Source organism: Macrobrachium rosenbergii, chromosome 20 (genome assembly GCF_040412425.1).
Source record: "Macrobrachium rosenbergii isolate ZJJX-2024 chromosome 20, ASM4041242v1, whole genome shotgun sequence".
NCBI classification, from domain to species: Eukaryota; Metazoa; Arthropoda; class Malacostraca; order Decapoda; family Palaemonidae; genus Macrobrachium; species Macrobrachium rosenbergii.
Window position 1 is genome coordinate 15,152,085 of NC_089760.1, and position 72,089 is coordinate 15,224,173.

Here is a 72,089-nt window from a genome sequence, read left to right on the forward strand (position 1 = left end):
ATCCGTTCGATGGTCAAAGTCATAACTACTATTAGGAAACAGAAACCTACCACCATGAACCACCCTATCTAAGAGAGATAAATTTCTGGTAGAAGCCGGAGAGCAGTATTCTATTATAGTAAAGAGAGTACAAATGAAGTTGCATTAATTTTATCAGTTATAAATATATGAGGACTTACGAACAATACCTAACTTTCGTGCGGCATTTGCTGAAACTTTCATTAGATGTTTCTCATAAGTTAGATGTGAGTCAAAGTTTACACCTAGAATAGTTGAAGCTTTAGACTCGTTCAGCAAAGTTCCATCCACCTGAAGGGGAGGTTGGGGTGGGAAATCAGGACGAGATCTGCTAATCAATAGTGTTTTCGTTTTACTGGATTCAGCCCCATACCCCTCCGACTACACCATTCACTGATCCGGTCCATGTCCCGATCGAGGCTGAGGGCAGCTTCATTTCTCAAAAGTGGAGACTTTACTACACCCACAAGTGTTGCATCATCGGCATACTGAACAATTTTGTTTTCCAGGCCAACAACCATGTCACTTGTATACACTAAAAATAACAGTGGACCAAAAACACTGCCCTGTGGAACTCCAGATACAATAGGTCTTGGTTCAATAAAGATCCAGTCCACAGCAACTCGCTGCTGCCGGCCTGTAAGGAAATCGTGAAGTAATCCTACAGCATAACCACCCACTCCAAGATTCTGAAGTTTATAAATAAGTGCCTTGTTTTTTTACTAAATCGAAAGCTGAAATGGAAACTGACAGTAAAAAGGTTTAAAAGGTGCAACAGGAGGAGTACCTCACAGTTGCATTGTGAATCAATTGTTGGGAGAGGGCGGAAAGTAAGATGGAAGAAAGAGAATATGAACGGAGGTACAGTAAAAGTAATGAAAGCGATTGCAGCTAGGGGGCGGGGGGACGCTGCAAAGAACCTCAAGCCTCTGCGTACAGTGCAAAGGCACTACCCCACTATGGGATCCTCTCCTTTCTAGCTCACTCTGCTATCCATTGGAATGTACAATTTACGCCAAAGGTCAAGCGTCTTTCATCTGCTAAACATTTCTATAACCTCTTTCCCTGGTTGTGCACGTCTCAGGTCCGAAGGGCATCTCTTTCCGCAGTTCTTGTCGCTTCCTTCGTGACCATGATAAGCAGTAATGGGCTCAGGGCAGATTATTGATAAGACACCAAGACGTGTTTATTGAATGATGCATTATCTATTCTGAGAACTAGATGACTTACCTTCTATTGTTAAATACAGCCGCATAAAGACATGAGATTTTCCTAAGTCCACCTGTAATCCTGTTATTAATTACCCTTTTATTGCCGATCTGTGTGCAGTTCATGTGACGGGAATGTAACCATTCATAATTCTAGCGGTTCTGTTTTCGGAGGAAACTGCCTTTGCTGCAAAATGAAGTAAATTCACGTTTAGTAAACATCTTAATTTACATAAAAAAAGTATTCGAACTCATATTGTAGTAGACAATATCTTTCGGTAAGAATTATTGTAAGATCAATGGTTCACTTGAGTCTTATCAATCTTATCAACGATGATTTCAAATTACCGGCTTCATCTGATAGCATGAATGAAAAAAGAATCGAGTGGAGCTGAATATAATGAAGATAATAAGCGTAGTTTTCATTAGACGTGGTTTTCGTGCGTCCACTAACACTACTCCTTCATCAGCAGCATTCCTTCCAAGTCATGAGACTAATTCTCATTCTCCTGATTGGTAAGTGTACGAGAACCCCAAATATCATTTTGCCTTTTAAGTTAATGCTCGACCGAGTACGAACTCTGTCATTCCTAGGTGCAGAGAATGATGGGATTTGCAACTTAATGCCACCGTCGATTCAAAGTTATATGGGAATAAGTAGCGGAAAAATAGGACCTAGCCCTTAAGGAAGAGATAGAGCCGCACCTTGAAAGGCGGAAGATTACATGAATCAAGGAAAATTTAGGTATGGAAAGCTTAAAGGTTTGACAGCAGAAAATTAACTAGTCATCGAACCGAGCAACCCGAGGAGTTCTGAATTCCACACGTGGTTGCTCGAGACGAGGTGCAAATCTCTCCCTCTCCTTTAAGGGACTGAGGTGGCTTCTTTATCGGGAATGAAAGAAAGCGAATCTGGAGAAGAAGTAATGCCTGTCTACTCATTATACAAACTGCGTTTGATTCAGTATTATATAAATATAGAGGGATGGAAACAAGAGGCACTACAGTCATGTGGGTAGTATTCCAAACAGAAACAGAAGTTCGCCAACAGAATTTCAATAACTTTTTTTGAGAGAATGAATTTCTAACTTCAAAATTATTAATAAATCATTTTGAATGACTGTGCAGGAGCCTGTCACAGGATTATCGAATCAATAGTCTTGGTTAACTCCAGTATGTTCACCTTCTCGCTGACAATGCAAACTAGTTGGAATGGAATGGAATGGATTCACTAGCGGACCCAGAAAAATTTCATGGGAGGGCCACCAATTTTCGTATTATATATACACATACACACATGTGTATAAATATAAATATATAAATATATAAATATATATATATATATATATATATATATATATATATATATATATATATATATATATATATATATATATATATGTGTGTGTGTGTGTGTGTGTGTGTGTGTGTGTGTGTGTACTGTATATATATGTATATTATTTAATAGATTTTTTTATTTTTTTCCTATTTTTATATTTCTCATTTATGTTATTATTTAAATCTTCAATATTATTATTTTGTCATTATTTTTCACGGGGGGGCACGTGCCCAGGTGCCGCCCCCCTGGATCCGCTTGTGAATGGAATATAAAATCTAGGCCAAACGCTGGGACCTTTGAGGTAATTCAGCGCTGAAAGGGAAATTGAGTGTAAAATGTTTTTTAAGGTGTAACAGAGGGAAAACTTCGCAGTTGCACTATAAAACAATTGTTAGGAGAGGGTGGAAAGATGGAAGAAAGAGAATTTGAGCAGAGGTACAGTAAAAGGAATATAAGGGTTGCAGCTAGGGACCGGAGGGAGGCTGCAAAGAACCTTAAGTAATGCCTACAATGCATCGCATGAGGTGCATTGACGGCACCACCTTCCTACGGGGTGCAATCTAGCTGGCTCCAGACCTCTTGTGCGAGTGAAAACTACCTTATTTTTATTGATGAGACTGAATAAATTTAGCATGAGTTACACACAGCAAGAACTCATTTCCGAGACCATCGAACAGCGAGATTCCAAAACACTGCCTTCTGGAACTCTAGGTATGGTCAGCATGCTGCCATAAAACGCAATTAGCAACTTTCCGATATTTGTGGTTTTCTAGATGACAGGAAACACTAGAATCAATTCCGAGCTGATGCGATTGCCTTATACAAAGTTTTACAATGAGTGACATCCGAAACTAAACGGTTCCCTCTTCTGTACACTAGAAATCAAGAACCAAATATAAATCCAGTTATTCACAATGATACTTAAACGTTAACTTTCGGTAATTGCTGTAGTCCATGATCATGATACCTCATGCAACAGACTCTGCATTGCTTTATTTTAGCTCATCTGTAGAAATACTTTGTCGAAATGTAGATAGAAGGAAAATTACTTTCCGCCCGACGCAGAAGGTAATTTCAAAATTTCAGTTTCCTATAACTGATCTCGGAGTCAGATCGAAAGTCTATACAAGTTATCAGTCAGTGGCTCGCTTCTTAATCCAAGTCTTGCAGCGCTTCTTATCTGTTGAAAGATTATCTGTTATTTCTTAACAAGTTGCTCCCGATGACCCCTCAAGTATTCGCCGTTGCCTTCGTGCCTGACGACATGCAACGTGCATAAAATCTCTTTCCTTTGTTCTGGGACCTTTCAGCCCTTCTCTTCTTCTTCTTCGTTTTAACGTGCTTTTTCCCATTTTTTTTACATGGGGTAAGCACGATGCCTTCTTTTCGAAGAACTTTGATTTGGCGCTGGGGTAGGCCGTAGCCTCGATCGGCTGCGCTGCCTGACATCATGGGGAATAAATCTTGAATTTCTACCATACCCACTCTTTTAGGCCTACGCTTCGGCTGTTGTTGTCTCGTTTCAAGGGACAAGTTTGTTGAACACCCGTTTGTCTTGTTCCAGTCCTTCATACCCATCTCACCTTCATACAAGTTGATCTGTGAAATAAGAAATAAGGAAAATAAGGTCGAGTCAAGTCGATTTTGTAATTTATAAACAAAAATATATACAAATACTACGACTTTGCTTTGCCATAAATGGAACTGTTCGTTAGCGAAAATTCAATTAAAAATTGAATGGTCTTAAATCCACTTTAGAATATAATACTTTCTGGTAGATATATGATCAGTCACCCTCTTGATAAACGGTGAATATAAAAGACGAAACAACAGATTTGTTTAATAGGTTCTCCAAGCAATGTTACCCTGACGTATTTTTAGGTTCCTCAAGAACGGTATGGCATGAATATACTATAGATATATTTTAAAGCATCTTTGAAAGCTAAAAAAAAAATTTTTGATGTTAGGCTTTTTATTCCTTTTCCTAGACTGCATAGAGATGCATTTAAAACACAAAATTTAATTCAATAACAAAGAGCTTTAGCGACAAAACGTTTGATATTGAACATTCCTTATTTTTAAACAACTTTGCTGGTGATTTTTCCTATTTTAGCTAAGTTTCGGTTAATCTCGTCGCAGAATCCTATTTAGTGTCTTTAATGAAAATGGTTCTGCAGATTATTTTCAGGTGTTTGAAGTGTTCGATAACAACTTCTAATTTCCAATTTCTTCAGAAGACGTAACTGTGCCGGGGAATCCCATTAGATCTTTTTAATACGAATACATTTTCTTAGAGTAAATATCAAACTTCTGAATAACGGCATATTTGTACACAAGCATATTTTTTCAATAACAAGAAATTATTTTTTCTTCCAACTACAGGCTGCTGGGTAGCAACATCAAGCCATGCCTGGCTCGACTTTTTAGATTCCCCTGCCAGCGACTCGTCATCCCATGATGACCACCAGACATCACACAAACATCACGGAGGTGCATCTTCCACTGGACATCGTCACGGATCCCACTCGCATCAACATGAGAATGAGACGAATATCTCAACTCAGCCAGAAAAATTAGAGGAATCTGACAACTCTAAAGAATCGAAAGTGCACAATGGCTCTACGTCAGCTGTTGACCATCACGAAGCCGAGCACGAATCAGTAGAGGGTAAAGCCGAGAAGAAATGTTGCAAACATACCAGAGACAACAAACAAACACATCCCAACAGTGCTACAGTTCAGGAGCGGAGAAATTGCAATGAAAATACCTTCCATCATACAGACTGGCATACGTACCAGGGTCATTACCATCGAGCCAATGAGCACGATAATCATTTCCCATCGACTTCACACAGAGGAAACAGCCACCTTCATCAACCCCATCATTTACACGACGGTGGTGAGCTTGAACACCCAGATCCCAGCGATGAGGATGCGTCTGGAGTACATGACCCTCATCACTCCTATCACCGCCGCCACCACCATCACCACAAACGCCATGGCAGCTCTGAACACGGCGGTCATCCACAAGACTCCTTCCTTTACGGCCACGAGCACCACGGCTTTTGGCACAGCTCTGGGGAACTGCCAGTTCAGCCTTGTCCAATGCTCTACAAAAGAATCGGGCATCGTTGCATTGCCATTATCTCAATCGGCCAGGTCTGTAAAATCTGTCAGAACGATTTTATTTAGTATTCGCTAAGTCTCCTTTGAGTGTGTGAAGTTCTCAGAATGGAGGGTTAATCCTGAATGTCTAAGTAATGAAAATGATTTCCAAGAGATGTAATATACAGTACATATTAATTTGTGGTAAAAGATACTGATTAATACAACTCACTATATATATATATATATATATATATATATATATATATATATATATATATATATATATATATATATATATATATTATCCTTAAGATACAGCAGTTTCCCTTTGCCAGCACATGGCTCCAGAGGAAAATAACGCCGCAGTCAATGGCATTTTTACATTATTTAGTGAATCATGGAATAACCCCGAGCAGAACATTTCTTCGAAATTGGTCTCTTCATTCATCTACACAGTAGTCTCATCATCACTGTCTTGACCCCTCCTACACACTTTGCATTCATCACATATTACATGTTCTTGTGCTTCTTAGATATGAAAACCCCTCCTTTCCAGAGCCTTTTTCACTTCGTCTATCCAGCCATTTCCAGGACTTCCTCTCCTCCTCCTCCTCTCTCCAAATTCTTCCAGATAACATATGCTTTTCACCATCCAATCATCCACCAACCAAATCACCTCAAAAACTCTGATCATCCCTTCTCAAACGTCAACCATTTCATCACTTCCTTAGTGCACCTTCACAGTCCTCTCTTTTAATTCTCCTTGTGACACATATACTGGACAAAGAATTAATGCCAACAGCTTCAACATTTTTGCTTTCGTTAACATTCAATATCCACACGTCATTTCCATAAAGGAGAGTTGGTTCAATAACTGTTTAATGAATCTCAGTTTCGGAATCCATAGACATTTCCAAGTCTTCTATCTTATCAACTCCAATGCACTTACCCTGCTGCATTACTTGTTGCCATCATCATTCATAATAATATTCATTACTGGATCTTACTGCTTTGTTTATACCCACTTAATCTTATTTTTGCTCACAATGGCTCTAAACTCTTCTTTTGCAAACATTTTCAAACTCTTACTATAAAAATGAAATTGGAACCAATATATCAAGGCGGATGACAGGAGGTCTCATCTGAATGCTTCATATGTGAATCTAAAAGTTTAGGACATTTTCCCTTGTAGACATAGGCAAAAATTTCATCAGCTCATGGAAAAGCCGGATTGAGTTCTGTACTGGATGGTGCGAGACAAATCCCTCCACCCACATTTTAGTTCCTTTTTTCTTTTTCCATCCTATTTTATAAAGGCTTACATCTGACTTCAGATCCCAATATCCATATATATATATATATATATATATATATATATATATATATATATATATATATATATATATATATATATATATATATATATATAAATATATATATATATATATATATATATATATATATATATATATATATATATATATATATATACATATTAGCTGAAGCCACTGGAAAGATTTAAAACGAAACAACAGAGTGTCAAGTGCTTTTGTGTATTTTAACAAATCACGCGCTTACTTTTGTGATTTCTTAGTATATATACATGTACAGTATATGTATAACGACATGAGTTAAATCCTAATCATACAAGTTGGAATTTCAATCCTTTAAAGACGTGACCCCGATAACCGATAAGATCTTTCAGTAAGATCAACTTGACCGATAGGGAGTTTAGAGGCGGTCTATAATCTGGGATAAGTAGTACAATTAAAAGATTATAAAAAATGATCTCTTATCAAATCTCTACACCTTTGTACTTATAAAGGTTCAACAACACCGTTCCTTTGTTTTCTTGGATAGGCGCTATTAAAGTAATAATGTGTATGTATGTATGTATGTATGTATGTATGTATGTATATATATACATATATATATATATGTATGATATATACATATACAATATAAATACATATATATATTATGTATATATATACACACATACATGTATACACATTATTACTTTAACATCTAAAACATAGCGCCTATCAAAGAAACACAAAGGAAAGGTATTGTTGACCCTTTACAAGTACAAAGGTGTAGAGATTTGACAAGAGATAATCTTTTATAATCTTTTGCTTGTACTACTTATCCCACAATAGGCTGCCTCCAAACTCCCTATCGGTCAAGTTGATCTTACTGAAAGATCTTATCGGGTATCGGGGTCACGTCTTTAAAGGATTGAAATTCCAACTTGTATGATTATGATTTAACTCATGTCGTTATACATATACTCTAGACCTTGGGTAAAATTACCAAAATGTCCTTGAACGATATAGTCCGGAAGAAACCTCATGTCACCCGCCTTGACATTTTGGTTTGACTAGTTTCTTCCATTCCTCTTCACTATTCTAAACTAGTATTGTCTCACGAACATCATCGTCCATTTCATACTTGAACCACAACTCGTTTTCTTACCTACAGTTCGCACCCATCTAATATAATCTCTGTGACTTCTTGCACATGCCTGTCCGCGGAGATAATTATTAAACAGCCATTTTATATCATAAACATGCTTTTCTCTCATCATAAAACTTTCAGTGGCTTTCAATCACAACTTCTTTACCATCATTCTCAACGTCCTCCTAAGTGCCTCTGTCAGCTGCATCATTAGCTTCCTAAGTCCATGAATGCTGCATGGAGCTTTTTTCTTTAGAAAAAAAAATGAAATTTTGGATGAAGATGAGCTATTGCATGGCACTGATAAGAAATAATAAAAGTACATAAAGGCAATACACAGGAGGTCTCATCTGAATGAATCTAAAAGTTGAGGACATTTTCCCTTGTAGTCAAAGGCAAAAATTTCATCACCTTATAGTGAAGCCGGATTCAGTTCTGTACTGGATGATGCGAGACCAATCCCTCCACCCACATTTTAATTTCTTTCTTTTTTCTTTTTCCATCTTATTTTATAAATGGCGTACATCTGACTTCAGATCCCAATATCCAGATCCCAATATCCATATATATATTATATATATATATATATATATATATATATATATATATATATATATATATATATATATATATGTGTGTGTGTGTGTGTGTGTGTGTGTGTCTGGTAAAAGTGACCAGTAGATTCTACATATATATTTCAGCCTAAAAAAGCAATAAAAACGATTTCCCACTTAGCTACGATGGTGAGGATGGGTTTATTCCAACTCTAATAAATAAATATATCTGAAAACGACAGGTATATGTACTGTATGTACGAGAGGCAATAGACTTTTATCCTTCTCGTGGTCAGGTCGGCAACGTGACCGCCTTGTGATTATGGTGATGTGGGTTCGTTTCCCGCGACCGGCCATCACAGTCTCTTCAGTTTCTTCCGTTTGGATCTGACGGCTTTGTAGTTACAAGCATATCCAAAAAGCGCGAAGAATTCGAGAAGTTAAGAGGGCATTGTGGCTATTAGAATTACATATATATATATATATATATATATATATATATATATATATATATATATATATATATATGTGTGTGTGTGTGTGTGTGTGTGTGTGTGTGTGTGTGTTTAGCTGAAGCCACTGGAAAAATTTAAAACGAAACGACAGAGTGCCAAGTGCTTTCGTGTATTTTAACAAATCACGCGCTTACTTTTGTGATTTCTTAGTATATATACATATATATATGTATAACGACACGAGTTAAATCCTAATCATTTAAGTTGGAATTTCAATCCTTTAAAGACGTGACCCCGATACCCGATAACATCTTTTAGTTAGAACAACTTGACCGATAGGGAGTTTGGAGGCAGCCTATTCTGGGATAAGTAGTACAATTAAAAAATTATAAAAGATTACCTCTTATCAAATCTCTACATCTTTGTACTTGTAAAGGGTCAACAATACCTTTCCTTTGTGTTTCTTTGATAGGCGCTATGTTTTAGATGTTAAAGTAATAATGTGCATATATGTATGTATATGTGATATATATATATATATATATATATATATATGTATATACATATATAATATACATACATATATATATGTATATACATATATAATATACATACATATATATATGTATATATACACACATACATACATACATATATACACATTATTACTTTAACATCTAAAACATAGCGCCTATCAAAGAAACACAAAGGAAAGGTATTGTTGACCCTTTACAAGTACAAAGGTGTAGAGATTTGATAAGAGATAATCTTTTGTTTGCACTACTTATCCCAGATTATAGACCGCCTCCAAACTCCCTATCGGTCAAGCTGATCTTACGGAAAGATCTTATCGGGTTTCGGGGTCACATCTTTAAAGGATTGAAATTCCAACTTGAATGATTAGGATTTAACTCGTGTAGTTGTACATATATATGTACATATGCTAAGAAATCACAAAAGTAAGCGCGTGATTTGTTAACATACACGAAAGCACTTGGCACTCTGTCGTTTCGTTTTAAATCTTTCCCAGTGGCTTCAGCTAATAATTCCTTTTCGGCCTGCATGCGCACACACAAGCAAAGATTACTCGAGGTCGCATTTAGAAGAAATGAAAACAACGAAAATCCACGATAAACACGGAGCGAACACTATCTGAGCGCTTCATCCGCCTTAACCGTTGAGGTTTTAGATTTAAGTGCGGCGCGTTTTCCTTATGGCTAAAATGACCAAAATGTTCTTGAACGATATAGTCCGGAAGAAACCTTGACATTTTAGTTTGACTAGTTTCTTCCATTCCTCTTCACCATTCTAAATTAGTATTGTCTCACTTACGAACATCATCGTCCATTTCATACTTGAATCACAACTCGTTTTCTTACCTACAGTTCGCACTCATCTAATATAATCTCTGTGACTTCTTGCACATGCCTGTCCGCGGAGATAATTATTAAACAGCCATTTTATATCATAAACATGCTTTTCTCTCATCATAAAACTTTCAGTGGCTTTCAATCACAACTTCTTTACCATAATTCTCAACGTCCTCCTAAGTGCCTCTATCAGCTGCATCATTAGCTTCCAAAGTCCATGAATACTGTATGAAGCTTTTTTCTTTAGAAAAAAAAAAAGATGAAATTTTGGATGAAGATGACTATTACATGACACTGATAAGAAATAATAAAAGTACATAAAGGCAACACACAAGTGTTCGTATGTTTTCTTTGTGAAAAGGACATCAGTCGCTATACGTTATGAAAACTGTTGATTAGTCTTATGTTATTTCAGACATCATGGTCGGGCGCCAGTAATTTCTGTGAGAGCATCTATGGGGAACTCGTTGTTTTCAAGAACATTCAAGAATATTTAGAACTTTTACAATTCTTGCAAAATTCAGGTAAGGACTCCTCTTGTAATAGTAAAACTATAGCATGTTCAATCAGAACATTTGTAACTGGAAACAATACAGCTATGTTAATAAGTATAGAAAAAGATATGTAACTATGTTGTCACGGACGTTTTGTAGACACCTATACCTATACCTGTACTTACAATAACCAAAAGTACACAGTGTTTAAGCTGTAAATAATACCTAACCAACCCATAAAGGAAAGTACAGTAAATATCCAAGACAGATCATAAGGATTGCTAATGTAAGAATCAGGTCTTAGTAGAAAGTTGGAAAAAGAAACAATATTGTACTGTTTGCAATGCCTTGCGTAAGGTACACCAGATCCCCCAACTGGGAAGGAGCGGTAAGAGCATGGTATTGCAAGATTCCTCTTGTTCATCGAATTCTTTTCACTCCTCCAGATTTGACCTCGGATTTATGGGTTGGTGGGAGAACAGACGGGAAATCGTGGAGGTGGCTCGACGGATCTCAAATGCCGATGGGGTCACCGTATTGGGCGGTCAGGTAAAATATATTTTTTTCTACTTAGGTTCCATAATGTTCAGCGAATCACCTTCAATTGCATAATCGAGGGAGCTTTAGTGATGCTTTGCTTTGGCTCGCAATTTTCGTTGGTTATCATTAGTACTAGTGTGCCCATAACATCGAAATGATGGCAATTTCAGTTTGGGTCAAGACGACAAGTCCTTAAGGATGTTAGGTGCAGTCCTGAAACCTGGACCAAGGTACCTTCATTCTGCAAACTTACGTAGGAGCCAGTCGTGAGAAGGGTTGGCACCGAGCTGGACAACGGCAAGTTTGAATGTTGTTTTTCCCATGACATACAGCGTTGCTACTCTCAGCTTCTTACGCAACTGATAGACAAATACTGTATAGGCCACAAAACAGGAGGGAGAAATCAGAGTCCGTGCATCATTCCAAACAGTCTTTGATCTCCTGTTCAAATTCAAACAATGACCAATCACAGGGCGTAATTACAGTTACACTGTGAACAATGCCATGAAGTAAAATCAATTCTCTGTTGCTTAAACTCAAACATTATAATGGTACATAACAAAAGGATAATATTCAACATTCTCCTCACCACTGGAGTACAATACACTTACTCCAGTATCAATAGAACAGAAATACACAAGCACTGTTCACAAGAGTTGATAAACTTGAACAAATCAGTTGAATTTTTTTAAGAATTACAACAAAAAATAAACAAAATTAAATATTTACCAACAAATCAATATCATTAACATGAATAAAAATAATAATGGTAGTAGGCCGCAATGGTTAAATAATGATTTCAAGTTATCAAAATTTTATCAAATCACAGACTTCTTGGAAATTTCAAAAAATCAAGTATGTAGTAGAGTAATCAGTGTGAAATAATAATTGTATTCTCTAAACTTGCTCATTTTCCCACATAATATAGCTACAATAAAGGAGCAAGTTAAATTTTCCAGAGCTGAGGGTGAGTAGTAACTGCAATGACAACAATTCAAAGTTCCAAAGATTATGTGCAGGATATTTCTATATAAGGTAACAGTGAAAAACATCAAAGCAAGGTTATATACAGAATTCTGCACTAAGTTCATTAGCTTTATCACAAATCAATTTTAAGAGGTGGTTTTACAACTATACCAAGGGACCAGGACATAAGAGGAACATTGTCTTCTTAGAAACAAATCCCTAAACAGCAGAGGGAAAGATTTTTAAGGTAGTCATTGCTCCACATTTTTCAGAACTTGTCAATCTTTTACTCATGGACAATATTCCTAACACTCAATTCATTGGCAAGAGTACCATGAAGTTGAGAGTACCATGAAGTTGATTGACTATAATTTCTGGTTGAAAACTTGCAGTAAGCACCATAAGAAAGTGTGAGGGAGTCAGTGGATTAGATATGTCAGATTCATCTACAAAAATTAAAGGTCTAGAGTTAACACAGACTACACATTCAGAGAATCAGTAAGCTCAAAGAGCACAGATCCAACAAAAGCACAAGTAAATAACAAAATACTGTACAGTATAAAACCTGGCAGGAGTTACATCACCACAGAATATAAAGATTATAAAGGCTCAGCATAGCCAAGTCCAGTTACCATAAAAGGAAGGGCAGGCCTAACCCTAAACCAGGACGGGGGAATACAGGTTGACAATAAGCCTCTGAATCCTGTCTTCTACAAAATACACATTTTCTCCAGACAGTTTGAGCCAGTCGTCTGTGCCAGATGATCCAAAAGGTTTTCCTTTATGTTTGAAATAAGAATGGCAACACCAGCATGTTTAAGGAAAGTGCTGAAACTGAACTAAAGACTATGCTACACGACCAGACAGAAATGCAAACAGATGCTTACTATCATAATTCAACCTGGAAAATGCCAAACATCTCCTTATTCTAAGACGGCCATAATCATACAAAAAGAGATCCAACTTAACCAAAGACTATCCATTGGCACGGGACTTACCAAGCTTAAGAGCAATAATTTCACTAGAACAGGCTTCTTGCTGCAGACATTTACAACAGTTTTAGCTTGGCTGTGGCTAACTCATTAGCAGTCAGCCCATCTGACAACTTTACAAGATTAGGTCTACAATTATGACAAAATTTAAGCACCTAATCAATAATTCTGTAAATTTTAAAGCAACATAATTAAAAACATTCTTTTCCTTGAAGTAGTACTCCCCTTAGAAACCAATAATTTTACTATTGGGAAAATAAGCAGCAAACCAAGACAGCCAACTTGGACCATGCAACCAAATATCAGAAGATACCAGCTGTTCAGCAAACATACCTTTAGAAAACATATCTGCAAGATTGTCCTTCCCAGGGCAATGGTAATGGCTGGGTGAAGTCAAAGACTGAATTTCAAATACCTTGTTTATGCACAAACATTTTCCACCTACGGGGATTTCCTTTTATCCATGACAAGGCTGCCTTGGAGTCTGTCCAACAATACATGGCGTATCCTCTGTTAAGTAAAGGGCAGACTTCGAACACTTTGATAGCCTAGCACAGAGTAAGGCACTGGGCAACTCTAAACGGGTTAATGTAGCTCTCTTGATAGGGGCTATCTTGGCTCAGGCAATAATTAGGGATAATTGATGAAAGCTGTCTTGGAGAGGTATTCTCAGATAAACTCAAGCCCCATACCCCTTTTCAGAAGCATCTCCTATAAAGTTCCATACCTGACACGGAAGACCATGGAGGAAAAAAAAATTGGAATAACCTCCACGACGTAAAAACGCCAATATCTTTTCCCCAACTCTGAAACTGGAACAGTAACTCATTTGGTAATTCCTCTTCCCAGTCAATTCCAAGCATCCAAACCTCTTGAAAGAGAATCCTTGCAAACATGATAAGGGGATCGATCAGCCTGAGGAGGTCAAAAAGTCTAGAAATGAGGTTAAGGACTGCTCGCTTAGTACACAAGGTTTTATAATGAACACCCACATCAAGACCTTCAAATGAAAGGCAGTCTCGTGAAGAAACCCAATGAACCCCTAATACATTAGTTGCGGCATAATCTATTGTGTATCAAAATTCTGATTAAACTTGTTTATCAAATTCCTACTGTTGGAACTCCACTTAAGAGGCATACCTACCTGAGATACAGTGACACAAGCCTCTTGAAAGAGGGCATACGCTTCCTCATTACTATCAACCCCTGATAACCAATCATCAGCATACAAATTATCACTCAATTCCTTAACCACCGGTGAACTATAAAAAATATTTGAGATGACGATTGATAGTCGCATTTAACAATAAGGGGCTACTTTTATTCCCAAATAGGACACAAAACTAACCTCGCCATTTAAACATGACTCAAATCGAATGGTCATCCTGGTCCTGTTTTTGGACTCCAACATGTAATAAGGCCTTCATAATATCAAGCAGTCAGAACCACCTTCCAGCATCTGAAACACATAATAATTTCCACTAAATCTTGAATAAGGGAAGGACCAAATTCTACAAATGCATCGAACATAGGTCTAATCTTAGTAGACAAAATACTTTCTCAAACTACTGGGCAGTGTGGCATGTAATATTTAGGTTATGGGCTGATAGGTCCAAATGGAGGAACCTCCTCAATAATTCCCTCCTTTCCATAGTTCATTAAGACATTGTGATACTGTTGCTGCAAGTCAGGCTCTCTTTTACTAGCCTACAGTCAAGACTGTAATCTTTTCCTTGCAACACCCTCATTACTTTTGAGACTATCTTTAGCAGCATTTGATTTCCAGGGCAAAGCCACTTGATATCTATCCTCAACAGAAACAAACTTCAGTCTCTTCAAATTTCTTAAAAACATTACAGGGGCAATTAATATCCCCAACTAAAATTAAAAACGCATTTAAACTAACTTGAAAACGCTTATAAAAGAAAACAGACTTTCAGAAGTCCAATAATTCTGTATTTCAAAATCATAAATTCCTTATAGGCATAACATTTGAGAAATGTAAGATTGTAAAGTGTTAATGAACAAAAAAATTCTCCTAAAAATATTTATCCTAAGAACCAATCTGAGTAAAATTTCCTATCCAAACACAGACTCCTGAGCTACTATATCATCTATGCATAGTCAAATTTCAGGATAGTGCAAGAAATAAAAAGCATCAAGATAACCCCCAAAATTCATTTAAACTAAATCAACCTCATTTTATCAGCAAGAACGCAAAATTCTCAAAGAACCCAAGGTCATATTAAACACAGACTCCTGAGCACAAATTCTTGGTATTTCAACTGCTATTAATGTGTGATAACTACCCAAACAATTCAACAATTTCACATTATACGAATTACGACTATCACTCTTGGCAAATTTTCCATCACCAAAGGCGGTGCAAAATATGCACTGAGAGAAAACACACTTCCGTTTAATTTTCCTAACATGTTTACTAGAAATAGAGGACGTGTCAGATCCTGAATCGGAAAGCAATGTAGCTTCAGAGCACATACTGTACCTTTCTCCCAAGACACCTTAATTTTCGCAGTTTGTAAAACAGTACAGGTTTGACTTAATAGGGTTGGATTATTCTGGGTTACGCCCACGTGGTATTACGATCCTTCTCTGGACGGCTCCAATCAAATGTCGTGTGGCAATCGAGGAAAAAATTCACTAGAGTTAAAAATACTCTATTCTGATCACCAGCAACACCAAGGGTCTGCAGGCTACGAATGTGTCAGCGGTTCATACTGTAATTTCCTGAGCGGATACCGTTACAAAAAGCCCTGATTTTTTTAGTAAGCATACTTACATTTAAAAGAGCTTGAATTTGAGTAAAAATAATTCGGTCCGGTATCCCAAACCTGTCTTTTTACCAGTCAAAAGTAGTGGAACAATTACTTGCAGTCAAAGCCAACCCTTGAATCAGTCTTCGAATCACCTTCCTGCAGTTAACGGAATTTACTTATGACAGGTATATTGCTACCATCAACTAGGCTAAAGCAGAAAAACTGTCCCAAAAGGTCTGCCACTTCACTTTTACTTTGTTTGGTTTTATGTACAGCCCTCCACAGGGATAATTCCCTCTCTGGCGGGCCCATGTACGTTTTCAAAATAAGGTGCTTCTTATATTTTATAATTGCCTTTCAGTGTTTTCTCGTCAGTATCATAGCTCCTGCAGAATTGGAGAGTCTTGAGTTCCTTTTTAAATTTGCATTCTCTGTGCATGCTTTTCACTTCAGGCGGTATTTTGTTGTATGGTCTTGGTGCTCAGTGTACAAATGCTCTCTCGCCTGACTTACGATTTGTTCTAGGTTCAAATAGCCTATATGCTTCACTTGCATGTCTGATTACAATATTCATTTCGGGTCTAAAGAAGCTTAAGCAGTTTCTCAGACATGTTGGTTCATTATATTTTAGTGGTTTAAAGAGTGTAGGTAATATTTTACATTCTACTCTAGCTTTTACTGGGAGCCAATGTAGACTCCTAAGTTCCTAAGTCAACTCGCCACTGAATTTTGGCAACTCTTAGTCTCCGTAATCTTAAACCCTTGGAAGAATTTATAGACCCACCTGAATCACGTCCATGATACGTCTTGTTGACTCGACATATCCTTGGCCATTTCGTCCAAGCGCCTTCACTTCCCTTTGCCTGAGCACCTCGACGATACTGGTATGAGGCATCGATGTCCTCTAGTTCGTCGTGATCATCAATCTCTGTTTCATAGCAGCCCTGGACTACTATGAACAACCCCTATTTCGGTCATTGTTAGGAAGAGCTCAGCACGGAAACATTAATGATTTTTTTACTTAGCAAATATAGAAAAGGGTGTATGTGATGTAGCACAGATAACTTGAAATTTTTACCGAAATAATGTGATAAATTCACCGTCTTTTGGTTGTTTTCCGTCAATCCCATAGGGGGTTTTACTAAAGTGACCTACGGAATTTTTCTACGTAAAAACATAAATAGAAGACGGCACATTTCTCACATTATTTCGGTTAAATTTTCAGGTTATCTCACATGTACTGCATCATGTACACCTTTTTCTATATTGTCCTGTCGAAAAAAAAATCATTAATAAACAATATTTCCGTACGGGGCTCTTCTTTAGAATGGCCACCATCTTTATCAGATTCATCATACACATCTTTCAGTTCAACCCAGGACAAATAATTTTTTGGATTATTCAACAAAGCCCTTAAGACTTTCGAGGAACGGGTAGGCCTACCCTAAGTCTTTAGACCTTGGGGCTAACCCTCCCCTTGCAAACGTGGGTTTTTTTTTTTTTTTAACCTTCCAAGATCAGCCATATTTTGTCAGTTACACTTTTCCGGGGATTATACACAAGCACACATTAATCCTAGATCTACTCTGGGCACCATTAAATGTGCTACTCACAACTTCTTACTCAACTAATGGATAACTGTAAGCCACAAAAAGGGAAGCAGGAATCGGAGCCCGTGCGATCTCCCAATTCCCAAACTAAACGTTCATGTCCCAACAATGGCGTATCACAGAGCGCAATAATAGTTAGACTGAGTACTACGGTGTAAAGTAAACTGACTTCTATGCTGTTTAAACAGAAATATTGTAATGAAAAAGGATTGCTATTCATTTCAGCCATATTGCAATAAAGCATATCATTTTTTATGGTATGGGAGAAAAGTAATAAAAACCTTGAAAGAGTTACGGGTAAGGACACATTTAAGTACGCCATGCATGGCCTGTGAGGATATCAGAGCGTTCTTCCGGCAGGGCCTCCTTCAAACTAGGATCTACTCTGGTGTCCCATGGTATTGGGACATCAATGAGTGATACTTTCTTCTTGATTTTGTCAATCAACGCCACGTCTGGTCTATTCGCACGTATCACCCTATCTGTTCTGATACCATAGTCCCAGGTGATCTTTGCCTAATCGTTTTCTTTCACTCCCTCAGGTTGGTGTTCGTACCACTTATTACTTTAAGCTAGCTGGTGTTTCTTGCACAGGCCCCAGTGGAGGGCTTTTGCTACTGAATCATGCCTCTTTTTGTATTGGTTCTGTGCAAGCGTCGGAAATTCGCTTGCTGTGTGGTTTATGGTCTCGTCTTTCATACTGCACTTCCTGCATGTGTGAGATGTTATTTCCATCTATTGTTCTTTGGACATATCTGGTTCTTAGGCCTGATCTTGTGCCGCTGTTAGCGTTCCTCCTCCTCCTACTCCTACCCATACTCTTCCTCCTCCTCCTCCTCCTTATTATTATTTTTATTATTATTATTATTATTATTATTATTATTATTATTATTATTATTATTATCCCGAATACGCAAACTTCACACTAAAGATGCCAAAGAATACCAGAATAAATTTCCGTTATGAAATGATCTGGCCCTATGCCAGGATATTATTCGTTTTATTAATTTTCTTTTCATATGTTGAATAACATTACGACACGAAAACACAAACTGAACAGGAAAATAACATTAATGATAAAAATTTTTTTCTACCTCATGCCGAAGCATTGAACTCATATTAAGTGTAGCTTATTTTTGTTCCAATTTGGGGTTTTTCGTGAAATATGGACTCTAATTTTTATGTTTTTTTTTTCAGGATTAACAATTTTCCCAGTTGGAGAGCTAATGAAGAACATTACTATCAAGCGCCTTCGAAAATCATTACTCCTCATGCTGGACTGTACCAGTCAAAGTAAGTCATTTGTTTTAGCAACTAATCTGAGAAAATATCAGCGTTGTGAGGATGCAGCGTTACGTAAAATCTGTTAGTTTTAATGAACAGGAATTTTAGCTGCCACAGAATAGGAGACCAGAGAAAATAATTTGATAAAACAACCGAAAGAATGTCTCCGAAGTTACTTTCTGATTTTATGAGTAAATAGCACCACTCACAACGGGGAAGAGTCCTATCTTTTGCATTTACTCCGCAGAAACTGGATTTGAATCATACCAATGGTTTCTAAATGAAACTTATGCAAAATGAAAATCTTGGTGATGACGCATGTGTAACATTTAAAATTTAAATGTCCATTAGTGACTTAATTGGATTTTGTTGTCCATATTTGACTTTTTTACTATACAGACTGTCAAGGTCCAAGAAAAACCAGAGTACAGTAAGATCCAGCTGCAAAAAAAGGTTATAATTATTAATGAAATTAATTAAAGGAGTCTGATAAACATAAAGTGAAATTTACCCTTCAGAATGTTTACGAAATGACTAAGTCTTATGGAAATGATGTGGATGTAAGGGGAAATATAAAGTGAGTGTATTTGTAGCTGTTTTCCAACATCTTTGAATTAGCAAGAGCTGTGTTTTCTCTATTTGACAACATGAAATTTTAGCAGCCATTCAGTGCGACGCGGCTCTTTACCTGAGTATTCTTTGTATCTTGGCCGAGACAGTTTGGTTGGGCTCATTCAGGAATACTTTGTGGCCAATTATGACGTGATGACATCATCATCAAATGCATAGCCTATTAATGGGGAATAGCAAGACTTTGATTCATAAAAAAATTTGAGCGATTAAAGCTGGAGTAAACACGAGGGACTTGCAATGACTCAACTTCTGTAAGACCCGACATCTATAAAGCATATATTTTCTGGTGCTTATCTGACAATTCCGTAATTTCATAAAAGAAATTGCATTCAGTTTGACAGACCACTCGCCAGTGAGATTGGTGACACTATTCCAGATTTAAAAATGCAAGATCAGTTAGTCAACTCATACGTCAAAACAAAGCTTTTCATAAAACTCTTTGAAATGTACATTCATATAGTGACACTATTAATAATTTGTAGATGTTATGTTTCATGTGTATATTCATATGTAATCAGAGAATTTCTTGTCATTTTAACAAGCGTTTTGTTCATTTACATTACATGTCCATGCGACGGTTCTCTGGGGAAAAAAATCCTATTTCAATAAATAATGCAAAGCTCGCCAACTCTAGAAAACATTACAATGAACTAAGAAGAATGCTCCCCCGAAGCTGGGTATCATTTACAGTTCCCCTTGAGCAGGAGCAGCTCTCTGTAAACAGTGAGGAATGCCCTTTGCAGCGTCGTTTTTGTCCTTTCCTGCAGTATTTTTACCTTTTTTTCTTCGTCCGGTCACGTTGGCCGCTTCCCACTTTGCCGTCCAGTACCTCAGATTCGTTTTAATCAAATTCTCACCTAGCGTTCAATAACATACCCCGTCGGTAAGCACTCCTAGAGTGCGAGATCCAGTAGTTTAGTCTTTTTTTCATAACCCTTTCTGATAAAACAATGAATTTAACATCTTGCAAGACATTAAACTCCCTCATTAGTTGCTGCATTTGTAAATTGTCGTGGTTTACACAAAGTTAAACTTCCCATAATGTAGTCTCATAAAAGTTAAGTGCAGATGTAAAATCTTAACCTGTCGTAAGTAGCTATGACTGTTAGACAATCGCTGCCTGTTTGAAGAAATTTGATCGTCTTCATCAATACTACATTAAATAATTAGTGAAATACAATCATCCTTTTACGGAAAAGTTCATTATTTTCGTAATTAGTGAGATATAATGGCGTTTTCATGGAAAAGGCGGCGGATTGCTCGAACCAGTTGAATTAATTGTTTGTTTCTTTGCAACGACCCTCCCCCATCTTTTCAATTTCACGATGTCATGATGATTGTGGACACATCACTGAAATCTCGGAAAAAGAAAACGAATCAGCATTGCGAATATATAGCTCTGGCAAGCTTTAGAATAAATCCTTCACCTAATGAATTTAAGATCTGAAGTAAATTCCATCTTTCCATTTTGCCAAGGTGTGCCTCTATGTCTTCCAAGCACTATTACTACATGAGTGACGAAGACTGCGACGACCGCAGAAGTCCAGTGTGTATTCTTAAGAATGACGCTGAAATTGTGGTGCTGAAGCAGTGGGCAGAGAACGGCAACATCCCGATTGAGAGCCTCAGTACTGTGACAAGTTCTCCCAGTTCAGACGATTTCCCAACGTCTACTGAACCCACTAAAGAAAATGAAGATGAACCTACTGAAGGAGATGAAGATGAACCTACTGAAGAAGATGAACCCACTGAAGAAGGTGAAGATGAACCCACTGAAGAAGACGAAGATGAACCCACTGAAGAAAGCGAAGATGAGGCCTCTGGTGACGATGACGAAGAGGACAGCAAGGGTTCTGAAGAGGGTCAAAGCAAAGAATCTGGTGAAGGATCAGGCGAAGTGAAGTGGAATGATGGGTTCGCCTTTGATTCTGAGGAAAAGGACAATTGATTTCAGAATGTTTCTTTGGCTCCTTTTCTTATGTGGGCCTATTATATCTTCTTTCTTAGCTTCTGAAAATAATAAGTACATTTAACACCTCGCGCAGTGTTTTCTCACTTTTCCCCTGGTTTTCAATTGAATGGGTTGACCTCATGAATAAATTGCAACCAATATTACCTTTTCATTGAGCGGATATGCATCATATTCTAAATGTCTTCGAACTGATCTTGCTAATGGATAATTTCCTTTCTACCTCTCTCAAATGAAGCACACAGGTACGTACGTGTATTGATAGCAAATGTAAAATCAGACAAGTTCTCGTTGACCTAACGAAGCCAACTCAAGATTTAAGAGTAATTTCATTAGATGAAAGCAGTTGTTTTGAAAAATGGCCCCTAACCCTAGTGTTATACATCACTTCCCTTTTTTTGGCCATTCTTATCACATGGACAGTTACCTTTGTTCTTTCCATTCGTCTCAAAATATTAGCCATCTATGAAAGTTAAAACGACCTTGGTACTATTTTCGAAAAAAAAAATTATACCTATTCTTATTTATTGTTACTTTGGTCAGTTTTATATTTTTTTGCTTTTTTACCACAATGTTACAGTTTGTGTTTCTCGTGCTGTTTATTATTTCAGCCGTATGGCAGAGAATAGCTTAAAACCCTAATCTTTGCTTCTCTGCTCATCTGAAGGCTGACGAGGAATTAATCTTGAATGTGATTTACACAGTATATATATATATATATATATATATATATATAGAGAGAGAGAGAGAGAGAGAGAGAGAGAGAGAGAGAGAGAGAGAGAGAGAGAGAGAGAGAGAGAGAGAGAGAGAGAGAGTTAATTAGGAGGTTTGGTTTATAGTACATCAGACCCTGCCCCATGTCCCATGGTTGAAAATCCGTTACAGAATACCTTAACCTATCCTAAATTACATTATTCCAGACATCATTTGACTTTCCTTCTTATGACTTGTCCTCTATTCTTTTTACAATTGTAGTATCCCTTTTTCGCGTTTCATTTACCAAGTAGGCCTATCGGGTACACAGTTATTTCTTAAGATGCGGTATTTTATCCCTCCATTTGCACACTCCACATCGATAGACTCATAGAATCGTCCTTTATGCTGAAGCACGAGTCTGTATTCACGTAAAATTTTCTCGTTCTGTTCTCCTCCTTAAAACAGTAACCCGACGATTATTTGTTTAATAAAAAATGAGTATAGGAACCAAAATCGAATTGTCTGTGCACTCAAAACAGCTCATAGTTATTATCCGGCAAGTTCAAACTCACAGGTCTTCGTGACAACAAGGGGAAACAGATTAACAATGCTGGTTTAGTCAAGACCACCGAGCTCTGTGACCTTTGTGTAATGCCTAGTCACCGCTTTCAACAGGGACATGCAAATATGAAGCCATTCCAAAAAATTGTAATTTATGACAAAAGAGTAAAGAAAAACATCAATTGCAAATCACAGGTACATAGTTATCGGTCTCTTTCCTTTGGCCGATGAAACTTTCACTTCTCTCTAGTAGGCGTTTCCTTATTCTAATTTTACCAATGCCATTACTTTAATAGCTTAGTTATGTACCAAGTGCGTCTTAGTTACACCTATGGAGTGAGAAAGTGGCCCCCCCTTATAACATGAAAGCATTGGCTTGAACGCGACCAATTTAGCCTTCAAATCTTAAATCATATAAACATACGGAGTGTTAATTACACGCAGGAACAAATCAGAGAAAATCGCTTAGCTCTGTGTGACCACGCCAATAGGCTAACAGTTCTTGTCCCTTCCAGCATTGTGGCAATTTGTGGGTTTGCTACATATAACTCATTTTAGTTCCTTTTTAGAAACACCTTTTTTTTTTTGGGTGGAGGCAGATGACGTTGTTGGAATAACCGATGGCTAGGAGTGCTTAATTTTAACAGGGGTGTGATGTCAGGATCTTACAATCATATTTTTTATTCGGGTTAGTCGCAGGTCATTCTCCTAATCACGGGTGATCCATCTTTCGTAGGTGTAATTTTCATTTGCAATTCTTTATTGTGAAGAGAGCTGCTTTTCTCTTTAACGTGTAGACTCTGAATGATCCGCTTGGTAATGAGGTAAACAAAGTAAAAGGTAAAAAATGTACCTCCGAATACTTTTTATTCAAAATGAGCAAACATTCATAAGGAACAGGCAGGTTTAAATGGCTATTAATCAAAGCAAGTTTGTACAAAATTTGGATATTTTTCCTTAGCATATTATACTCACAAAAATCCATTATCCATGCCCTTACAGCGTTCACTAGTTTATTCACCACGATTTGAAGATTTTAAGCCATAAGCCTAAGCACTTCGGTGCTGCTTCACCAGGATTCAATATCCCAAATACTCCCTTCCTTGTTGGAGTCACATTTCTCCCTAAAAAAAAAAAAAATAAGCGGATAAAAAAGTCAAATTATCCGTAGGATGTAGAAAAGATTTGTCAGGTTCTCAAACAAGGAACGAGGAGCGCAGTCTTACATAAAAAATACTTTAGTTTATTTACGATATGCCTTGGAAATCCTGTTTACCCTTAAGACGGTCTCCATTTTATGAAATATTTCGTTACATGAACAATAACCAAAGATGTCAGGAGAATTTCGCTTATGGGTATCGTATAGAAAATAGTAACGAAAATAGAACCATTAAATAGCAAAACAAATTACAACAAACAGTAGAGCCCACTGATGTCTTGAAAATTAGTAAAATGGAGAACGTTTGCAACATAGATAATTCATTAACTTCCAGCACACAAGTCATCATTTAACCTTGAGTGTGTGACAGACGGCTTCATAGTGTAAAAAACAAATGTAATAGGGCTTATGACAAGGAGCGTAATGAATTTTGGCATATGAATTCTCTTTATTTTAAAGAACAGCAGCTCTTCAGTAAAAGTGTAGAGGGTAGCACCCAGCAACCTAAGCTACACATGGCAGTGCCCAACGACTCACCATAACTCATTAGGACTAATTGTTTGCGCCAGTTGCCGTATTTCTTGTAGTTCGGTCTTTGACGATGGACGGCTTGAAGAAGGGAACAGGATTCTAGACTTCACTTTCACTCCTCTGCTCCGTAATCCTTCGATCAGATCCTTGGGGTTTGCCTCAAATCGAGGGAAAAATAAGCGAGTGAAACAACTGAAAATGAAAACAGAAATGATGGGAGAAAGACATGTTTCGTATTAGCAGCGTTATGTTCAATTTTAAATATTCATTTCTTCTTTTTTCACCAATGCTCGTTTCAGGGGCTTTAGTATGTGAGACCAAGCCTCTTTCATTGCGGCTGACGAGGTAAACAAGGCAACCAAATGAGAAGCAATACTCTCACTAAGCAGCTAATTTATATGTTGCTTGGACTTTCAGACACTACGCATATCAGGACTTGCCATCCAGTGCATAACATTTTAATCATCAACTTTTATCCTATAATAAATATTAGGGATAGTACAAAACTTTTATTTTTTGTATCAGTATTCAGTGTTGTCTCCTTGGGATTTTTTCTTTTCTTGTATCTTTCATTCTTTTATGAGGGACTGAAGCATTCTTCTTTGAAGCTAATGGCTATAGTTTTCTCACAAAAAGTTACTGCTGTGGGAATCACGTTGTCTCTTTCAATCCTACGTTTTGTGGGACGATGTTTGCTGAATATTGTTTGTGTTCTGGTCTGGTACAGCATTTGTATCTGGTCTGGGTAGGGGAATAATGGAACTGAGTACAAAATTTAGACCATGCTGGGACCTATAAGGTAATCCAGCGTTTGAAGGAAAATTGAGAGTAAAATGGTTTTAAAGGTGTAACAAGACGTAAACCTCGCAGTTGCACTGAGACAATTTTTAGGAGAGGGTGGAAAGAAAAACTGCAGTAATCTTATTTGAACGGAGTATGGTAAAAAGAATGAAAGGGGTTGCAGCTGGCCGAAGGGACGCTGCAAAGTTCACCGCGCGAGGTGCACTGACAGCGGTACCCCAACGGAGTCTGGGTTGAGGGAAACCATGCATAAGTACATAGCTTCCATGGATTTTGACTACTGGCAATCTCGCTCTCATTGCACCTAAGGAACAACCTGCGCCAAGTACAAAGGCTAGAAATAAAAGGCTCACTGCATCTAACCCCAATAAATAAAAGGAAGGGCGAGAAACAAAATGTTTATAGTTTCTAAATTTTTGCCTAAAGTCAGGCTATATCTACTTAACAGGTGTAAGATTCCGCCATGCAATATTTTAAAAGTGCAAAATTGATATACCTGAACCTCACTGCAGCATCTGATATAATAGTATACAAGATTATCATGTAATACTTGAATGGATAAGTTACTGATAGTGCATCAAAATGGATTAGGTGTTACCTAACTTTTAGAATGTTTAAAGTGCAAACTGAAATTTGCAACTCAGTGTCAAAAGTCTTACAAAGGAGAAATACCAGAAGGCATTGTACCGAGGCCTACATTACTGTACTTGATATATATATATATATATATATATATATATATATATATATATATATATATATATATATAGTTTTATATATGATATATATATATATTATATACTGTATATATATATACACACAGTCGACCCTCGTTAAATTGGACCCAGTTAATCCAGATATCGGATAAGACAGACACCGAAGAGGGTCAGCCGATTTAAAATGCGTAATGTTCATCCACGATTTAAGATAGTTACTGTTCCACCGCTCGTCACGCACTATTTTCCTTTTTATTTACCAAAGGCAAATATAAAACTTTTCATTGATATTTTTATACCTTTATTTTATATATATTATTCTGTGTTTATACTGTACTAAACTGAAATGCTTTTAACTAGTAACCAATTTAACTTGCGCACAGTGCGTACCGTCATTAAGAAACGCTATTGTCTGGAAGGGCAGGAAGTATCGTAGCCAATCACTGAGCATTAACAGTTTTGCCTATCTGCTGCCTGACTGGTAGCTACAGTACAGTGCCTTGTATATTTTTCAGGAAAGAAAAGACATGACAAAGGTAAACTTTACGAAGACAGAAGCTGAGTTACTGAACAATACTTGTATTTACGTGGCAAATGACATGAGAGAGAGAGAATTGCCAATTCCCCCATGTAGAGTAATTCCATCCTCGAGAGATTAAAGAGAAGAATTTTTTGCTGAAGAATCTCTGAACCAGCAATTCTGTACTCAAAGTAATATGAAGGAATTCATTCTATTCTTCATGTAATCAGTAAAATACATAAACTATTAAAACTATGTATTGTATTCAAAACACACACACTTATGTCATCGTCAGCTTCTCTGAGCAAAAGTTCTTTCTCAGAGAGAATACAGCTAAAACCTGATTGGCTGGCTGGTTGCCATGGAGATCTGCTAACTAATGACTGACCTCTGCCTCTGTTCTATATTATAGACATACATGTCGTGACGGCACTAAGTTTAAACGTAGCCATGATCGTGATTATTTGACTGCTGATGGCAAAAATTACTCAGTAATTTACTTTATATAATTAATTCTTCATGAAAACATGAATTCAACAATAATTTTAACTTTAATGTAGTGGTATGAAAAATCCCACAACAGTCTGTCGTGGTGATGTATCATCACTTAGCTGTAGGTCCCGTTGCTAAGTAACCAATTGGTTCTTAGCCACGTAAAATAAGTCTAATCCTTCGGGCCAGCCCTAGAAGAGCTGTTAATCAGCTCAGTGGTCTGGTAAAATTAAGGTATACTTAACTTTTTTTTTTCATCACTTGCGAATCCTATTCCCGGACCGTCCTCAGATTTACGACTGCAAACTGATGACGACGTCAGTAACAATAAAAAAACAACCTCTCCAAGTTCGATATGATGAAATGTATTTTATAGTCTTACTTATCGTTAAAATTCACAAGTGGAATTACAATTATTTTGATCATGTATAGTTTTGCATTTTATGGAATGTTTTTGTTGAAGACAAAATGTGTTAGTGAACTTATGGTCTTAACTGTCCCACTATTTTGTTATTGATCTTAATATCTCACATTCATTTAACAGTGTATTAACATATAAATAATAATAAACTACAATGGGTAAATAACTAAAATGAAAAACATGAAAAAAGGGAAAAAAATGTTTTTGCTGCAATAGTGATGTTTGATATGCTCCTGACCCCACAGTTCCCAAATCCGAAAAATTCCAAAAACCGAAACACATCTGGCCCCGAGGATTTCGGGCAAAGGATTGTGTACCTGTAATCTAAATTTCATTATCTTACTTTTCATTTTAGAGACTCCACTTCCTTTTGCCTAACAATTATCCATTCATGTCTCGGCCTAGGCATCTACATATGTGGCTGAATTCTATCATTTTTATCATGTTTTGTTCTTCATTTTTCATCTTTTACCATGAGCTTTAATTCAAATGTTTCTACACTGGTTTGTTATTCATACTCTTCATACAAATAATGAAATATAGTATATTTATAGGTATATATATAGATATCACCGGTTAAACCAGACTATCAGCTAAGACGGACACCCTGGCCTCGCTATTAGTCCGTCTTAACGAGGGTCGACTGTATACATATATATATATATATATATATATATATATATATATATATATATATATATATATATATATATATATATATATATATATATATATATATATATATATATATATATATACAGTATATATATATATATATATATATATATATAAATATATATATATATATATATATATATATATATATATATATATAATCGTGATTGTCTGTTAATGTGATGCAGTTCTGAAAGAATGATGTCCAAAATAACGAAAATGATGAAAAATACAAAAGAAAGGCTGGATGGTCAAAAAAACGCCGAAACTGAATGTGGACAAAACATAACAGATATCAACATTGCTAAAGAGCAACCTAAAATAACTTCAGATGAAAGGTAGGGATAATAATGACACAAAGGTGGGGTAGGAAAACCAGTAACAAATTGATAAACTGATAATTAATAAATACCATAATGGTCGATGAGGAAATGAATGTAGCTTTGATGAATAATAATGAAATTTGGTATGTTAAGAATTATTGTAAACAATGTCCACCAATCACATTCATGAATGAGAGTGCCAGAAGTCAGTGAGAGTATAGAAGACAGAGGTGTAGAGCTGAAGAAAAAGAAAATGTGATGCGAAAGGATTTTTAAATTAACACAAACCTTTGCCCGCGTACAGTTTCTGGCATAAAACTTTCGGCTAGATCACAAGCGCGTGTTACATCTTCGCCAGTCTTGATATCGGTGAGATACAAGCAAATAGTCCTGTGGCCTTTCACGGGTATCCGAATCAACTGACCCGTAAATGTCGATACATTTACACACAAACCTACAAACAAAATATGGGAAAATTATTAACAATTCCAGTTTTGGTTCTTATTTTACCACTGTGCATTTTACTTTGATTAAAAATATGCCATTAATTTGTTAAGTGCCAGTGCCTCGCGCAATTATCTTTTTAGGCAATTTACTGGTGCAAAATGTAAACCACAGTAGCCTACCCTAAAACCCGTGGGTTGTACAAATTCTAAACACAGACTCATCATGTGTGTATGGAAGTGCGGGTGTTTATGTGGCTGTTGATGTGTTCGCTTGTGAGTTGAGAAAGGTAACTGCCAAGCTGCATAAAATCAGATAGGGAGACCATTAATGAAAACTGAAAGGAAATCAGTTACTGTACACCTGTTATCAGATATGAATGAACCAACAAGAGGCATCAAATTGCTGAGAGGAGGAGAGACCCAAATGGCATTTTAAGAGACCATCACATCACACGCCCATAAAAAAAGAGAATGTAACAGATGTTACGATAATTCAAAATTCCTGGTCCATAAAGTATGAAGACGGTATGTGAAAATCCATTCGAAAAGGAAAACGTCGTATACAGAGACCATTAAACTGAAACTGAACTATGAATAAAAAATGGGGATGAGAAAAGAAAAATCATCCAGATCCGAAAATAGAAAACTTGAGGGGACCAAGATGGAAAAAAAATGCTTTTTGGCATGAAAAAAACAACATCTAACTAACAGCGTCTACAGACAGGAGAGGAGATTTACCAAGGTACCTTGGGATTTACTACACTTCGCCAGAGAAAGGAACAAAGAAGTACGATACCCATTGGTCAGACAAGCACGACCACTTCGAAGGCGGGATAATATTACTTCAGTGTGGCGTAGACAAAAATCGGATACAAGTGAGTATTAAAATATCACAAAGCCTTACTCTGCATAAAACAATATAGCTAAGTGCTCCAAGAAAATGTAACTTTCACAGAAGAGCAGTACTGAGTACAGGACTGAATACCAGTTAGTAAAATAAATGCTAAATATGGTGTCAAGTGGACTTCAGTAAATTACGCTGGTCACAGCAATGTATTCATGGTAGGGTCCAGTGATAACCCAGCCAAACTACAACATAAGAAAAAAGCGACTGTAGGCCTAATATAGAACTCATCAAACTCCATCTGAAATAAACAGACGTATGGTTAGGAACAGAAGAAAAAAAAAACATGTGATTTGGATAGAACAATGGACGATACGTCTCCGCAGTAAATTCGCGGATGTTAAGAGTAAACCAAAATATATAAAGGGAAGAAAATTTAACGTCCAAGTATGCGAGCAATTACTGGTGGTGATACCGTCAGTAAGATCCCTAAAGATGTCACTGTGTTAATGTTTGCATTCTTCAGTGGGTTTAAATGTATTGCTAGTTCCCATTTTCCGTGAATGATAGAATCAGTGGCTAGACTGTTCTGTCCTACTTACACACACACACACACACACACACACACACCTGTTTGTTTGCATTTTGATATTTTGAGAGTATCCGAGTTAGAAAACATTCCTGGAAATACTAACCAAATCGCTTTATGGTCCATCTTTTCCTTTGGATAACTTGCTGAATCGGTTGGAGCGCTTCGCTGTCTGAAATACTGATGTACAATACCCCTACTGAATCTGGGATGTACATTTTGCTTGCCAGTTGACCATGGTACTGCCTAATATCACACCTGTTTAAAAATCATCTCCGTTTAGTCAATATTGTTTTCGATATCAGTATCTTGTTCTCCTTTACGTCCTCTTTCATCTCACAAAATCCTGAAGAGAATCTTGGTTTAGACGTATTGGTACTACCAGAACACGATGGGACTTATGAAAAGTAATTGCTGAAATCCAGAAAGCAGTTTAACGTTCACAAGCACATTTCACAAACAGAGTGTGTAAAGATGTTAAACAATACTCACTTTAAGAAGGTTTCCTGCAAATATGGAAAAAGATCTGATGGAAAAAATGTTTCACTGGGATTGCGGAAGAGTTCGTTAAACCCAATGTATCCCAGAGCAATCTTCTGAGCAGCACATATTTCTAACAATTCTTTAAGTCTTGGTATCTTGAGTGGGCACTCGTTGAGCTTCAAAGATATACTATGAAGCTTACTCTCTCTCAGCAAGGATGCATATGCAAATACATCATCATCTTGTATGGTTGTATTTCTCTGAATTTTATAATACTTATCAGCAATCATTTTGGCTACATTGCTATTACACTTGACAAAGTTTAAAACTCTGATCCACTGTTTGGAGTGCCTCACACCTGATGTGTACAGTAAGTGTAGCAATTCTTCAAGTAGTTCCTTTTTAGCGTTTTTTTCTTGATATAACAAACCTAGCATCATTATGAGCACATTTTGAAACTTACTATACTCAATGTTTGTCCCAAGTATTCTATGAAAAGCTTCACCAATGGGCCTCACGTTGGAAACATTTTCTCTGGCTTGCCACTGCTGAAATGCATTCAGAGCTGCGGCTGCAATATCGCAACAAACACTTTCGGGAACATTATAGAATAAAAACATTTGCTTTACATCATTTCTAATTGTCTCATCATCTGGAATAACTTCACGAACTATAGTTGTATTATATATGCAGCGAGCTGCAAGATATTCTGCATGTGTTTTGTGAGCGAAACTCACTTCTCTTGCACTTATGTCAGATCCACTCCACATAATCTTTTGAATAAGAAAAGCTCCAATAGCCTCTTCATCAGGAATGCCAATGTGACCACAGTTCACTTTTAGTTGTTCTAATGACTCCTGTTCCAATATGATCAGGTCTTTATGAAGGGAAATCAATGCCTCTTTTTGCAGAAGTTTTGTGAACTTTTGAAAATCATCCTTTAATTTTCTACATGAATAAGAGGTTTTCCCTAAAATTCTCTTAATTGCTTTTTCTGTAATAAGACGATTTATTTCACCATAAAGTTCAGAAACTGTTGTTACTTGATTCACTCGATCAGAATCATATGCCCATAAGACGATTAAAAGTAAAAGGTTAAGGGGAATTTTCCAGTAGTCAACCAGATTGCTCCCTGTCCTTTCGAAGTATGAAAGAAGTTCATCTGTTTTCCCGAAACTTACCCCTTCATCTCTGAGTCTCTCATGATACCTTATAATAAATGCTCTTAAGTGCTTCCTTGCAATGCCTTTGATCCGAACGTGAGCTGTGTCAATCCCAGTATCACGTGCTGTGATCATTCGGTAAAAATCAGGTGCTTTTTCAGGCCTGGTTGTACAAATAGTGACCATTTTATGACTAATTTCAAGAATCTGTCGAAAAATGCTCTCGGTATTTCGGTCAGCTTCATCCAAGCCGTCACAAAGAAACAATAATTGAAATTCAAGCAAGCTCTGCGTCACTGCAGATTCTCCCAGTTCATCGAAGGCTTTAGGCCAGTGTGACTTTAGCAGGCCTGTGAGACTCTTACACGAGCGATCTCTACACTCCAGATTCACCAGTAGATCATATTCATTTAATTCTTTTACAATATTCTCTTCGCCGACGCCCTCACCCGCCCACTGTGACCTCAGTAGTTTTAGGTAGGTTGTTTTACCCATCCCTGCATCTCCCTCAAGCAATATCACAAAAGGTCTCTTAGATTTCAGCTGCTTTTCACGAGCAATTTTCAGAAGCTCTGTATATTTAATAGGGCTAGCAGTATTGCGACCTGCTCGTATCATCTCCAGTTCGCAGAAGACCATCCCTACATCAATTGGAATGGGCTGGCCTGCGATCTGCTCAGCCGGGTTGACACTGCTAGTTCTTCCGAACAACTCTCTGGAATCAGCTTGTCCTAGTTCCTTCATACGTTGCGACTGGGCAGGGTTCGGTTCCATTTTGGCAATACTGCATCTGCAGGGAAGTGAATCACTGTTTGAATAAAGTTTCAAGTGAGAAGAGGATAATTCTGTAAGCAAAAATGTTTTTAGAAAATTAACAGAATTATAAGAAAAGCTTCTGGAAGGGTGCAGACGTCTGACAAATATTGATAAGTGGTCTCTCTCTCTCTCTCTCTCTCTCTCTCCAGACACACACACACACACACACACACACACACACACACATATATATATATATATATATATATATATATATATATATATATATATATATATATATATATATATATATATTATATATATATATATATATATATATATATATATATATATATATATATATATATATATATATATATATATATATATCGTTTAAGATCGAAACCACTGAATTCACTATGCGTTGTGAACAATTTTGTGAATAATTTACCCCCAAGGAGAATTATGATAGCTGATAGCTTCTGTCATGGTTCAAGGTGTAGAAACAACGATAAAGTCTGTCTCCCGTTGTTTCTTAACTTTGCCACGGTTCGGATCCCTGCCGGCGCAGGTGTTATTCCCAAGGTAAAGCGAGTTCGATATTGAACGATATTTGTTGCTTAACAATTGTAATATGAAAAAGTTACGAGTGTAACTGTTTCATATTCACAATATAAGTGACGAAAATTATATACATATATATATACATACTGTATACTGTATATATATATATATATATATATATATATATATATATATACTGTATGTGTGTGTATACTTGATTTTTATAACAAATGCTTAATCTATTAATTTATTTTTTCTTTTTTAATAAGTAAGATCTCTACTTTCTGTATTGTCCATTACCTTCTGTTACTCCTTCCTAATGAACGTCATATTTCTTGGAAGCTTGGATTTCAAGTCAGTGGCCCCCTGTGGGCTTGTTTCATACGAATAGAGTTCATCTCCTGAATAATAATAATAATAATAATAGTAATCAACTATACAACCACAAACAAAGTAAAATTTAACATTAGCAACACTAACTTTGTTGGTATGATCAAGTTCTGCATTAGTGTTGTTTATTTTTATAATGGGATATATAGAGAAAAAATATGAATTCTAATGAGACCTAATTATAGTCATAACATTACGAACTTATATCTACGTTTTTTATAAATTAACATTTTGAACAACTGACCATATGGAAGGCAGACTTAAATATATTTTTGTTCTTATAGATTTTACCGATGATGGGGATATCCCATTTGATGTCCGTTCTACAGTATAGGCCTATATCGTTGAGCCCTTGAAGTTTCTAATTCCAATAAGGATCCCATGAATTAGGTTTGTTCCTAGATATTGATATTGATATTATAAATATGTTTCATACTAAATTCTATGACAAAAGAAGGGATTTTGGTTTTGATATGCTAAGACTCCAAACGCTTCCATTTAGTATAACAAAGAGTATGACAATTGAAGTATTAATTTAACAGTTTTGTCAATTCACTAATGTTTGTATGGAAGAACACGACTTGATATTTGACGGGCAGCTTTTTGTTCATAAAATTCTCCATAATGGTTTCCCTCCAGGCATTTAAAAAAAGTGTTAACAAACTTATTTGTAGAAAAGCTATCTCTCAGTGCGTATGATTTTAACAAAAAATTAAGATTACTCATCAACTGTAACTAGGATTTGCATACGAGAATATTGCTCTTGTAAACAGTAATTATTTAATGGCAGTAACCTTTAGCTTAAGATACTTCATTCCGAAAGCATGAATGATCTATGATCTAAAAATTGTGGCACTGCAAGATAGCCAGCTAGTGTATACGTAGCCTTATTCCCTTAAAAAAATAATATTTCTAGATACTTTCTGGCTTGGATTATATAAACAGTGTGTGCAATTTTATAATGCAATATTTCTCTCCTCTCCCATAATCGCTATGGAATTTTTTTTTACCGTACTTACTGTAAGATACCAATAATGATCTGAATAGATGGCCTTTTGGCTATAAAAGTGGGCATGATAATAAGGGATAAATAGTATTGTGCATCTTGTATATATCGTCTGCTTTCACTAAATCCTCACATGTTCAACATTATTCGATAATATAAAAACATAGAATAACATCACGGAAAAATACTTGAATGATTTAGAGAAAATGCAGAATAGGATCCTCCGAGGAATGTAAATACAACCAGAGAGTACAGAATCTGGCATATGGCTGTGACCTACAGGATAAAGTACAAAAAGATTATGCTTCTCCATAATGTAATAAACCCCGATGAGAAACGACTGATAAACAAGTAGCAGAGGGTCGACTGAGAGGTCCCAGTGACAGTGTTGGACGAACCATCGAAGTATCAATATTTAGTGAATTCAATATAGAAATCTAATATATGAAAAATATGATGAAAAAGTATTGAAACAGGAAGTAAAGAAAATGAGTGAATAAAATGAAAAGACCCTGAAAAAAGGGAAAGAAATGTCGGGCGGCCATATTGAAAGGTCTCGGTCCAAGCTCATAGTACTATATTTTATTAATATTATTATTTTTATCTTTTTTACTCTGATTATTATCTTATTTTACCATTAATATTATTTTTACTATATTATTATTATTATTATTATTATTATTATTATTTGACCCAATTTCACAGAGGAAAATTACCTTACAAAAACAGGTTGGCCTAAGCACTCCAACTACTGTCGTCTTGGCCTAAGCATCTGCTCTTGGATCCAAGTAATGTCTAGCATAATTGGTTCCTGTAAATTAAAGGACTTTCTTTGCATACAGTCACTAAACACTAACTAAACATTAATATACAATCACTAAAAACTAACACTCATTATACACTTACAGTCACTAAACACTCACACTTACTATACACTCACACTCGCTAAACACACACACTTACTATACACTTGCACTCGCTAAACACTCGCACTTACTATACACTCACACTCAATAACACTAAACACTCACCAGGCACTCACTATACACTAAATGCTAACTAAACACTCATAAAACACTTAACACTCACTAAATACTCACTACACCCTATACACTAGTAAACATTCACTAAACACTCATTTAATCCTAAACACTCACTACACACTTAACACTCACTAACATTCACTACACACTCACTAACATTCACTATACACTAAACACTCACTAAGTACCCACTATACACTAAACATTCGCCAAGTACTCACTATACACTAAACATTCACTAAGCACTCACAGTACACTAAACACTCACTAAACCCTAAACACTCATTGAACACTAAACAGTCACTGAACATTCACTAATCACTCATTAAACACTCACTAAACACTTACACACTAAACATTCACCAACATTCACTAAACATTCACTAAACACCAAACACTTACAGACTAAACATTCATTAAACCCTAAACACTCACTAAACATTCACTAAATATTTACACACTAAACATTCACTAACACTAACATAAACAAAACATTCACTAAACCCTAAACACTCAATAAATATTCCCTGAATACTTAACACACTAAACATTCACTAAACCCTCAACACTCACTAAACATTCACTGAATACTTACACACTAAACATTCACTAAACACTAACATTTACAAAACATTCACTAAACCCTAAACACTAAAACATTCACTGAATAAACATTCACAAAACCCTAAACACTGAAAACTTTCACTGAAACACTTCACTAAAAAAAATATTCACTAAACCCTAAACACTCACTAAACATTCATTGTATACTTACACACTGACCATTCACTAAACTTTCACTGAATACTTACACACTAACCACTCACTAAACACTAACATTCACAAAACATTCACTAAACCCTAACCACTCACTAAACCCTGAACAGTCCTAAACATTCACTAAACACTTATTAAACATTCGGGATTAAGAAAATCACAATTGCACTAAGGCCCAGTTCAATTTGCGCGGTTATTGGACCTTTAAAGACATTACTGCTATAGTGATAGCATCTCCAGATATATACCCTCTATAGCACGTACATTAAAGAACTTGAAGCAAAGGATCACAGTGAAGGTTAGGCTCAGTACAGGTATGTTGGACCTGGGCCGAACTCTAGGGGTACTACAAAAATGAGGTCTGCGATCATCGCAGAGCCGAAGACAATACATAGCATTTATTCTTATGTAAGGAAATGAGGAAAAAAAAACAGGACTTGACCATTAAATCTCCTAGCAATAAACTGGGAGAACACATAAGGCTAGCAATGAATGCTAAAAAGTGTCTGCCTGGGAAGCGTTGGTTGTCAAAGCTAATCATAACACTAGCTAGGTAACAGTAACAGTAAAGAGCAAAGAGTGGTTAGAAAAAGAAGCTAAATCAGTAACCTATTGATTTTCGGTATGTTTTAGTAGATTGGTAACGTTCATTTTCAGTACGAAATTTTATAACACTTTAATTTTCAGTAAGAAATTTTGTAACACTATAATTTTCAGGTGTTAGTTGGACAAGGGCATAAACCTGAGAGGATACAATAGTGATTTGTTCTTCACAAGGAATTATTTTAAGTATATTGGTTATAGGATAGGGTGATGGCCTTTGAACAGAATCGAACATTCAAATGAGTGAAACCCTAACGATAAAATAACTAAGACGACATTAAAATAAAAAACTTATAAATAAAAGTAATATTGAACCAGTGAAACCAGCGTCAGATAAATGAAGGAACAAGTGGAACCAGCGTCAGATAAAGGAAGGAATAACATACCGAAAGTAAAAAACAAGAAAGTAATCTTTGGGTTACCAGGCTCTGCACATAAACGTAGCAGTGTAGTGTGGCCACAACTGTATTTGTAACGTGAAGAATGAGGAATCAGGAACCCAACATAATAAAGCCATAAGTAAGAGGGAACCTACTTTCTTTGACACAAGGTGAAAGTCACTTTGTGGTGATTTATACATGTTGGGTGGGGAGAAATATGAAGTATCTTAACCAGAAGCCTTGCGTGCCAAGAGAAAAATCCTAAGTTCATGTACCAACAAATAAAAAAAATATTAAAAAAGAACTAACTACGCTGAATGGTATGAAGAGAGTAAGTTCAGTTAAATTTCGAGGGTGTGAAACTTGAAGAAAAATGATACTGGGAAATATAACATGAATCAAAATTGATCTGATGGTTGTTAGATGTAGAGTTGGTCGCATTCATAATGCTGCGTAATCTTTGATTACAACTGCTCCGATCTGCCAGTTTGGTGGTTGAAGACTAAACACATAGGTTAGTTTTGCTCTGTACATTATATGATAGCATTTGAAGAAATTTCCACTTTCATAAGAGGTAATAACTGACTCGCAAATGAAATTTTAATCGGTTTCATTGCAAACTTCTCTTACTGATTAGACTCCCCACAGCCTGAAGCGATGAGTCATGATAATGTTAGAAAGGGTTGCTATGGCTTTCGACTTACAAATTTCATCAGAGATACTTAATTGTCGATAATATTTATCTAATTAACGAGGATCCAATTCATTCACATGTAAGATGGGAGTTACTGTTAATAATCGAAGTAAAAAATCTGAGCGAAAACGCCTTAGCAACGCCTATCTTCAGGAAATGAGTTTCCACATACCCTATTAACAAAAGATTACGAACTTTGTTATTACACTACAAGTAATATAGCATATTGGTCTCATAAGTTGATATATGTATTATGAATAAACAAGTGATAACTATTACGATTACCTCCAAATAAAGAATTCCTGGGAAAGAGAAGACCATCAATTAGTACCAGAGGAACGACAAGATCACTGAATACACTCCAAAACTGTTGCAAGTTGGTGAAACACTGAAGTTGGTTTGTTGACGCATCGTGCATGTCAGCTGAACACAGATAAGAGATATGGAACCCCAGAAAGTTTTACGCATCTACTTAGAATACTTTCAGATGCATTTTATGTTTTCTGGGACCCGAGGATTGTTATTCTTATATTTTGAATATGAAATGAAGAAGCATACAAGTATTATTTATTTTAATTTATCGTAAACGGCCGTAATCGAAGGCGGACTGTCACTGGTCTCGTCTCAAAACTCGAGACAGACCGTCATCTGCATTGACGTTATTTTTGCTGCAGTTGTGTCTCTGAACGCAAGACCACGTCGTAGAACGCAATGTCGTTTACAACTACACTTAAAAAGAATATGTCAATAAGATTACATTGCAGCTTGTGGCAAATGAAATTGTGGATACAGGTAAGTTATATTTTTGTAGTGTTATCAACTGCTTTGTAGGCCTACATAACAAGAATGGTACTAAGCCTCAGTGTATCATATCCTAGATCTACAGTACATAGGCATAAATCACTTACAAATGGAGAGGTAGAGTTTTACTTCAGGACCACAGCCACTCCCATGAGTGTTAAAAGGTAACTGGGCTTATAGACGGAAAATATGTCTAAGAGAAAGTTTGCTGTAGTTCTTAGAGTAAACCTTACTTTAAGCGATTATCGTATTTTTTGGACTTGAAATATCATTTTCCTATGTTTCAGTGTTTGCTTTGAACGTTTCCGACCTAACCAACCACACCTAACTTAACCTAACCTGGGGTACAAAGTCTGACTGTAGTGCATGATATTATCCTATTTTGAAATCATTCCATGAACTTGCCCTGATCTGATTGAGAAGTATCAATGGCGTTAAGGCCCGTGTATTTTGCTTGTTTTGTGCTTCCATCTTCACCTAAAAACCCACTTTCCAAGTGTGTCCCCCCTCCCCCCGAGTTGTAGGATATAAGATATAGCGTCCATTATCTCTAAACTTACTAATTTGCTAACGAAACGAATGTCAGAAACGTTCAAAGCACATTACAACATGGAAAAATTATATTTTCAAGTCCGAAATACATTATTGGTTTATAGAAAATATTACCAGTTTTAGTAGGTTTCCGAACTATAAAGAAGCTCGATGAGCACAAGATAAAAAGAACAATATCGATCGAGCTGAAGTAGAATAATAAATGTAAACAATATCGAGCCGTGGGCCTGAAGTAGAATAATAAATGTGGAGATTTATTATTAAGACGATAGGTAAATTGCTACTTTAGTACCAGCTACACTTGCTTGAATCTTGCTTGAACACCCCACGGTCATGAACGTTAAAAAAATGGCTGTAAATATCGATAACAGTAGCCTATATTTATGAACAAAGCAAAAACCAAGAACTAGTATGAATACCGGCGTATGTGATAAAGGACCGAAAGGAATTTTTGGATTTACTAATAGACCTATGTAATGGAGGACTAAAGGCATTTATAGGGTGAGAAAGCGATTTCAGGGGTCCACAGCCAGTTCTTGAACATCAGAAAAGTCCCTCGTTGAGCGAACTAGGTTATGTCATATTCACCCGACGTCGTTGTTGAAAGTTCCTAAAGATTGAAAATTCAGGCGAGAGTAATCAGGTTATGGTGGTTTACTGCTTTGCTATGGAATACTGACCATATGTCTGAAGTCTGAACATGATGTTGAAATGAGCGAGTGATGGCCTAGCCATGAAACCTCCCCTTTATCCTTTTCTGTTGTCGGGCGACCGCGTAGTTATATTGAACTTTTCACAGTCTGGGAATGGATATTCCTGTCCACTGTCACTGCCTTTTGGAGAAATATCATTTTGCATAGTATGCAGTAAAGGAATTTCGTCAAGGACACCCTCCAACACTTGAGGGACCTGCTGATGATGAACGTTTTCTTGTTACAAGGGATGGCCTTCCGGGAAAGAACTAGTTAGGTTATTATACACTTTCGTACCAGTTCCTTCATGATCATCGTTCCCTTGATTTCGAACCAGTGAGGTCAAGATTTGTCATGAATGTTCCCCTTGCTCCATCAAAACCAGCATGCAGTCGATTGACAATACTATTTTTGGGTAGTTGGTGTAACTGTACCTCACCATTGAGTTAAAATCCTTTACTCAAGTGAGGCTAGCCCGTAAGGTTTGTCTGTACATAACACGAAATTTAAATTATATTCAAAATATCAACAACTTGGTAATGGAATAAATTTTAAAAGAGAAAGATTCTTATAAAATTTCCGTAATTGATCTCTTTCAAAACTGGACATTTTCTATTGCTTAAATTTGTAAATGTCCATTCGCGGAACAGTTTTAACAAAAACTGTTGGGTCATGTAGGCTGATCTAAAGTATTCATGGGTCAAAAGACTGTAACCAGTTCGAAGACGATGTGGACAAAAACTTACTGCAGGATTTTTGCCGACATGAAACTTCCATCTAGTCATTTTAATCATTGTCTAATACTCGTAAAAGTTGCAATTGTATGGGCCGCCGTCGACGCGTACGTCCGTCCTTGCTGACGTGGAAGTGCGTGAGAGTTGACTCAAAAATTACTGGTTTCATTTCATTTGTAAGGTGTTTTTGATTTCTGTGAAGTACACAGTAGGTTGTATTTTATTTACAAGAGATTTGCACTGGAAATACTAAGCTGAGGACATGTTATATTTAATCTGTAAATTTTTAGAACATTCTAGAAAGATCTTAGCAAGGGAGTATACAAACGCCAGCAGAGCCCCTTTGCACCCTCTTCCTCCCTAGACGCGAAACACGTCAGACGCACGTGCCGGTAGGACGTGTCTGTGAAGTGCTCTGTGAAAAGTGCCTGACTTGCGCGATGTCAAAGTGAATATGGGGAAGAGGAAGGAAAAAGAGAAAATAAATACTGAAGAAATTAAACCAAGTAAAGGGAAGACCAAACTATCATACGAACATTATCTCATAATTATCGAAGCAGCACGTAAAGATGGAACACTAAATAAAATACTAGAGAAGGATGAGTCAACCCAAATCGAGAGTGAGTCAGCAACCTGCGGACATTGCTCTGGGAGAGTTGATGAGGAAGGAACTTGCTGTGAAATGTGTGACGCTTAGGTTCATTATGAATGTTCGGGCATAGAGGTCAGATACACACCCATACTTCGTAGTGATAACATATTGTACATCTGTAATAACTGCAAGAGGCCTGAACAAAGAACACACAAAAAACTCATTGAAGATGAACTTGAAGAAATAAAAGAAAACATATTAACAAAGCTGATTCAGGATTCGGCTCAGAAAACTACTGACGTAATGATCAACATAGATGAATCCAAAACAAAATTGATAATGTTGATAAAGATGTAAAGACCATGACAAACATGGACAAAACTTATGCTGAATCACTGAAGACAAAAAAAGTCCTTCTGATCAAATCTACAAACGAAGAGAGCACAGCGGCTAATGAAAAGCGACAAATTATGAGTAAAATAACGGCGCCAGTTGAACAGGTTAAAACAACAAGAGATGGACACTTATTTGTAAGATTTCCAGACAGGAAACACTTAAAATAGGCAAAAATGGAGATTCAGAATATCAACAATATATCAGTAAACGAGAAGGGTAAACTTAAACAAAAATAAAAGTAGTCTATGTCCCGAAGGATGAAAATGACATTGTCGATAACATTGTGAAGAAAATTCCATGGATAGGTAGCCTCATTTCTGAAAATGACGACCTGAAAATTGTAAAGGAAATGATAGCCAAAGATGACAAATATAAACACTGTATTATCAAATGCACACCACAAATAGAAAGGCTATCTATGATAGAGGTGACAAATTGTGTACACAGTATAGCTGTTGCAAAGTATTCGACTGTTACATGCCCTATCAATGTTATAAATGTCAGGAATTTGGTCACAGCGCAGCAAATTGTAAAAATGACCAAGCTCGCCCTAGGTGTGGTGGAAATCACAAATCAAATGAATGTGCTAGCAACATCTTCAAGTGTAAAAATTGTGTAAAAAAAAGGTCATAGTGGTCCTAAACATAAAACATATGATGGCAATAAGTGCACAGTATATAAAGAATATATGTGTCAAAGGTGAAAAATTATACGGATCATGGCTTTGACTAATAATCTTCTATGCAATTTAATAAGAAGAAAGCAAATTAAAGAAAACAAGAACTAAAGACTCTCCTATCCTGCAGGAGCAACGATACTGACGAGAAAACACTGAAAGACAATGATAAAATATAAGAAGCACCTTATTTTGAAAACGTACAAGGGCCCGCCAGAGAGGGAATTATCCCTGTGGAGGGCTGTATATAAAACCAAAGTGAAGTGCTGATCGAATCTTGTTAGAAAGCCGGTTGAAGGTCAAATTTGTGCAGAGCAACAAAGTCCAGCACTACCACTTCCATCGAGTTTAATCGAGGCCTTCCGCTATTCTGCAAGGACATGTAGCATGTCCAGAGATCGAATTGTGTACGATCATTTATGTGAGAATTGATTCAAGTAAGTTGGTTGAATTTTCAATCAGTTTTTCTATATTGTCGAGTGACCCACACCTGGTCCAGAATTCTACCCTTGTCAGTAAAGATACCATAGCATGTCATTCGTAACGAAGTTTACTTTGTAAAGTGTAGAGTCAAGCTCAGAGTATTTTAGTGCAATCCCTCTTTTTTTTTCTGTAAATTCAGTTCATGTGTTCTTGATGACGACACGTTCTTAACCCAGTTAATTAATGTATGTGTAAGTTGGTTGTGTCATTTTTGAAGTAACGTAAATGTGCATAGCTCGGGTAGATTTGTCTTGCTGGAGTTTAAAAATGCCTTTATGTTTGGATAGCTACCTTGTGTGAGTTTTGGCTCTGGGTCAGTGTCTTGTATTCCAGCCCAGAACATCGGGCCCGTACCTAAAAGTACAGTCCCCATCGAGAAAATTCTCGACAGACGAGATATTATTATTTCAAACTTCTTATGTGGTTGAAAATTTCATAAACCAGCGATGGTTTGATTTTTATAAATTTGCCGGTAGATTTATTACTCTGTAAAGTCTGCCTTTTATCAAAGATGGTGGGTTTTAGGGATGTTAAATTGTAGTATTTGTAGCTTTGTCTATAGTGTAGGCGTCCTCAGTGTACATCTTAATCCCTACATGGCAAGGGTCCAACAGTTCCACCTTCACATAATTTGCATGATGATAACTTAATTTATTGTAAAATGTCCAAAACAACAAAATTGAATACTCAACTTAGATGAAGATGCGTTCTGATCAATCGATGATAAAAATCCAGAATTTAAGGCAAAAAAAGAAGCAAAAATAACACAAACGAAAACAACGTTGTTAACATTTTTTAAAATATTCTGCAACACTTCCAGTAGATTTTGTTCACCAGGTACTTACTCATTCTTTTGATATAAACTGGGAAATTAGTATTTCTCACTACAGGAACATTATTAATCATACGGGTAGCATTATATAAGATACCGGTAAAAACAAATCATTCCCAGAAAAATGGACATAACATTTTGAAAATTTTTCTTTAGATTGCTGATTGTCAAAGAAGAAACAGAAGTTTGAATCCAAAAATTAAATACACAAACTAAAACAATGCCTAATAGTTGTGGAAAGTTCATGAAGAAAGGAATGAAAATATCTTCCATAAAGTATGTGGGAAATATAGAAAACAGGAAAATTTTCTTTAATCTTGTCCCGTATGTTATGGCGTCTCACGTGGGCGGGAAAACTCAATCGACTCACGCACCTAAGACTGAAGCAGATAAACCAGCATGCATCTTTAGTTACTGATAATTTACTTGTACAAGGTTACTGTTTCTGTAGTAACATTGCTAGATAGCTTGCCGTTCTGTTTATGTAATGGGAGAAAGAGGAAATGTGAATGCTTTGCACTTGTTCACGGAAATCAGCGGATCATTAACGCGGCTCGATGTTTAACCTAATTATCCTGAATGAATAAGGCTAAGTGATTTCAAAATATGCAAAGAATAGATAATTCACTATATAAAAACTCTTTCTTGAACATGTTATCCATAACATTGTACAAGACAAAATTTTATCAAATCAGTTTGTTTTATTGTTGCAATCTCACAGGATTAAAATAGTATTTCGTACTAATTATAATGGTATCATCCTTTAATACAGTGACATATGCCGAAGATATGGTAAAAAAAAAAATTGAAAGGGGAGAATGCTGGAAATTTCCCAAACTACAGATGTTGTGTCAGTGGCTCGTACGCTAAGCAGAATGGTGCCAAATAATAATTTTATAGACTTGTCCGAAAAATTTCGAAGAATGTCAAAAGTCTTCGAGTGAGCATACAAGAGAATATTTAGAGCAGTTTTGGAGGGATTCTTTAGCGCATTTAAGGTCGCTGAAGTTCTACAGATTTCTGTGTCGGCATCTTTGTAATAATTTTAAGTGAAGAATGAAATGGGTTGAAGTGTCACTTCTGCCACTGAAAAAAGGCATTGTTTGAGGTAAAGTATCAGTATAAATTTCACAATATGGCCCCTGAGTCATACATATCCAGTCGAGTGTTGTTTATAATGTTGAGGCGTGTATGTATAAATTTTGGAAGTAGTATAAATACTTTTAACTCTTCATTGTCCAAGGAGTCGGTAATTCCTGCGATGGTGGAAAAACTATATTTAAGTGAGAAGCTTCAATGTGCTGATTAACTCTAATTTGGGAAAGTAAATGTCTCCTTGATCAAGTAGTTTTATGGTAGGAGCAGGGATTGCTTGATTCTTCATTGGATATCGCGTAGTTGTAAGGTTCCGATACAGGAAGATTAGTGGTTAATTGCATTCAACTTTCAAAGATTTGGTTAAAAAAAAAAGCATTTAAAGTTCCGGAACATATTGCAAGCCCTTCATTAGGAGTTGGGTCAAGTGTCTTTAAAGCTGAGCCATATATTTGACTTCCAGAATCTATTATGGATAAAAGTGTTGAGAACATTTCTTAATTTTATATCGTCTTTAATTAATTTTCTCTTTCTCATGGCTTATTCAATTTCTTAAGCTTAAATACATAGAAAATCAATGTTAACACCTTTTTTGGGTTTCAGAATATATTGCAATTGTTGTTTGTTTGAGGTAAGACCCATTTCGATTATATTTACATGACTTAGATAACTTGCTAAAGACACTGGTGTATGGTTTGATTCCAGGGATCTTTGCCTGGTTTAGTTGTTGGTATAAAGGTGGCAGGTCGCCATTTTTTTATTTTGTTTTTGCTTGTTAAATTGGCGTAGGGGGCTAGATTTTGAATAAATCAAAATTGCTGTCCTGGCCTGCAGCAGTGGCGCTTCAGGAGAAAAATGCACATTCTAATTCAGTCATAAATTATTTCTTATAAGCTAGATCTTCAGCTGTTCACAAATTGATATGCTCAGATTGTTTTCCGTGTGTCCGCGGAGGTATTCATCAAGATTTTGTTCACACCAGTGTATTGCAGATGTTCCAGGGTTGCCGGTGATTTTCAAATCTTTACCAAATTTATTTAATTGCTGTTTTTTTAACATGCGTAACATATATATACTGCTTCCATGTAGTTATTTAGCCTTTAATAACTTCTTAATCAACTTTGCTAAAATATTGGTTTAATATTATGCTATAGATTGTTAATTGATAAATCTTAGAAGTTATCCGTCTTTGAGAGGACAAAATGTTAAGAGGTTAGCTACCTTTAAAAAAAACTATCCAATTTATGGCCAGTTTTTCAGACCATCATGGGACTTTTTTGTATTGTGTGTGAAATTTTTAAGATACAGTGGCCTGCAGCTTCAGATATGAAATTATGTGATAAATTCAAGGGTTCTTTTGGGGGTTTCTTAAAATATGATAAGTTGAAATTTATTAAGCAAACAGATTGTTTTTCCAGCTGAGATGTATTTGCATTATTGGCGAATAAAATGGTCTATTTAGATTTGTAAAGAAATTATTATTATTGTATAATGATTACCAAAATATAATACATCAGACTTGCCACTCAGATTCCTGTAATTTAGTTAAGGAAGGAACATAGAAGTGCCAAGTGATGAGAAAAACGCTATGGATGTCAGAAAATAGGTTTGTATCATTATTATTTTTAAAAAAAAAATCGTTTTTATTATCGATTAAATTGTAATGTACTGTTTCTGTTTCAGCGGTGGGAAGCACAGGGTTGTGGACATTAACGTCAGCAAGCGGTATTCAAGGTTGTGGTAATATATTTATTACATTTTGTAAATCTGGTAAACTATAGCCTAACCAAAGTGTGGTTTATTAGGCAAAAAGTTACATGGTCATTGCCAGGAACATGTAATGTCATGGCAGAACATATGAGTGAAGGAATGAATTGCTCTTAAACGTTAAGTGATTATATTTTAAACGTTATTGCTAAACTACCGATTTTTAATGTTTGTCATAGCCGCCTCCTAAGGGGCTGTGGTGTACCTCCCACCAAACGGTAACTACCAGACGTATGACTATAGCCTCACACTAGAGCAATGTGTATCTAACAGATGCCTTAACAAAAAGACTTCACGTTATTTCCAATACATTGCTAACTGAATTTTCACCAAAACGAGGCAAATACTGAAGTTTCTCGCATAGTTACTGACCTGTATGATTTCTGGCAACAGTAAGCTGTACTCGGTGAGGCCCACTCTGGCCCAGTCCAGTGTTTACAAGGAACAAGTGTGTGATTACTTGGAATGTATTAATTACCCTTTGGGAAAGGAGAGTAGAGAAACCTCAGTGAAGTGTTTGCAAAGTATCAACTTTTCCTAGCTGATATTAAATAAAACTAGAATTGAAAGCAAGAGGAAGACACACTAGTTTTATCCGCTCAGCAGAGGAAAACAGGAGCAAGTCGTCAGCACTCCAGTTTTAACATTGTTATTAAAAAGAAATGTAAATGGCCTTGTGTTTACCAAACGCATTATTGATATGTCATTGCTGGGTAAAGTGAACACAGCCACCCAAATTGACCATACACAAGCTCTCATAATGATCAGGTGAGAAAAAAAAAATTTCCAGAATCATAAACTGGAAAATGTGGTGAGCTCCAGAAATCCGGGGATATTTCAAGGCCCAGGTGAATTTGCCTGTGGACACGATTCCAGTTCAGATGATAGTTTTTAAGGGAGTATTAAATCAATACAGAATTAACTTATAGAATTTTATTAAAAATCTGCAAAAAAAGGACCAATAAAGTGATTAAGAATTAGTATTTGGCATTTGTGTGATGAGGTAATGGATGTTTACGGTAAAATACAGTTGGTAATTGCTCTAAGGTATGAGATAAAGTGAAAGCTTAATGAGAGATTCTGGGACTAACTTTATCAATGCTGAGAGCAGAAGTGTATCATTTACCAGCAGGGGTGTATCATTTACCAAAGAAGTCTATATTTTGGTTGTCGGAGTCAATAAAGGAGTGCAAATCAGAATATGAGAAGTATATTGTAATACACACCGACTAAACTTGATTTGTGGAAAAGCGTCATCACACTAGGCTAATTTTTGAACAGCTATTCAGGAATGCCAGTGTTTTTTTCAGATTCTCCTAAAAAAATAGTGGCTTCGGAGCATGCTGGAGTTTCAAGAATAAAACAGTCCATGCAGTAAAATAAAATGCTGGAGTTGAATGGTGTAGCAGCTGGTATTATTAATTAAGGAATTGTGGATAATCCAGATTTTGAGTTTTGATTGGTAATTTTCCCCAAAGTAATGCCTCGTGTTTAAGCATTTCTTTGGAGAAAAATTTAATATTTAAGTAGAAATATTGATATATCCAAGACGTCTTAGGAAAAATTTCAGTTCTGCAGTTCAGAAGTTAGAGATGACTGTGATGCTATAACATCTCCACTTGAATAGAAGTGATGAAATTTTACACATACAGGCCAGTTGCTGCGAAGCAAGTTTGTGACAGTTTTGTTGCAGTGCAGGAAAACGTTCAGCTTCACTAACGAACAAAGTTAGCAAGCTACTTTTTTAGCCAATATTTTCCAGTTTGTACCAAACATTTTAGGAGTAATACTCTTTCACAGTCAGTTGCAAACCAACCCCATGCTTGAAAAAGATAATAAATTGATAAGTGAGCTTCATGCACAGTACGAGTACATAAGAAAAGATTCTGAAAACCTTATTGGCCTGTTGGCATGTCAAGCTCCTTAGGGTTTTGTCAACTCCAGTGACAATGGTAAAAATATAGACGTGTTTTTCAACTTTCAAGAGATTCAAAACTTTTGCATGGCAAACAAGACATAACAAACCGTGATTATCAGTTGAAAATATTATGGTGCTAGAAGTGAAGGATTTTAATAAACAACTAGTAAGCCAATTTGCTACATCGCAGAGTGGACTTTTTTTTTTTTTTTCAAGTAATGTTGCTGTCACCACATCAGCCATCCATACCACTACCACTCACAGTAATGACCTCCAGCAGTGTGCCACCTCTTTGCCACCAACTCAGATTTGAGGTAGGTCGAACTTGTGTACAGTACTGTTGTGTGAAGCCTGCAGTCATGCCATTCTGTTTTTCCACGTTCTGCCAGTGGATTTTCATACAGTGTGTTAGATACATAAATAATTGATAGTGTTATCAAATATTATTCTTTGTAATAATCATCTAAACGGATTCTAGTTTTAATTCTGTTTGTATTCCACTGGATAATTTAAGGATTAAGAATTCATGTAAGAGTTTTCAGGTTATGTTGATTAACTGCTTCGCTATTCTTTTTTGTTATTTGGAATGACTGTATTTTGTTCTATAATGGCATTTTTTATTGTAGCTTGGGTATTTTATTTTTATTTACTTTATATTCTTTCAAATACTTTGTACAGTAATTATATTTTATACGGTAATTATATTTTGGGTTTCAGTTTGAGATTTTCATATTTTTGTCTCAGGTGTATTGTACTTAGCATATCACAACAATTCGTTTTATGGGTTTTGGTTTACCATTTTGATTTTTGTGGCTATAAAGTGGCTGGTGACAAAATGGTTATTTATGGATGCTTGGTATGGCATTTATTTCTGCTATGAAACATTTTTGGCATACACATGGAGGACTGCGGTGGATTGCAATAATTTCATCTCTTTTAGATGCGAATTGAACATCTATGGGCTGTCAAGTTATGGAATGTGATTTCCTTTTGCATTTAGTTGTCATGCTTACTTCAATTTTCATTGGATATTTAAAGTCACTTCTTTATAGTTTTAGCTCTTCTCCCGTAAATGTTGTTGACTCAATGATTGAGGACGGAATAATTTTACGAGTGGTGTTGAGTTTCTTTGTTGCCGGGGTGGGGGGGGGTGTTGATTCATATGTTTTTGGTCTTAATGACACATTTTTATGGTGAAAAGCCCTCTCGAGAGGTCTTTTATTAGTTGTCGGATTACTGCTATTTTCCATTTTCTCTTAGGTTGTAATATCCTTTGTAAAGATTAAGGGCTTTATATATTTTCAGTAGAGATTTTTCTATTATTTTTTTTTCTTTTTTGTATTATCGTAAATGGACTCAGTACAGCCATGCCCACTGCTACAAAATGCTGCTAATGGACAGAACTTGAGTTTTACCTTCACTCTTCCTTTAGAGCTCGTTGCCCTCCATGAAACCCCTGGCAAGTAACAGACTCTGTACAACCGTGTTTACTGCTGTAAGAACAAACCTTCAGAGTAAAAACACTCGAGGGAAAAGAAACACACACGATATCGATGGACAAGCAACCTTCTGTGGCTGCGGCCTTTCGTGACGAGTCATCCTTATGGTTCTGGAGAGTGAACTTACAATAATTCTGCATGCATGATACCAGAAGTTCTGCGAATGAGGCAGACTATGAACTTGAGGCAATCCAGACGCCCTGTTCTCCCAGATCTGTTATTGACGTAATACACAGTTCAAGTTAAATGAGTACAAGAACTTGCCTTTGTATGGGTCTGTTAGTGGAGAAATGGTGCACCCCTCCTCAGCACTAGTGTCGAATACAATGATATTTGCCAAGTCGCTTAAAACAAGATCTAATGTGTTTCCAGTTGAAGCTGTTTTTTTATCAATGTACAGTAATTAACCAATCAGGATGACACTAATAACTCATAAAAAATTACTATATTATGACTTTGCGGGTTGTCAGTCCCATAGGTACAGACTTTTGTTGCACCCATGCCAACCATTTCCAGAAGTATGCCAAATTCCTCTGTAAAACATAGACCTCTGCCAGTTAAAAATTTAGTGGGTTTGATACACTTACAGTGTAAAGCTTCACTGCCAAAATCTGACTCTTGGAGTGACCAGCAGACCAGCATGGTTTTCGCATTAGCAGTTAACAAACTCAACACAGCCGTGCTCTATCACTATGAAAAAACCATTAAGGACTAAATGTGGCACTTAAGGTTTTGCTCTCCCTTGAAAGCTCAAGGTTGTCCTCTGCTATCCTGGTGGACCCAGCATATTCACACTAAACCTAAGTGCTTACGGACTCAATATGGCAGTGCCTTCCACTATATAAAGCCACCATCAGCTCAACACAGCGCTCAAGTTCTGGCCTTGCTCTCTCTCAGGAGCTCTAGGTCATCCTCCACTAGCCCGGTAACCCCTGTGTGGTATTCACATTAATCTCCCTGGCAATTTATGGACTCATACGGCTGTACTCTACTGCTAATAAAGTCAGTAATGGGCTAATTACAGTGCCCAAATCTTGGCTTCGTCCACCAAGGATAAAGACAAACCATCAGAGTAAGTCTGCCAGGAAAAAGCATGCAAGATGACTGAGTAAATAACTAAACCAAACACAAACACTGTTAACCTCCATCTGCCTCCATTTACAACACAGAATCATCTTCCTGATTGTGAAGAGTTAATATATAGTTCCATCTATAAAGTTCCACAAAGGAGGCAGACTATGTATTAGAAATGATCCCAGATACCCTTTTCTCATACAAGGACCTGCGCAAATTCCTGATAACCAAAGTCTGTCTCCCCTGCTAGCCTATGGTTAATAGTCCCTTGACCTGCCAAACTCTCCACTGGATAACACAACAGCTAGGGCAACCTCCAAGGCCTTACGGCTGAGCTTTCAGAGTATCTGTCAAGCCAAACTTGACTAAGACCAGGACGACAAAAACCAAGCCAATGACATGACAGAAGTGTCCTTATAAGCCACGACAGAAAGGATGCCTCCACTAGCCATCATCTTTGTAAACCAACACAGGTTGGAAAAGCCACCAAGAACTGCATCTCTAGCTGCAACTGGAGTAGAGACAAGAGTGGGACCCCCCCACCCCACCAAGTAATGGTGGCATACTGGTAGCCACAACCCTGACATGCACCATGTGACATAGCCCTGGCAGGAAAATCCCAGTGGCAAACACACCATCCAGAATAGAAGGTAGCAGTCATTTGGGGATAAAATACAATGTCACCTATGTCCCTGTCCAAGACCCTGAGATCAGAACCCATCATACCTTTATAACAAATCTATAGTGGGAAGATATCCCCTTCAGCAACACAGTACCATCCTTTGCAGTGCCAGTATTGGCCTTCCTCGCCACCTAGCACCAGCTGCTATTCAAAGGAAAGTATTCAAGCCATCCACAGACTTGCCTCCACTCTGGGAAGACATCAACCAGATTGGTAATATTCAAAAACTCATTTGGCACAGACCCAAAATGGATGTAAATATGTGGACCAAATGATGCCTAGTAGCAAACAAAAAAAAATAAGCCTAGAAATCCAATACAGGCAAATTTCCACAATCCCATTGTCTTTTCAACCACCTCCATATCAACACACACGCCTCTTGACCCCATCTAATGGCTTCAGAAGCATCTTCACAGCTACAGAATTCTCCAAACTATGGCCAGAATTATAATCAGCGTTGATAGCAATATCATGTGCCTGTGCCAAGGCACTTCTCATTGTCTGGGTCAGCCACTTTATCATACCTGACAATATGACCTCTGATAGGCCATGATCTCTGAGATATGGTCCATCTGGGCCAAATTAATGGGGTCAAGATTACACCACACCACCACCTACAACACCACTGCAACCCTGTGGCAGAAAGAACTCGCTGCTCCCTCAAAGCCACCCTAATTACCAGATACAGCTGCTGGACTAGAAGTCACAACTATCCTGGGTACCCCTAAGCCTCCACACAACTCCAAAGAAAATATTCAATGTTTATCCTACCAAAATGGTATTTGGCAAAACAGTGTGTGTTCCAGGTAAGCTCTTGGCGGTCGTTGGAAGTACCTTGTTTCCGAGTGCAAGAACAAATCATTTAATGTCCAACTCCACAGATAAGAGGACTGGGTCTCCATTGACAGGCTAAAGTTTGCTTACCTGGAAGTTGAAGTCCCTCATGTTACCCTATCCAAATTCAGATATCAAGTTGATATCCAAAAAGACAAAAAAATCTTGTCATGTACTTAGCAACCTAGTACTTTATCAGCATCATGAAAGGCATCTACCCAGTAAACAAGTACATGCTGCATGCATTACTTACAGTCTTGCTGCTTTATCTTGACCCAAATTATAATTTTCAGTGGGAGATCTTGTTCTTCAAATTTTATTTTCGCTACTTATTTCTGCATGAAATATAGATTTTTTTAGTCGTGCACATTATTTTAACTTTTTTCAGAGTTCAATAATATATTCTTCTTATTTGGTTCAGCTTCATTGTTGGACATTGTGACTGTTCCCCGTACACTATTCATTTGTCATGTTTCATTACCTTAACTTTTGAGTTATCCATACTGTAGATTATATTGAAAGATTATTAATTTAGGATGGATTTTCACCATCCAGTTGGCCCTCAATTGGGAGGGGTAATATTGTTACCTTCAAAAAGGCAGCTGCTTGGGAATGCCTCCTGAATATGCACCTTGCCTTCAATACCTCAAGTCATCAATCCGTTGAGATCAGAGCTACTTTCTGAAGCCTCCCTAACCTCCGCCCAACAGCAAGTGCTAAGAGTCTGGCACATACAGTTATTACAACTCCAGTCTGTGGAATGATTTTCTGATCTGTGTAAATAATGTTTCTTTACTGTGGCCCTTTTAATATACAATACAGTAGTACAATATGGCTGAATTTACATCGATTGCATTGGAGGGCTTTAGGGATGTAAGGTCTTGCTTCTCTACTTTGTCCAAGTATTTTAATATTTTAGAGATTAGTTTTGTTCAGTGAATTTTGTCTTGGCAACTTTCAGCTTTAGCCATTTGTTTTTTTACATATTTTATAAAGTTCAAGGTCATGAATATTATAATGTTTCTGAAAGTAAATTCATTTGGTAGCTATATTTCATGGATTTGAGGAAGAATAATAGTTCCTTGTAAGTAATTCAGTGTATTATGTTTTGTTACTACTTAATATTTGGGAAGACTTCAGATTGGAATATTTGTGGTTGTTTCGATCGAACACCCATTTGCCCCTATTCGTTGAAAAGACATTTCTTTTATGGGCATTCTAGTAACAGTTTGCTTTATAAGTTGAGAGAAATATTGTTCTCTCAGATTTCAGAGCTACAAACCTTGACCAATTGTCAAAACCAAATACAGTACTAAACTCAACATGAATGAGAGCAGAATTTGGTTGAAAATCTGTCTCATCCTTCTCTTTTTTGTAATTTTCCTTTTTCATGCTATGGCTCAAAAGGGATGATACATGACCCCTCAGTGTAGAGCAGTAATCTTTGGTATTCCAATTTCTTTATCATTATATAGAATGTTACTCATAACACTTGAGGGATAATTCCCCCAGGTTGTGCTCCCAGTCCTTAGAGCAGCCTACCAGGGGAGGAAATGTATTGCTAGTACCCATTTAATAGCTGGCCTAGGAGATCCACCTGAATATGCACCTTACCTACAGTGCCTGTAGCTTTATCAGTCCCTTGAGATTGGACCCAACACAGAAAGTTTTAGCACATTTCCCCTTACTAGACTGCATCATGTACTTCATTTCTATAGGTGGTGAAGCGTGCTCTCTAACTCCACCCTCTGTCAAAACCAGCATGTAATCAAAATCTGAATGATTCTCTAGCAGTAATCAATATTCCATCATTTTGAGACCAAGGAGGTAAAAAGGAAAGTAGGACACAGAAAAACTCAAAGGGCCAGTCTTTGTTTTGGGTACTATCAACTGACTTTAACAGTATTATTATACCTGGTGGGCTAGAAGAAACTGATCCACTGCTATTGCCAAGTTCTTTCTTGCATCATGCAACCCCTACCACTTTAGCAAAATGCTGGACCACTGGGGAGTGGTCTGAATTGATCTTTGTATTAAGGTGGCAGTGCTGGGGTAGAAAAACTACCCCACCACCATCACACAATTTGGTTCCTTGTACTACTAAGTGCCCCCAACCCCCACCCCCATTTTGCCATAGTCCTTAGACATTGAGCCAATTACGATGTTAAGATAACAGATTATATAACTGTTACTTCCTTAGATTATTTCTTTTAGTGAAAAAAATTAACACAGTTCTTTCCTCCAGTTTAGGCACATGCAACTGTTTCAGTGATCATGTAAGAAATCTAGTAAATTATCCATAATCAAGGCTTTAGATTCATTTTTCAATACTGGGATTTTTTTCTACTGTTCAGTCTTTGTTATTCTCAAGCTAGAGTGCAGAACAGCTGAATTTTTTCCTTGCAGAAAACAACCATATTGTCAATACCAAACACAAATTACCTATACCAAGAGGGATCAGTAACAATTCAATTTTACATGAGAATATTTAATGCATCACAAGTAGCAATGTATTAAGCCCAAATACAGCATGGCATATGTGCTCAACCCAGTGTTAAGGATTTACAGTTCTGTATATACTAAACAGTAAAACTTTAAAATAAATAATATTATATCCTTGGAGTTAGACTAACTCTGCACAATATTACCTTTAACTGAAAAAGGAAGACTACATAGCAGCACTGATATTCATTAAGTCTTCTCTGTTCAAAAATATACAAACAATAATACATGTTTAATACCTGTGTTGTAACAAATATAAAAATATCAGCTCCACAGGTCCCTATGTAAGGAGATAAAGACATACAAATACAGAAATCAGCAACACCTTGAGATTCCAAAACAGTAGAATAGTATTCACTAAAGCTAGAGTTAATAAGTAGACTGTCTAGTTTATTAGGTGAACGGGCGACTAGAAAAGGGACTTCTAAAGAAGCATTTCTAAACAGCCTATATCACAGCCACTAGAAATTAAATTCACCTGCATAAAATATCATAACACTAATTCTGGGAGCAATCATAAAGCAAATTCATTCTGTTCAAATATATCAGTACATACAGACACTACCAAAACAAAACTCGAGTATTTTTGGACAAAAGTAAGAGGACTCTCAAAACAAAGCAGAGTCTTCAGAATGGGTATTATAAAAAAGAAAAACAAGTTAACCTGATCCTTCACCCTAATTTCTCTTTGCTACTTGATACAAACTAAACACTGTTTTTACATCAGAAATTAATAGATGACTAAAAGAATAGTTTATTTTCCTCAAACAAAACAGCTGAGATATCATTTCACAGATACAGCTTTAAGGTGCAGCTCAATAAAGTAACTTCAAATCTCCCAAATAATAATTCTTTTAAGTAAACAAGGGTCAAAAAACTATTAATGTACTTAAATGCATTTTGCAGCAGGTTAGCTGTCTCAGTCAGCAACTGAAGACATTAAGAAATTAGAAAAACAGGGCAATAATACATCTTGTCTTTAATATGTTCATGTTTAAGGTAAATATCAATTGCCTTGCACAAGTATTCAATACGCCCAAATATTTATCACGCATTTCTATATAGTACAGTATACAACATTTTCAACTTATAGGAACAGAGAAGCATTCACTTAAAACGACTAAACTTTGGTTGAGGAGGAGGGAAAGTGCATCTAAAAAATAAAAATATTGTAAACACAGTTTTCCTTTCAATTATCTAATGTACAAATTCTTTAGAACTCTGTAACAAAACACACATCCATATAGTGATCTATTAAGTAATAATGTTATTCATATACAATCATTTTCCATTGATTATATAATACTGTATATAATGCATATTCATCACTACTATTGAAGCTTCAGATGACTGTGAACTGTAATAAGTGCAAGGGTTGGTGTGTAAACTGACACTCAAATAAATAGTGATTTAAGCATTGCATGTACACATAGGCTTTTACTGCCTATATTATGTCTCCCTATGTTTTTTTATAACACTGAAATTAACTCATAAAAGTCACCAGTCATTAAGCATACATACTGTATGAGCACATTTTAAAATTTGTTAGCCAGCAGTGAATAATGCCTTGTAAAACAGACCAAACTTGATCAACATGTTATGCCAGCTAATATTTTTTCTTTAAATATTTCTAGTACAGTACAGTACTGTATATATTTTATAGTAACTATTCACAACTAAGGTAAATTTTCTCTCCGACAGTATTTTGAACCTTGCAGAAAAAGGCAAAAGTTTTGTATGTCTAAACTGTTTGACAAACTCAAGTAACTGATTAAGTAATATCCAATACAGTATTGCTATTCTTAACAATAACATAGAAATATACAACATCGACTTTGTCATTAGCCATCCTATACTAAATGTTTACATTACATACCAAACTTTGACAATACTTAAGTACAGTAATGCTAATGCCGACACTAGTTACTATACATACACATTACTATATCAATCTTATTTGAATAGTAACGCTACTAATATAAAGATTTTCCATTGAGTATCACATGTTAAATGGTAACACTGCTCACTACAAGTTTTTCTGTACATACTGCATACACAGTCTGCTAATCTAATAAACTGTAGCAACACAAAATAAGCTCTTTATGGAATGATGTAAACATTGGTAAATTGCACAAATTCTACAAATAGTGACCTTGAAACTTTTAATGAATATAATTCACTGTTTTATCATAAAACATCAAAGGTTATATGTATTCCTTTAAATTGAATAAATATATCTATGTTTTCATTATTATTCTATAAATACAAACTACAGAAGCAATCATGACCTTTGCGTTTATCAGCAAAGGTGACTGTCTCACTCTTACATCCACCTACTGTATCCTTTATACTGCTTCTCTACATACATACCTCACACACAAAACAATAAATGTAAACAAAGACACCCAGCAGAAAATGTTCTAACACACCAAAACCCAAACCAGTAAGGAATGTCTACCTAGTATTCACCAAAGGCATGAAAACAGGAATATATTGCTTCAGTATTACATTCAAATTACATCCTCATAGCCTTCTGTCCATTTGGTCTAATAATCATCAAAATAAATAATTTACAACATAAATGTTTCTAACATAGCAAAGGCCTCCTCTAGTGTGAAAGCTTATTAATGTTAATATATTATAGCTTTAAAATATTAGTCATTAGACAAAAATACATTGTATTTTATAACTACAGATTTTGTATGGCTAAATTATCTTCTTGCTGAATGACTCAAAGATAATAATGTACCAATGGTCAGTTTCCATGGAAAATTTTCTTTCAGCATACTTTGCCAATGTAATGCCTGTAACTCATAAATTTACTTGATGAAGCTGCAAAGGCAGGCCTGTCTATAAACCAGTACCCACTGACTATTCAGTTACCACCCAGCCCAAGTTACCAAAATGTCCCAACCCCATTATTTCTTGTCATCAATAAGTAAAGGTGGGTTTGAAGACATACACAACTTCCAGCTTTACTAAATGAATGCACAGATTACATCAGTTTTAGTTCATACAAATACAATGTAAATTACATCCTTCACTTAACAAACATAAGCTTTCTGTACACAGTGTAAATTACATCCTTCACTTAACAGATATAAGCTTTGTCTTGTACAGATTATTTTATCATCATCACCATTGAGAAAGAGTCCCTCTTTTAGGGCAGTGTTACTGAAAACAATTGCTGTTTGAGCAGCATTTAGTTTGTAAAGTCTTTTCTATTCTTATTCTATTCTTCTTGTCTGCAGGTAGGCAATATAATAAATTTCCAAAACACATGGACAGATATTCTACTTTCATCGTTTACTTTATTCTTACGTTTCAACGTGCACGCAGGAAATCACCTACAAAGAGACTGAATGAAACACAAAGGTGAACAAGTATTTACAGCCGAGAAGCTTGTTTGAGGTTTAGGCAGGTCAAAATTTCTTTGGTCCATCGCTAATGTATGGTCTTTCTTGTAAAACTTGCAGACGTTCAGACCTTCTTGGTTGTATTGATCAAGGAAATTAGGGTTCTGAAAATATATCCCCCACAGGTGTGACTAGTGTAATGGTTCACTCCAGTGCAGGGTTGTGTGTTCATTTTATTTCTCGTTGCCCCATCATTGTCACCTGGCAATAGTTGATTTTCTTTCCTGCCTGTGTTGATGTTTAGACCCGGCCAATTTCCGGTTTCTTATGTTTTCTGTTGTTACACTGGATTTGGGGGTCTGTTCTGGTGTAGGGATAGCTGTGCATTGTCTTTCTCTCTCAGCATCAGTGGTGTCTGGTGCTTATGGATCTCATTTCTCCTAATGATTGTCTGTAGAAATTCAGTTTCATTGACAGTAGTATTTATGATAGGCTTTTTTTCCAGAAATGTTAAGGCTCTGAGAAGGCGAAGGTGTTGATGATCTGGTGCTATGTCTATAATATTTACGGCATTAATTCTTATTTTTTTTGGTCTGCTCTGTTGTTTATGGGTATTGTGATTAAGTATGGCACCTTCTTGTATATGACATGCGAGACATTTTGATAGCATAGCTGTCATCTCGATATATGAGTGGTGGCATCCATTCACTGGGCACTTGAACTCATAGGTGACATTATACTTTTGTCCAAATCTTTCTCAAAGAGTGCTAGGTCATATTTCAGGATGAGGTAACTGGTTCTCATATTAGACTCTCACAATCTATTATGGGAAGGACATTTTGTCTTATCTTTTTTATGGCCACCTCATCTTCTAGGTCTTTAAGGTGTATATATAAGTCTGGAAACAAACTTTTTTTATACTATTTTATACTATTTTCACCATCTTCATTGGTGGGGTTTTCACTGGTATGCCACTTGTGTATTGTAGTTGTTTAAGAGTCTGTGCTTGCATCTCATTCTCTTTGGTAGTTTCTCTCCAAATGGAACGGTACATAAGAACACAATGGGTGAAAGTATCCACATCATAAGTCTAAGGCCCTGTCCACACTAGCGGGCACTCACCGACGGGCAAACACTGTTCCCATAACCGTTCCACTATACTGACCGACCGAATATGGAGCCAGAACGATGCGATTGTCTGGTAACACTGCTTCAGAAGCAAGAGAAAATATAAACAGCTGGAAGTGCCCGACGGGCATGCTCGCTAGTGTGGACAGGGCCTAACTTCTACAATGGCATTGTCAAGGAGAGGGTCTTCAGTAAGATCCCCTGCCTCCTGCAATACCTTGATTATGTTGATGACACTTTAGCCAGAATCAACACTGAGGAGGACCTAGAAACCCTCAGAAGAACTTATGAGAGTGCTTGTCCTCCACTTAACGTCTGAACGTAGCACCAACTGTGTCCTCGGTGTGCACATGCAATAGACCTTGTCAGGGTATGTCACTAAAGTTTACAGAAAACCAACAAATCCAGGTCTCTGCCTCAACGGATCAAGCAAGTGCCCAGACAGATAAAAGAAGTCTGTGGTGGATACTTTCATTCACCATGCTGTAAAGCCTGACCACACTGGTGGGCACTACCCGACAGGCAAACACTGTACCATAACCCGTTCCACTATACTGACCAGCTGAGTATGGAGCCAGAACGATGCAATTGTCCGGTAACACTGTTTCAGGAGCAAGAAAATATAAAGAGCTGCAAGTGCCCGGTGGGCATGCCAGCTAGTGTGGACAGGCCCCTACTCTCTGTTCCACGTGGAGGGACACTACCAAGGAAAATACTCTAATGCCCTTAGAGGGGGATTTGGAAAAAGTAACATCATCTATGAGTTCGCATGCCCAGTGGATGTATGCATAAATTGGGATGACAACTACTACACTATCAAAACAAGTCTCATTTCTTCTAAAGGAAGATGCTATATCTAGTTACTATGACTAGAATTTCGTTTCTTTGCCATAACACAATTATGCAGTTTTTTCCTTTATAAACTAATTTTTTATATGCTCTAAGAGTGAGGTTAGTGTGATCTCGTCAGTTTTTTTTTTTTTTTTTTTTTTGTGTAAAGATTTGACTTGAAAGACAAGTCTGGCTTATGAGTGCAGATATTAGTTTTTTCTCTGACGGAGAGGTACTATCAATCGTGCTGTTGTTGGCTACATTATCTTTATGCTTGTCCAACTATGTATTTTTCTTCAGTGTCTTTGGGATTATGTTTCTTGTATAATATGTCACTAAGAACTTCATATCTATTTTGAGGGAAGAAATCTTCCCCTGAATTCCGCATTAATAATTTGCCCTTAATGGTAGAGTAATGACTCCGTCAATTTTACTATTTTGTTTGTACAGGTCTTAGTCTTCTTGGGTCACAATTCTGTATGTTAATTTCTTTATGGGATAACTAAAACCTCTTACTTTTAGCTATAGTTTACTTTCTTTGATGGTCTCTTTTCACATTTTAGTTCTGTGTCATACATATATGTTCATTCTTTTGACTGCATGGTGGTTTTCACCTCAAATGACATTTGGTATGACATTATTCAAAGTTATTGCTTTGTCATTCGAGTCTCAGAATGCACAACTTGGTTGGCTGTGTTTTGATGGCACAGCAATATCTGCTGCAGCTTTTACACTAGAAGGATTCTGGAACATACTGTATAGTCTGATTTTTAAATTTTGCCCTAATACTTTGATTTTTCGGGGAAGGTTATGCTCACTAAATTTTGTTTTTGCCTACTTAAGCAAGGCTCTTTGATTTTTTTTTTCTTACTTAGTAAGTCTTTAATCTATGTTTTTAGTGCTATTGCATATTTTAAGAGTTATTTAGTTAGTTGGTTCTTTGTCGTTGGTAGGATCTTCATTCCATGTTCACTATTCATAGTGTTGTCTAGAAAACTTTGTTTATAGAGCATTGCCAATTCTAGTAATTGTCATGAAGTTTTCTGGTGGGATTTTTTGGTGTTCTTACACAGCTATTCATTTTCTTTTATATATCTGAAGGATATCTTGATAACTATTTTCTAGTTTCTGGCATACTAAATTTGAGTCAGTTGTCAATATCAAGAACCTTAACTAGTTATCATATCCAAAGAGGGAGTCAAAATTGATCAAAGTCATGTGACTCTGAATTTTATCTTATACAGTATCTTTTTCTTCATATGATATGAGATTAGCTGTTATCTAGTTTAAAGGAAGAAAACTTAAGATTACCCATTCCCACATATTGGTCATCAAAAGTTACAGGGAAAGCACTGCTCATAATTAAATGTAGACTATCAAGTTTCATCGAGGTATTTTCCCATATTCCCCGCCTTCCTAAAGCTGCATTTCAAGGAAATAAACCACTTTCTTGTGGATCATCCTAAGGTTTATAGTACTGAGATAAAATCTATGTTTCTAGTGTTTTGAGGATCATCAGTCCATCAAGACTGGACCCAGCATTTGGAGTAAAGCTTGACATTAGACTCTCATCTTGCTTGACCACCAAATTAATTGAATCAGTGAGTGAGACAGCAAGCTGTCTAACCTTTACCTTCCTTCAAGTTCTAACTACAATCACAAGCAAAGCTGTGCAGGGGTTTCCAGCCAAAAATCAATCCAGTGTAAGGAAGGAAAACAAAGCAATAAAGGGTTTAAGAAAACTTAGCTAATTTAGTTTAGAACAACTACTTAGGGCTAAGTTATGAGATGATTCAAATCAGTTGCTCTCTGAAGTCCCCTTCCCCCCGTCCACAACATCAAGGTGCTAGGAGTCTAAGGGAATAAATTTCAATAAGAATCTTAACATTTTTCCTGACTGTGCATAAAATTTTAACAAGGAGGTAACACCTTTTTGGAATACATCAGATTTTGTAACTGCTGCCAATAGATGAACTACAAAACAAAAATACGAATGTGGGTGTTATTCTTTACATTTCTTTTCTCATTTTATTTATACAATATTTCTGGAAGAACAGAATTTTTCTGCAAGTTTTATATATTGTTTCATGGGGAACGGAATTTTTCTGAGTTGGAAATGACAATGCAGAAATTTATTATGACTTGGAAATTAACATATTTATGTTAGTGCAATGTTCATACATGATTTTTAATGTCATAACCAAAATGTGGAAATTTCTCTTGACAGGACTAAAAAAGCAAAAATAGAATCTGAGACAAAAAAGGAAAATTATATACCATAAACTGGCAATATATACTATGTATAAAAAAATCATAGAAATTTTATGGTAAAACATGGCTACACCTGTTATGTTTGTGAGAAATTTTTACCAGATGCTGTACTTTTTGTTTGGTCTGACAGAAAAAAAGCTGCAGGTATTCAGACATTCCCAAAAATTCCTTAGCATGTATACTGTAACGACTATTTATTGAACTGTTAATGATTTGTATCATTAACATTTTGTTTCAAGTGAATAAGTCTAAATTAACAACTGCCTCTCAAAAATATTGTTGCAGGCTTTTACCCTCATGAAAAAAGCAATTTCATATGCTAAATAGTGCAACCTAATTGCAAAAATGTCTTGTGTACAGTACAATACAATACTTCTGCATGCTATACTATGTAATTCCACTCTGTCACAAAAATATAAGTACCATACTGATATTTTTTTTTTTTTACAAAGCTTTAAATACATTTAGAAACCTAGCCATACCAGCAGAAGCTATTGCATAAAATCTCAGGCACTTGATAACAGTCCTTGAATCTAAGGATTACCCAGATATCAGGCATATGCAAATATGGATTCAAGTCCACGAATAAAGATAGCAGTGTCTAAGAAATAACATACACAACATGGACAAATAAATGTGTAGAAAGAATGACAAATATTTCATAAGTGTACAAGTGGAATGCTCAAAGAATGACAAAGAAAGGAATTATAAAGAAAGCCAAAACATTCAACACCTTAATGAAAACATTAGCAAAGCATCAATTTAAAATAATTCCTGTTTTCTGTCTTATAAGAAACCAGAAAGCAGATTCTAATTAAGACCTACCAAATTACCTTTACAATAGCTTAAATAAAAAATTAAAGAAAAATAAAGTATAAAAAACAAATTAAAAACTCTTCTGGCACCAATGGCTGAATATCTATAGAAATTACAACATTTTACAATAAAAGGAAACAGATGACACAAAACATTTCTGCCTTCAATAAACAATATCAGTAGGGAGTATATCATAATAGTTAAGATAAAAGACTTGAAGTTTGAAATAAAACAGGATATACAATATTTCTAAAATTAAACTCTCACTGCTTGATTATTGCATATCACTAAAATCTGACAAACTGTATTAAGCTATGATTTATAAAATTGCAACAAAATTCTCATGTTACTTATGAACATAATATGCAATAAAACTTTTGGTAAAATGTGGCTTGACTTTCAAAAGTTAGCCAAGGAGGTGGGAGTAGATAGATCCAGATACATTTTTGAAGAATATCATCTCTATAGACATATAATACCAAGGTCTAGTATGGTGGTGGCATTTAGCTGCATAGTTCCACTACAGAACTATCCAATTACTCCAGATGTAAGAGAACACTTTCATTTGAACCATGCATAATCTTCTAGCTCTCATTCCATCCATATGTACATAAGAATCAAGTTATCTGTTGTGGCTAACAAGGAGACCAATAAGTTGCAGCACAGAGTGCAAAATACAGAAAACCAAGGTTATCCTGTAGCTGAATTAAACAATGTGCCAGAAAGGTGTTATTTTGGAATTCAAAAAGCGTTTTTGAAACACGAATACCAAACCATAAAAACTCAGCCAAAACTATGCAGGACAAGGGCATAATGGGGCAGTCTTGGGGATACTAGTAGACAAAGGATTCCTCTTTTTCCAACCTATCTGTTAAACTATCAAGATTTTTATTTCTACAGAGAAGCTTTTATAAACATCACTTTCAGAATGCCATAAGAGAGAAGCCAACACAAAATAAGCCATCCTGATTACAACTAGGAACTTCCCACTTATGACCATATTATAAACCAAAATTTCCCAAATGAATTAATTACAAATAAAGGGTCAAATAAATCTTTCAAAAATGCATCCACCATATTAAAGATGGCACAGAGCTAGCACAGTTTGGAGATCTTCCAATAAGTTTAAGTAAAATGAGCATCATTTGATAAGGGATTCTTATTCTTGGTGATGAACTTCCCGAGATGTAGACATAGCGCAAGCCATTTTCTATTAATGCTAGAGGATGTGAAATTGTTAAATAATTTGAATCTTACCAACTCTATCTGCCAGACTTGATGAAGAATGTGTAGGTTTCAGAAATACCAAATATGTATTTAGAAAAATTGCCAGACTTGATGAAGAATGTGTAGGTTTCAGAAATATCAAATATGTATTTAGAAAAATTTTCATGTCCCAACACAATGTCCCTAGAGATGTCATTTATAAAAATTCAGGATGAAAACTCATTTTTAAAAACCATCCAAGGGGAAAAAAATTTTTGACTCTACATTCTTTATAACCTTTTAAGTACTGGGATCAATGAGTTATCAATGAACCTGTGAAGGATTTTCATCTCTGAGTAAATAAGCCACAATTGAAGACACTCAGGCTCTATTTATCACTTTATTATGACCTTCTTGAATTCAACTGTTCTCTATTTGCACAGTGTTCTTGTCATAAGACTTATCCTACTCACAGACTACCACATCTGCTTCACTATACCTCAAAGGATCCCAACCCTGTCAGTGAATGGTCTTTTGATGTTAGTTTATTAAAACCAGTTCACCTTACAGTAAGGCCAGGGATATTCTAAGAATACCTAGAGAGGAAAGAGAAGATAAATAAACAATAAAAAGTAAGCCCCAACATCTCTGAAACACAAGGCAAGGTCATGAGGACTGAAAAAAACTAAACACCAGACTTGCATGACTTACAAGACAAGGCAAAACTTAAGTGTAAATCACTGGATTAAATGGTTCATGAGGCAAACAACTAGGCACCAACCAGCCAAGGAAAAACAAACACAGAGGTAAAGTCATTCCTGCATTAAAAAGGAACATGCTACAAGGTTGATGTATATGGGTAAAGCCATTAAGGATAAACCTACCCCAAACCTATGGTTACCAAAGGGATCAATTGGATATGTCATGTACAAAATGGCAGCTTACAAAACACATTGCAAAGAAGAAACAAATGGTTAAGTGACAAAGATGCAATATTACTTTAGAGAGTTAAAGCATAGGAAGATCCTCTGTATATGGATTAAAGATGACAGGTAACACCATCTATTGTAATGTAAGTGCTACCTTCCAAAGGAGTTTGCAAATGCACAAATTGATCTACTTGCTTTTCTTTAACGTAGGGTATCTGAAGAAAGGCCAAGAAAGACATATTTCATCTATGTTATCGCTCACATCAATACAATTATGTAAATTGTACAGTAGCACTTGATTCTAAATCATCAAAGCCTACATGAAGCACATATACCTAAAATACCACATCATGCTGGCATGACAATATACACAAGAGGACTTGTAATATTACGCAGCATCAGGATGATGGGTTATTGTCAATTCAATATCAGACACAAAAATTTTTAATCAGTTTTTAGGGTACCTAAATACTAAGTGAACCTTATGCAGCGCTATCTTACTGGTTACATATATGGTAAAAATCATTCTTAACAGTGAAGTCTTAAAAGATAACTGGTAAATTTTCTAGTTGAGCAAATGTCTACCAAAAATATATTCGAGTAACTATAAACAATGGCATGAATATATCTCACTACAACTACAATTCAAACATATATATATATCTGAGTGATACTGTCTTCATTCCAGCTATATAAAACTGCATTTTACTACAAAGAAAATCAAGAACAACTAAAATGCTGTAACCAAATACCATAACTTCTGTATATATAATATGCTACTTCAGACAACCATTATCACTAGTCAGTTATTTTTTCCATCCTTGTCAAGTTGTGCTAATAATTAGTATCAGATTGCTTAGTATCTGCTTATAGCATCATGATTATAAAATGAGATGTTTTAAATTAATTACATTTTTATACATGAACAGCCTTACACCATGCAGATCACACCCAGTGCACCAACTCAAGATATCTGAAAGAGAAAACCCCACTGCATAAAGTGCTAGGAAACCCTATCATGCCACAAGGTGAGACTACAATTCCAACAGGGCCAGCCTCTATCTGAACAGTGAGAAGGAGGGAGGAAGGCAATAGAAATTATGATTCCTGGGTTTGTATCACAAATGTGTTTTATTGTAAAATATTGTTTACTACTGCAAACCCATAAATCATAAAAAGCCTGATCATAATTTATGACAGAAAGCAGATGCACCCTTGAAGATAGAGGTACAGGTTGCTGCAGGAAGTCCAATCCTCCCAAAAGTTAGTTGATGGATAATTAACCTTGAAAGCTTACTTACAAAGGTAATGTATTTGCAATGAATGAGGTGTAAAGACTGGGTTTCTAGGAAATGCATACCAGAAATGCACAAGAAATAAAGGATAAAGTCATGAAGAGAAAGAAGATGAAAGGCCCAATTCATCCCTAAGGAAAGTACATGGCCTACTGCTTCAACAGATCCCATCCGTGTAGAGGGGGTAGTGCTGTTAGTGCACCTCATGTGGTGCACTGTAGGCATAACTTAAGGTTCTTTGCAGTGTCCCTTCAGCCCCTAGCTGCAGCTCCTTTCATTCCTTTTAATGTTCTTCCATTCATATTCTCTTCCTTCCATCTTACTTTCCACCCTCTCCTTACAATTGTTTCATAGTGTAACTGTGGGTTTTCCTCCTGTTACATCTTTTAAACCTTTTTATTCTCAATTTCCCTTTCAGCACTAAATGACCTCACACGTCTCAGTGCTTGGCTTTTGGCCTAAATTTTTTTTCAGTCCCAGCACACAAACATAAATGGATTCATGAGTAACTTTACAGATAAAATCTGGCAAAGGTATTCTACCGAATGCCTACTTTCAGTATAGCATACAGCTCCAATTTAAACTAAAATACCAAGGTGGACGAAAGGGCTTAAACTTAATGAGCACTGATATAAGAACTAACAGGTTACTACTGAGAAACATCACCACAAGCCCAAGAAATTACCTGCTTGAGCTAATAAGATACCATACGCTAAAAAACAAGATTCTGACAACTCACATGCAGGAAAGGACAAAATGGTGAAAAGGATTCCATTTTCAGGAAATAAGATTTGAGGGCTCTCACAGGATGCAGAGTAGGCTACTCTTCTTGGGAGACAAAAGCAAGGCACAGATAGTAAAGAAATTTAAGAGAAGACTATCATACTAGAAGATTGAGTCTTGGCCATGAACTCCAAGGTAAACGAGAGTCCTTAGAGGACCAATGGCTAGAGTGAGACACTTTGCCTAAAAGAGGTAAGGGCAATCAGAAATATGTCTTAAGACTAAAACCAAAAAGTGAAGTGTCTGACATGGGTTTGTATGGGGGTGTGGTGAGGCTGTGCAACAACAGGGTCAAGTCCCAACTTGGAGGTTTTACTGAGCTTCAAGGAATAGACCTATTTAAGTGATAAAATATGGCAGAGATGTTCCTACTGTTCCCCAGATCAAAGTTATCCTAGAGTTTGACTTTCCTTGGCCTCCAAAAGAAAATGGGAATTTCAGACTACAAGGCTGGGAAACAGAGCAAGTTAATGTGCTGCATTCAGGTGAAATCTCTGTGATGTATACAAGTGCTGCTGGATATGTGGTGTGATGGATCTGTGGCAATGGCTAGAGGGATTACTCTATTGGTAAGGTGACTTGAGTTTGTGAGTGGAACAAGTAGACATGGCAAAGGAGGTTGACACACCATGCTGGCCATGTATCTTTTTTTTTTTTTTTTTTTTTTTTTTTTTTTTTTTTTCATCATAACATTCATATCATACAGTATGGGTACCAAATACTCAACAATGAAGTACAAACTAAGGTGACTAGCTGTAGCTATATCCTTGGATGAAAGTGAACAAGGAACTGATGGCACCAATCCACCACTGCCAAGTAGTTCAAAAAGCCCTGCTCTCTCTGTAGAAACACAGATGTATCCATTTCTGAAGCAACCAGCAAACCAAGTGGCCTATAAAAGGTGGGGGAATCCTTGGCTGTGGATTCCATGGTGAGAGAGTAGTCAAGCCTTACACAAGCAATCTTGGATATGATAAAATTTTCTGAACTGTTAATCTGCGAGAGCTCATGGACTGGATGCAACCTCTACTAGACTTGACACACTAAGCTTGAAACCTCTTTTTTTTTTATTGAAGTAAAGTATAGCTAGGCAGCAAATGTTAAAAGATGTTACAGACCCAACTGAGGAAGTGTTATTATTCACTCAAAGAGGCAGCAGAGGAGGGAACAACTGTACAACCGCACAACTCAGGATGGCAGCAGCAAGAGCAGAACTTGTGAAAGTGCAATAAGCATTTAACAGGTAACAAAATGAGTTCAAGGGGAAGCTGGACTTGCTGGAGGTTTTCTTTAGAGAATGGTAACTTGAGATGCACTCCTGTCTGAGAGACCATGTAGAACCTTGTACAGGGTCTTGACATACTCGGATAACAACTGTGGGCTCAAGAACAAAGGGATCCTGGCAAAGAAGCAAAGGAATCTATTTGGCATGGCTTGAAGATATAAATAAGTATGGGAGGCCTCACTGAAGGAAGCCCACATAACAGCAAAAAATATCTTACAGCCAAAGAGTAGCCCACAATGAGACAGCAGCAGAAATACTAGCTATGGAGACTAGACATAAAAGCATCAACAGCCAAATACATATGAACGATAGTACATGGGAGCAGATGAGTATTCAGAGGTGTATGAGTACTGTACATAGGAGTACTTGTGTACACAGGAGCATAAGAGCATGCAAACATATGAAGCTGGAGTATTCAGGTACACAGGAACAGGGTGCTAATTGAGAGCAAGCAAGTACGTGAAGAAACTCTCATATATGAAGCTGAAGCAAAAGTGGAAAAACCCCACAGGAATGAGACCCCTCAAAGGTAAGCAACAAGGTAGAGGAGATATTGAATCTGGCAGCAAGACTATAGGAGTAGGTAGTGGAAAGAGGAAGACAAAGCACAGCCAACCCCTTCATGGAAGAATCTACTGCAGCAAGGAACTGGCACTGAAGCACTAATAAAACCTTTGTCCTAAGCTAAGCTAGGAAATCATTACCCCAACACAGATAAAGGCACTACAGAGGCTGCAGGAGGACAGGGGGGGAATGATTTCTTGACTAAGTAGACTAAGAAGTTGAGACTGGGGGTCTAAATCATTTACATTACAGTGGTCACTCTTGACACTGAGGGTAGGCATGGTCATGGAGCAATGGGAAATGGTACATGCCAATGGCTTTCCTACAACCGAAGCATAAGTACAACACTTACAGTTATGCAGTTAGGTGTATATAACAGACTCAAGGACCAGTCCTTAATCAGAGGGCATGTCAAGTCAGAAGAACACTGTTTACCACCTACACTAAGGCCACTGCAAACAGGGTTCCTTACCCAAGGACAACATAAAGGTACCAAAGGACTTAACCTCCTTGCCTGCTCATGTACACTGAGATATGATTAATACAGCAATATAAAAATACTTAATACTATGCCATCCGTTAAAAAATATGATCACAGTGGCAGCAGAATGGAGAACCAAAGGCAACAGTTACTGTAATAAAGGGAAATACAAATAATTACCAAGTAAACAAAAGTTGACAGGGTTTACAAAAGGGCAAAAGGTTATGTTACACCACCCATTACTGCTGGCAAAAAAAAAAACAAACAAATTAGAATCACATGATGAAAAGAATTACTTAAGTCTGAAAATTACAGAAATGTATAAAAAATCACTGAAACTTACTCCACAGCAAAGAAAAATGGGTACAGGGGATGACTCACAGTAACTTAGAGAATGAATACCAGTCAATTGTCAGTCCAAAAGTAAGAAAGTAGTAAATGATGTACTAAATGCTCATTAAAGTGAATAACCGGTACAGAAATTAATACATAACTGAAAATGATGAATTATGAATATCTCAGTACAAAAACAGCAGAGGCACTGCCTTGGTTCTGGGAAGTCCGAGCTGCAAGTCCGCATCCAATGGAATCACACAGAAGACTAAGTCTCACCCTGTGGCGTGATGGGCTTGGCTGGCACATGACAACAGAGCTTTTTCTTTCAAATCTCGTTGAGTTAGTGCACCTGGGTATGTTTCGCACACAACAAGGTTACTCATGATATATGGGTTCATAACAACAAACTGCCAATTATGCCTTGAGAAAAAGAACCTGTTCAACACCAAAACTAATGGAAAGTCATAAATAAATACAGTACAGCTGCATAACAATACAAGATTTCAAAAATGACTTCCTACTCCTACCTTCAAAATATAAATTAAAATTTTAAGGATGACATAACTCAAATCTACTTTTTGTGAAATTAAGAAATATTCTAGTCATAATAAAAAATACCATAATGTTGTATAATAAGCTGCACTCTCAACAGCACACAAAAAGGATATGGATGAAGAACACAGTAATCGTAAAATACAAATATAGTGTGAAAAACTGTCCAGCTGAGATTCACAAGACTTATATGGTCAGTAGCACAAACAAAAATATTTAAAACTACAATATAAAAGCTTGACTATAAGTCATAAGGAATGTAGGAAAACTTATGGAATAAGTCTGAAGTTCTTCCCAATGTAACAAGTCTTCACAAATTTCAGAATACTAAGAAAGAACAAAACTTGTTACTGTATTTTATTAAAATATTACTGGACAAATCTACCAGTGAACTCTGAGTTAGAACTACTGACTGATACTCTACTTTAAAAAATTACAATCACTGTTTTAACTGCAAATCTAAGATCAATTCGCAAAAAAAATGTATCCCACAAGAGAAAGACAAATACCACTTGCTTACTGAGACAAGAAACATGGAATAATATCAAGTTCTCTCTTAGCCTCATCAAGGAATTAATTTTTCAAATTATATTTGAAATGCTTAAAAATATTTAAAGAATGCTGACTAATAACTGATCTGATGCTTTTTCTATTTAAAAAAAAACTGTCCACAAAATTTATAACCTACAAATGACCTTGATATAAAACTCACTTGGAAATA

The 72,089-nt window shown here is 36.4% G+C and overlaps 2 protein-coding genes and 2 long non-coding RNA genes across 6 annotated transcripts; 2 read left to right on the plus strand and 2 right to left on the minus strand.

The window, feature by feature from the left end:
• Window positions 1–1,589: 1,589 nt before the first annotated feature.
• Window positions 1,590–21,844, plus strand: LOC136849071 (sarcoplasmic reticulum histidine-rich calcium-binding protein-like). The gene is made up of 6 exons (XM_067121994.1): window positions 1,590–1,742; window positions 4,948–5,723; window positions 10,924–11,032; window positions 11,449–11,551; window positions 19,085–19,180; window positions 21,281–21,844. Exons 1-6 carry the CDS (start codon window positions 1,715–1,717, stop codon window positions 21,750–21,752), a joined length of 1,584 nt encoding a protein of 527 aa, XP_066978095.1. The 5' UTR covers window positions 1,590–1,714; the 3' UTR covers window positions 21,753–21,844.
• On the minus strand, window positions 3,358–14,968 carry LOC136849073 (uncharacterized). Its single transcript, XR_010856230.1, has 2 exons — window positions 14,849–14,968; window positions 3,358–4,164 (listed from the first exon to the last, which is right to left on the minus strand). It is a non-coding gene; the product is annotated as an uncharacterized lncRNA (long non-coding RNA).
• A 2,034-nt stretch (window positions 21,845–23,878) lies between the features above and the next one.
• Window positions 23,879–40,722, minus strand: LOC136849069 (uncharacterized). Of its 3 annotated transcripts, XM_067121989.1 has the most exons (7): window positions 38,692–38,807; window positions 33,814–33,914; window positions 31,040–32,983; window positions 30,654–30,805; window positions 28,957–29,122; window positions 24,727–24,912; window positions 23,879–24,154 (listed from the first exon to the last, which is right to left on the minus strand). In XM_067121989.1, exons 3-7 carry the CDS (start codon window positions 32,965–32,967, stop codon window positions 24,100–24,102), a joined length of 2,487 nt encoding a protein of 828 aa, XP_066978090.1. In that variant the 5' UTR covers window positions 32,968–32,983; window positions 33,814–33,914; window positions 38,692–38,807; the 3' UTR covers window positions 23,879–24,099. The 3 variants fall into 3 exon arrangements, with proteins under 3 accessions (XP_066978090.1, XP_066978091.1, XP_066978089.1); XM_067121990.1 differs by lacking the exons at window positions 33,814–33,914; window positions 38,692–38,807 and adding an exon at window positions 40,440–40,722; XM_067121988.1 differs by lacking the exon at window positions 33,814–33,914 and having other exon boundaries at window positions 38,692–38,819.
• LOC136849072 (uncharacterized) lies at window positions 38,765–49,646 on the plus strand. The gene is made up of 2 exons (XR_010856229.1): window positions 38,765–39,198; window positions 46,943–49,646. It is a non-coding gene; the product is annotated as an uncharacterized lncRNA (long non-coding RNA).
• Window positions 49,647–72,089: the final 22,443 nt, after the last annotated feature.

What these genes read in the sequence shown, in the direction of transcription:
- LOC136849071 (XM_067121994.1), top strand. Translation starts at nt 1,715, where the DNA reads ATGAGACTAATTCTCATTCTCCTGATTG. An exon ending in AATTCTCATTCTCCTGATTG is followed by an intron (nt 1,743 to 4,947) that starts GTAAGTGTACGA and finishes TTCCAACTACAG; the next exon opens with GCTGCTGGGTAGCAACATCA. An exon ending in CCATTATCTCAATCGGCCAG is followed by an intron (nt 5,724 to 10,923) that starts GTCTGTAAAATC and finishes ATGTTATTTCAG; the next exon opens with ACATCATGGTCGGGCGCCAG.
- LOC136849069 (XM_067121990.1), bottom strand. Translation starts at nt 32,967, where the DNA reads ATGGAACCGAACCCTGCCCAGTCGCAACGTATGAAGGAACTAGGACAA. An exon ending in ATGGACCATAAAGCGATTTG is followed by an intron (nt 29,123 to 30,653) that starts GTTAGTATTTCC and finishes TTTTGTTTGTAG; the next exon opens with GTTTGTGTGTAAATGTATCG. An exon ending in ATTAGTCCTAATGAGTTATG is followed by an intron (nt 24,155 to 24,726) that starts GTGAGTCGTTGG and finishes TTTTTTTTTTAG; the next exon opens with GGAGAAATGTGACTCCAACA.